Genomic DNA, 63,085 nt, shown 5'->3' with positions numbered 1-63,085 from the left:
TTTCCCAAGGTGTGTTTGTCAGACTTTTCTAGGTGTGTGGTGAATGCGGTTCTAGATCCAAACCTTCACTGGTTCCTTTGTTTTTTATTTTCTCTTTAAACGAATGGCCTGAACCCACCGCTTCAGTCGGTGCCTTACTTTTCTTCAGAAGTGTTTTTTCAGACGTTGCTGCAGCGATGTCGTCTCGCCGTATGTACGCGTACTTCTCTACATGAGCTGTAAATCTGATTTGTAAACGATGTCGTACGCAGTGATTTATGGAACATGAGATTTGTATGTGATTGTTTCAAAGAGACACACTTCTACTGTTCCTCCTTGCCTCCGTGTCTTCTTTTGTTCTTTTGACTCGTCTCGAACACAAGGTAGATGCTGGCCTCTGAAGCCTCACAGAACGTCATCTTGGAGTCTAAATAAGTCAACAGTTATTCTCCAGGAAACATAAATATGAAAATGATGAAAGTCAGGCGGTCGCTAAACAGTCGGTTCGAGTCTTGGATGTGGAAAAACTGTGATGATCGCTTTGATCGCTACGTCTAGACGACTGCACCATCAGAGCATCTCCCAAACGGCTTCAAGCATTGCAGGCTCCTGGTCAGCAAGGATGAGTACCTACCAACAGTGGTCCAAGGAGGGACAGACCACCAGCTGGCGCAAGACGCTGGCACCCGTTGGCACCCAAGGACAGCACAGCACCCCCTGCTGTGTATTGGGAGCAGGGGGGTTATGGACAGGTCAGAGTGTCCAGGCCAGGGGGGCTCGGAGTGGTTCAGCTGTCTATCCTGTCTATCTAGCTGTCTCGGTCCTGGGGCCGAGAGTTCGAATCCAGAGCCGTGCTGCTTTGCCATCAGTGACCGGAGTCTGAGAGAGCACAATTGGCCGCAGGAAGATGGCGCCCTCTCCCCTCATAACTTGCTCAAGAAGCGGCGTAGGCCAGCACAGGCGTGTGTTAGACCAGCCATCGCCGAGCAGGGTCCCCAGCTCCACCACACCAGCTGAGTCCTAGTGTCCTAGCTACTAACAGGTTGGCTAATTGGCAGTACCAGAACATGGGGATGGGGGTGGGGGGTGACCTTCACCTATCCACCTTCGCCTACGATAGACACGCAAGCATCGGAACTGGACCTTAGAAGGCCGTGTGCACCTCTCAATTTACAGGATCTGCTGCAACATCTTGGTGCCAGACACCACGGCTGCCACCTTCAGAGGTCTTCTAGCGGGTGCGGTGTTGGGAGCATGGGGAGGAACCACAGCACGTTAGGCAGGTGGTAATAATGTTTTGGCTCATCAGTCCAACATGGTCGTCTGTATTGTCCTGCTGTTCCATTCCAGCGGTCGGAACACCTGAGCCAGGTGCGGTCCTCTATCTTCAGCTTCAGGTCAGCGCATCTTCATTTACCCGAGTTTCTAGAAACCAGCACTGCAGGATGTAACAGCTTTCTTTAGTCACTATTTAGCGAAAGGCACTGTGCGAAATCCAGGAGAGGAACAGTTCACTCAGCCTAACCCTGACTAACAGGAAATGAATGATAGCAAGCGCTAATTAACATTATATGCATAGGATCACTGTAGTTGCTAAGAAAAGGCCAGTATTCATATCCAAGGAACAGCCACCAATTAGTATTATGCAAATTACATCATGCTAACCGATATTACAGGAACAGTTCAGTGAGGAACAGCTAATGTTGCTATTAATAATAATAATAATGCTGCATATAATTCGAACTGGGATGTCTGAGTTTCCAAGTTGCAAGTAGGACATTTCAAAAAACATTGGGAGGGTATCACTAACAATGCTAATATTGCTAACACTGATATCACATGAACAGTTCAGTGAGGAACAGCTAAAGTCTTCCAAGATAAATGGAAGGCAACATAAGTCAATGCATCCAGCTAATTATCGTCATCCCGTCTGGCTAAAAGTACAGTTCAGTCAAAAGAGGTTAATGTTGCTAACTATGTGAAAGCTAGTTAACATTCTCACGTTAGTGAAAGTATGTGTCAAAGATCAGTGAACGCAAACAGATTAGCATTAGCATTCCTCAAACGTCCTTAAGAACAGTCCAGTCCGAAAACAAATGCTAATGCTGCTAACACTGTAGCAGCAGTGAACATAAGTAGCTACCTAATATGCTATATGCTGTTTGTCCAAATATTTGTGGACACCCTTTCTAATGAAAGCATACAGCTACTGTAAGCTGCACCCATTGCTGACACAGATGTGCAAATGCACACACAGCTTGTCTAGTCCCTGTGGAGAAGAAGTACTGCCAATAGAATAGGACTCTCTGGAGCAGATCAACATCATGACCCAATTGGCTCCATGCTGTCTAATAATGCCAGGTGTGGGCTAGAGGGGTATAAAGCCCCCCAGCATTGAGGAGCTGTGGAGCAGTGGAAGAGCTGTAGTGATGGTGGTGGAGGAGCTGGGGATGAGGAGCTGGGGTGGTGATCATCATCCAACATCCTGATCTAACTAACGCTCTTGTTGCTGAATGCAATCAAATCCTCACAGCAATGCTCCTCCACCAAAATCTAGTAGAAAGTCTTCATCTCTGGACAATAGACAGTTACTCTAACAACAGCAGAATAGCCTTGATTCCAGAACAAAACAATAAATGAGCAGGTGTCCCAATACTTTTGTCCATCTAGTAAAACACTGTGCCGTTTGCTACCAGCTTTCAGTCACTGCTGGTTGTTGTTTTTTTGCCATGTTCGCACACTTCCTGTAAGCCTAGGTTCAGGTCGGGGCCTCTGTTGGTCTGCTGTCCGTGAGTCTAGCGTGTAAACAGCTTCTGCAGGTCCATGAAAGTTTAAATTGTTCCCCAGAGTAACTGAGCTGCTGTCAAACAGGATACAGCCCCGAAACACCGCAGCGCCCAGAGTGCTGATGATTATTTCATATACAGCAGAGAGAGAGAAAGAGAGCCTGAGTGGGCAAGGAACAGTTCGTAGAGCTTAGTCCACATTAATCCAGATGACCAAAAATAATGTGATTTAATCCAGATCAAATACACACATACAACGTAAATAATCCAGATGATCAAAATGTGATTTAATCCAGATCAAATACACACATACAACGTAAATAATCCAGATTATCAAAATGTGATTTAATCCAGATCAAATACACACATACAACGTAAATAATCCAGATTACAAAAAATTGTGATTTAATCCAGATCAAATACACACATACAACGTAAATAATCCAGATCAAATACACACATACAACGTAAATAATCCAGATGACCAAAATGTGATTTAATCCAGATCAAATACACACATACAACGTAAATAATCCAGATTACAAAAAATAATGTGATTTAATCCAGATCAAATACACACATACAACGTAAATAATCCAGATCAAATACACACATACAACGTAAATAATCCAGATGACCAAAAATAATGTGATTTAATCCAGATCGATAACACCCACTCAATGTAAATAATCCAGATGACCAAAAATAATGTGATTTAATCCAGATCGATAACACCCACTCAATGTAAATAATCCAGATGACCAAAAATAATGTGATTTAATCCAGATCGATAACACCCACTCAATGTAAATAATCCAGATTACCAAAAATAATGTGATTTAATCCAGATCGATAACACCCACTCAATGTAAATAATCCAGATTACCAAAAATAATGTGATTTAATCCAGATCAAATACACACATACAACATAAATAATTCAGATCGTTTACACGCAACAATGTGAATAATCCAGATTGATTATCAAAAATAATGTGACTAGACTAGACCAGACATTTAGTGTTCGGTCAGAGGAGACGGGGATGGCCTGTAGTGCAGTTGCGCTGTGGGGCCAAAAGATGGAGCCACAATTACTGACCATCCTTACAGGGGACACACACACACACACACACACACACAAATTAAATTCAGTTAAACTTAGTACCCTTTATTGGTGACCATGTTTAGACATAATTTTGCCAAATCAGCGTCAAAACAGCACAATTTATTATTCATATGTTATTAATAATGATCAATAAAGATGATGTATTAGTTAATTTAAATAAATAAAAATGTTTATAAGTGAACTAATGTGATTGAGATTACACAAACTGTGCAACACGGGCTCTGATGGGTTCTAGGTAAGTTCCAGGTGGGCTCTGAGTGGGTTCTAGGTAAGTTCCAGGTGGGTTCTGACAGGTTCTAGGTGAGTTTGTACATGTGCTGTTACTGGGACCCGGTTGGCTTCTCAAATGGTCCCCATCATTACAGCCCACCTTAATCTCACAGGGGTCCCATCTAGGCCCCGTGTGCAGTGTACAACCCCGATGGGGCCCCTGTTTAACCCCTCCTGGTCCCTTTACTGACCCTGATGGGCACCCACATGTGGGGCCAACGTGGAGCCTGTAGTGTAGCTGGGCTTCTCATACAGACATGTTGGCTGGGATTTGTTATTGATCATGATTGATCACAAAAATAATCAATAATAACTAATTACGATTATGGCATATAATGTGATTAATCATGATCGATTTTATATATATAATCGATCTCTCTCTCTCTCTATATATATATATATATATATATATATAAAGATGATCAATCAGATCGATTATAAATATGCATGTGATTAATCGCGGTTATACAATACAGGCGATTAATCACTAGTAAATGCGCGCGTGCTGCTGCTGCGTTCCACAGGAAACACCGTGTGTGTGTGTGTGTGTGTGTGTGTGTGTGTGTGTGTGTGTGTGTGTGTGTGTGTGTGTGAAGAACGTTAATGTAACAGACGCGAATCAGAGCAGAGGGAGGAACCGAAGACACTCGCGCGCTAACACACACACACACACACACACACACACACACACACACACACACACACACTCACTCACTCACTCACTGGCATACGGAGGGGCCGCGCTTCGCGTGCACCTGAGCAACACCCCGCGCGGAGTCTCCCCCACGAGAGCTAAACTCGGACACATTCTCGCGCGCACACACACTCTGACTCTCACGCGCTGGTTGCATCATCACTCTCCAGGCTGCAGGATGCTCGCGGACCGGGAGATGAGACCGTGTTTGTTCGCGCGAGGCTGGACTGCATCGTCACCGTAGGCGCTCGCTCGCTTGCGTGCGCGTGTGTACGTGGAGAAAGCTCGTGACGGATTTTGTTTCCACCGACGTGAATCTTCATCCCGCCGAAACACCCCACTGACCATTCCAGGTGAGTGTGTGTGTGTGTGTGTGTGAGAGAGAGTGTGTGAGAGAGTGTGTGTGTGTGTGAGTGTGTGTGTGTGTGTGCGATGTGTGTTTTTGCTGCTTTGGCGCGCGCGGCTGCATACGGGGCTGATGTAACTGCTTTGTTGTTTGTTGTTGTTGTTGTGATGTTGTGCGCACCCGCGCCAAGCCAGACTGCGTCTCGTGCACTCAAAGCATTAATATTAACACTAATAATAATATTAATATTAATATACAGATCTTACGCTAGATGTTTGAACATTGCTGTGAGGAGGTTTGGTTTGATTGCATTTGGCGCGTGCTGAGTGCCCTGAGAGCGAGAGCATCAGTGAGGTCCGGTTCGGATGTTGGAGGGTCAGTTCTGCGAGTCCAGCTCATCCCGAAGGTACCGGATGGAGCTCCATCATCATCATCATCATCATCATCATCATCAGAGCGGAGACTTCCACAGCCCGGCTGTGTCTGATCTCGGAGCTGGGAATGACGTCACACCCGAGTTGACCGCGTAGTGATGGACCGTTCTCGCACTTCCGGTCCATTTATGAAGAAGCGCGGACAGTGGGCGTTAATAGACTTCCGGTCGTAATCAGTGTAATAATTCACCCCAAACACACTGACCAGAGTTCCCAGTCCACCCAGTTTAGCCATGTTCAACTCCAGCTGAAGACCTTTGAGAAACTGACCCCTCAGTGCCGGCTTAGATTCCTCAGTGCCGGCTCAAGCCCCTCAGTGCCGGCTTAGATTCCTCAGTGCCGGCTTAGATTCCTCAGTGCCGGCTCAAGCCCCTCAGTGCCGGCTTAGACCTCTCAGTGCCGGCTCAGACCCCCCAGTGCCGGCTCAGGCCCCTCAGTGCCGGCTCAAGCCCCTCAGTGCCGGCTCAGACCTCTCAGTGCCGGCTCAGACCCCCCAGTGCCGGCTCAGACCCCCCAGTGCCGGCTCAGACCTCTCAGTGCCGGCTCAGACCCCCCAGTGCCGGCTCAGACCCCCCAGTGCCGGCTCAGACGCCCCAGTGCCGGCTCAGACGCCCCAGTGCCGGGTCTTGCCGAGTAGTTTAGTGTAGAAATACGAGGCTGTGTCTCTTTGCTAGCTGTGGTGTTCAGGGCCCTGGCTAATGTTGCTAATGTCGCTAATATTGCCAATGTTTACATGGGCTGAGTGGGAGGAGCTAAACCTGCCGGACTGATGTTTCCTCCTCCAGAACGAAGCTCAGTGCTGGTCTTCGGTCGGTCCAGTCAGAGATGTTAGCTGGTGTTAGCATAAACAGACGCTCGGCTCCTTCTCCAAATTAGCTTTTCCTCCCTGAACTGTTCCTGTCATCAGTTAGCATGATGTCATTTGGTGGCTGTTCCTCCAAAATCGCTAATTTGAACGCTAGCCTTTTCTGACCAGCTGCAGTGACTCGGCCTATATAATGCTTTGATGTGCGGTGCGGCCATCTTGGATTTTGAACACGAGTAGGGCGGTCCAGTTGAAATTTCCTACTTGGGACTCTGAAATTCCGACATTCCAGGTGCGCAGCGATAGTCTATCCCTTAGCATTAGCATTAGCATTAGTATGTAGTACACAGTTGGAATGCAGCCAAAATAAATAGTTCGAGCCGATCATGACCGCTGGACGTCCAGGGAGCTAGCAAGGAAACGTGCTAGCTGTGAACCAGCATGCTAACAATGACCAAACTTGGTAAGGAGGAGCAGCAGGCTGCTAGCTAACGGCCGGATGCTAGCACACACTCCAAATGGCCAGTTTTACTGGGTGAGGGAAGGTTGATGGGTAATGGTCAGTTTATTAGACATTAGTGCTGAAGTACCGGTCCGCTTTTACGGGTTCCGAACTAAGGACACTGAGAGTTCCCCGCCTTGCAGGACGTCCCACTGCAGGACGTCCCACTGCAGGGGGGAGGGGGGGCAGTCAGGTCAGGTCAGGCTTAAAGTGGGCTTTAGCTGAACTGCAGGTCAGTGGGTTTGGTTGTATTCGGGCTGCAGATGTTGACAGATTCCTTTAGACACACTTACACACACACTCTGAACACACGGCTAACGAGACTCAGATCTCACACACACACACACACACACACACACACACTCTCTCAGCTTTATTGCTGTTAGGTACTTGGCCTCAGGAGAGGGAGAGAGAGAGAGAGAGAGATCAGAAACTAGAAAATACTGACTCTCTCTCACTCTCTCGCTCGCTCTTGCGCGCTCTCTCTACACAGCAGCCACAGAATTTGTGGATCTGTGTGTGAGAGAGTTATTGTTTCCAGCCTAGCCTGTGTGTGTGTGTGTGTGTGTGTGTGTGTGTGTGTGTGTGTGTGTGTGTGTTCGCATTGTCGGTGCTCTCTCTGTGGTTGGCTGTGGCAGCTGTTCTCCGTGCCCGCAGGCGGATCGAGGGTATTTCCCCCCCGAGACCACTGTGCCACTTTTCTGTGTCTTTGGCACGGTGCCATGCATTGATCCCTCTCTCGCGCGCTTTTGCGCTCTCTCTCTCTCTCTCTCTCTCTCTCTCTCTCTCTCTCTCTCTCTCTCTCTCTCTCTCTCTCTCGCGCCAAGGAGAGCACAAAGGAAAGCCCACACACACTCGTTTACCACTCAGCATCACTCCATCCCGTCTAAACCAGCGGCGGCTCGGTGCCAGCTGGTCTGCTGTGGTCCAGTACCTCCAGCTTCCACTGCAAACCAGACCCGACCGATACATCGCCCAACCCGATACATCGGCCGATATCAGAGACGAATTTCAATAATTGTATATTTTAAGAATATATCTTTCAGTCAAGATTACTTTATTATTTCCATCTTTTCCCATTTCAAAACATACCGTATACGGACAAAAGTATTGGGACACTTGTCCTATATCCACTTTTACTTCACAACAGGGACTAGACAGTAGCTGAATGCATTCAATTTGAAGGGGTGTCCACAAACATTTGGACACATAGTGTATAAGTAAAAGTTTGGGCACCCATAGTCAGCGCTTAGTGACACCCCCCCTCCCCATGCTCCTCTAGCCACTGGCTGCAGCACAAGCTCAGAGCAAGGCTGATCCACCCCAGTGTATAACAGTTGGAGAGGGGATCTTCTCATGAAATTCTGCTCCCTTGAGTCCAATCTCACCTCATCCTACTTTTACTCCGTCAGGCCACAGGACCTGTTTGGATGTTCCTTTGAAAAGGTCTGAGGAGTCCGATGGTGGAGGTGAAGGTGAAGGTGAAGGTGGTATTAGTGGAGGCATCACAGTAGAACAGAGCAGCACCACTCCAGAGTCTGAGAGATCTTCCTGAAGGTCTTTTTCAGACAGACGGCAGGTTTTGATTTGCCTTTCTAGAAATCCTACAAGCAAAAGCACACACACACACACACACACACACACACACACACACACACAGCGGTGGTGGTGTAGGACGTGGCTGTAACAGCAGGGACGGATCAGCAGCCTAAACATTCCTTCAGCACTGATGTGGCGTCGAGTCAACATGATCATGTTACTGCAGTCTGACACACACACACACACACACACACACACACACTCCTACAAGCATCACACTGTGGCCAGTCTGAGGGGTGTTGGTAGGGATGGATATAATTTCCTTGCTCTCTCCCTCTCTTTCTCTCTCTCTCTCTCTCTCTCTCTCTCTCTCTCTCTCTCTCTCTCTCTCTCTGTGGTTTGGGAGGCTCTGAGGGTGTTTCTGGTTTTTATTTTTCTTTCCCTCCCTCCCTCTCTCTCTTTCTCTCTTGCTCGCTCTCTCTTTTTCCCCTCTTTCCCCAGGGCTGTGTGTGTGTGTGTGTGTGTGTGTGTGTGTGTGTGTCTGTCTGTGTGTGTGAGTGAATGGCTGAATGTTGTTCCACCTTCGCTGGCTGGGTGTTGCCACAGATTCCTTTGTATGTTCCACACACACACACTCGTTCTTGACCTATATTAATCCCCTCAGGACTCGTTCGTGTGTGTGTGTGTGTGTGTGTGTGTGTTCAGGGTGAACCTGCAGCAGTGATGATGGAGCAGGCTGTATGAATGATCTCTGGGTCTGAAGCAAGTCGAGAGAGGCAGTGTCTACAGCTCTGTAAACTCTAGAGCCGTGGTTCTCAAAGTGGGTCCCCCAGGGGACCATGAGCTTTAGCCTCTGGATCAACATAAACTTTGACATGAGCCAAATCAAAGTGGTCGCCATGGTGTTGCTAAGCAGTTTCTATAGTATCTATAGATTTCAGACTCAACTCAGACTTGTAACCAAAGATCTGAGACTCAACTCAGACTCGTTCCCAAAGATTTGAGACTCAACTCAGACTCGTACCCAAAGATTTGAGACTCAACTCAGACTCGTACCCAAAGATCTGAGACTCAACTCAGACTCGTTCCCAAAGATCTGAGACTCAACTCAGACTCGTTCCCAAAGATTTGAGACTCAACTCAGACTCGTACCCAAAGATTTGAGACTCAACTCAGACTCGTACCCAAAGATCTGAGACTCAACTCAGACTCGTACCCAAAGATCTGAGACTCAACTCAGACTCGTACCCAAAGATTTGAGACTCAACTCAGACTCGTACCCAAAGATCTGAGACTCAACTCAGACTCGTTCCCAAAGATTTGAGACTCAACTCAGACTCGTTCCCAAAGATTTGAGACTCAACTCAGACTCGTACCCAAAGATTTGAGACTCAACTCAGACTCATGTCCAAAGATCTGAGACTCAACTCAGACTCATGTCCAAAGATCTGAGACTCAACTCAGACTTGTACCCAAAGATCTGAGACTCAACTCAGACTCGTACCCAAAGATCTGAGACTGAACTCGGACTCATACCCAAAGACCTGAGACTCAACTCAGACTCGTACCCAAAAGCCTGAGACTCAACTCAGACTCGTACCCAAAAGCCTGAGACTCAACTCAGACTCGTACCCAAAAATCAAAGATCTCAAAGTTTGGCCTTGAAGCTTCAGGCATTTGCGGTCACATACCAGGGGGAGGTGAGCTTCTGTCCTGAGAGTGCAGCATGGCACCTCCGCTACAGTATTCTGGAGTGAACTGGTTTGGGTGGGCAGGGTTAGAAAGACATGTGGTGATCTGACTTTAAGAAGTGTTTGAATCCCAGTAGGTTCAGCCGATGGTGTGAATCTGGAGTCTACCAGGTGGTGGTAAATGTGTGGAGCAGTGGTGAGTCTTGTGTCTGCTAATGTATATCCCTAATGTTAGCAAACATACGGCCCAAATCCCAACCATCAGCTCTCTCACTCGCAGGACCACATGCTGAGTTATCTTCCCCTCACCACTGCACCACATCTGTGGCACATCTGCGCTGGTTCTGTAGTGGTTTTCGTTCTTCTCGGCGCATGTGGAGGTGCTCATGATGTGGTTTCAGTAAAGGTCTGTGGATTCCATTACAGGCCCGGACTGGCCAAGCACTAGGACTCGACTCAGAAACGCCTGACTGACTAACTCAGAAACGCCCAAAGTGACAGTTTGGCTTAGTCTTTCATACATTATTTTGACGAAAGTATTGGGACACCTGCTTATTCAGTGTTTTGCTCTGGAATCAGAGATATTAAAAAGAGCTGATCCTGCTTTTGTTGGAGTAACTGTAATCTCTACTGTCCAGAGAAGAAGACTTGGGATGGAGCACTACCACCTCATTCCAGAGAACACCGTTCTTCCACTGCTCCACAGCTCTTTATACCCCTCTAGCCCACGCCTGGCATTTTTAGGCAGCATGGAGCCAATAGGGTCATGATGTTGATCTGCTCCAGAGAGTCCTGTTCTATTGGCAGTACTTCTCTACAGGGACTAGACAAGCTGTATGTGTGCATTTGCACATCTGCATTTGGGCATGTGGTATATAATGAAAAATGCATGCGTCCAAACTTTTGCCTGATTGTAGGTCAGTGAGTCTGGCGGTCAGACGCTCTGTGTGTTTACTGATCCCTCCTCCATCCCCCACAAAGGTTTTTCAGCCTGCAGTCAGAGCTGCCATCCAGCCAGACTCTGCTTCAGCCGGAACATCTGTTCTTGATCATTTTGCACTGTATCTAGATCTCTGTGGAGAACGGGACACTGGCGAGTGCACTACAGGACAACGGTGCCCTGTATAGACTCGACCCAGCCCAAAAACAGCCAAGCAGCAGTCTCTACTGTAATACTGTCCTTCCACAGCGCCATCGGGTCCCGTACTTCAAATAGCAAGGCTTTTTTTTTCGACTCCGATTCACACCTAAGAGACTTGAGGTTTGACTCGAACACAGAGTGGAAACTTGACTCAGACCCGAGACTCAACTTGGACTCACACCCCTGAGATCTGAGGTTCAAGACTCCACTCTAGACTCAGACTCACGCCTGTAGATTTGTCTCAGACTCAAGACTCTTGGACTCACCCCAGAGATCTTGCTCACAACGTAGAGCGTAGAGACTTGACTCAGACTCAAGACTCAACTTGGACTCACATCTGAGGTTCAAGACACTATAGAATCAATGCTAGACTCAGACTTGCACCCAGACAGGACTCAGACTCTCGCCTGTAAATTTGACACTCGACTCATCCCAGAGACTTGACTCAGACTCAAGGCTCAACTTGGACTCACACCCCTGAGATCTGGTTTAAATCTAAGTGACTTGAGCTTGAACTCTGATTCACATCTAAGAGACTTGAGGTTCGATTGGCACCCAGAGTTGAGACTTGACTCAGACTCTTACACCAGAGACTCTGGACTCGACTTGGACTCGCAACCCAGAGATTTGAGACTTGACTCAGACTCTCACCTGTAGATTTGACACTCGACTCACCCCAGAGGTTTGATTCTCAAGACTCCACTCAGACTCACGCCTGCAGAATCGACACTAGACTCAGACTCACACCCACAGACTTTAGCCTTGACTCAGACTCGCAGAGACTCGAGCCTTGAGCTTACTGTAAATTTGTGTAGAGCCATTTTACTCTCTCTCTTTCTTTATGAAATGATCACAGCTGTGTCTAAAAAATAAATCAGACGTAAAATCTGACCCTGATGCTCTGGGAGAAGCTCGGTTTTGCCCTGCATTTGAGAACTGGCCCCCAGTGAGAAGGGGGCGCTCAGGGTGGAGGGTGTAGTCTGGGGTAATTCTGGGTGCTGGTATGAGCAGATAGCTGGTGTGTTAGTCTGAGCGAGGGCTGACAAACGGGCCTTATCTCAGTGGAAGGCTGTAATTGTGGCCTTCTCATGTGGCGACAGTGATTCAGTGAATAATTGTGGGTTTTCTCTCTCCATCTCTGTCTCGCTCTCTCCGTCTGCGTGGACACACTTCAAAGCCGACGTCAGCGTTCCCGCTGACTCACGGCGGCTCAGCCGAGCACTTTTTTATTTATACGACAAGAAGCGTATAATTTACTTCATAATTCCTCCCCGTTCCATTCATTCCAGTAGGAGCTCAGGTGAGTTTCAACTAGCAGAAACCGTCACCAGCCTAGTCCAGGTATGCCACACCTCCTGAGTCCGGGAGAGGGCTGTGATTGGACAGACATTACACCTCAGTGTGGTGCGATTCCCACCCACTGTGGACGGAAATACAACAAAGACTATGGAGATGTATGAGAAAAGGCTGCAACATCCTAACGACTGCCTGGAATACCATAGCAACCATGTAGCAATGATCTTAAATGCCATAGCAACTGCCATGCAACACCATAGCCAATGCCACAGCAGCTGCTTTGTAACACCATAGCAACCACACAGCAGCCACCTTGAATACCATAGCAAACATGTAGCAATGGCCTTAAATGCCATAGCAACTGCCATGCAACACCATAGCCAGTGCCTTGCAACACCACATCAACCACCTTGAAAACCTTAGCTACCACCTAGCAACATTCCTTAAACAACTCTAAGGAATACCATAGCTAACGCCCAGCAGCGCACTTGCAACTGCCAGGAATACCATATCAGTCATATAGGATCTGTTTTGTAACACCACATAGCAACCACCTTGAACACCATAGTACCCACCTAGCAATGCCCTAGCATATTCAAGGAATGCCATAGCATCCACTTAGCAGCCACCTTAAAATGCCATAGCAACCGCCTAGCAACACCCTAACAACTGCCGGAAATACCATAGCAACCATGCAGCAACTACTCTGAATGCCATAGCAAGCTGATGGATGAGTGTGACTCCTGATCCCTCTCCTCCTCACACCTTCCTCCTGTTCTGACTCTCGCCTCGCGTCCTCACTTTCTCACTCATTGTTTTCTCCTCCTCACCCCCGTCTCTCTCTCTCTCTCTCTCTCTCTCTCTCTCTCCATCTCTCGCTCTCTCTCGCTCTCTCTCACAGCTTCCCCTTTCCCCCATCATGAGACACGAGACAAAAGTGAGAGCTGAATTTACAGCCTGTGTGTGTGTGTGTGTGTGTGTGTGTGTGTGTGTTTAATCACTAAAAGACAAATTTATATCTCATATTCCAAAGATTAAGATAAGGATATTTATCATATTTATAATTATATTTTCATATATCATATTTTATATAACATATGATTATTACGATGTTATATACAGTGATTATGTATTATGATTACTGTATATAGATACTTGTGGATGTAATATTAATGCTCCTAATACTGTTACATGCATACTTGTACATGTAACAATGTAATATAACACATATAGGGCAAATTTATATTCTATATATATATATATATATATATATATATATATATATATATATATATTTTATACACACAGACATATGATCCCAACCTTCCAGGTGATTTTCCCATGAAACCACACACACACACACACACACACACCTCAAGCTCTTTCATCAGCACCTGCCTCATCTACCTTACTTTTCTTTTTTCGCTGCTCACTTAAACACACAACCCCGCCCCCACCCCTCACCCCTCTCTCTCTTCCCTCTCTCTCGCTCTCTCTCTCTCTTCCCTCTCACCATAATTAGCTCTTCTTCATCAAAGAGAATAATGCAGCAGCCAGACAGAGGGAGTCAGCAGACAGAACACACACACACAGACGGAGCTATTAAACCCCATACAGCCATACACACACACTCACACACACACACTGTGTCGTTTCTCTCATTAAACCTCGTTACAGAGATGATTTTGAAATTAGGTGTCAACTGCTAACTGTAGAGCCATGTGTGTGTGTGTGTGTGTGTGAAGCTTTTGTGGGGTCCAACACCCACCCCCTTCCCGTTTGGTAGTGAATATGTTCCCCAGAATCATCTGACTCGTTAATGAGCTCATAATTCAGAGCATCCAGCAGCATTCACAACATACACCCCCCCCCCCCCTTTGCTCATTTCCAGTCTCCCCACTATCTAGAACCCCCACCACATGATGCTACCAGTGCTTGAAGGATGTCGCTTGAAGAAGCTCCACCACATCTTCTCTAACTGATGCTGACACATCACCACTGGAGCAACCTCCATCAATGCCATAACAACTGCTGGAAATACCATAGTAACCACATAGCAACCACTTTAATACACCTTAAGTTCAATTGCAACTTGCCAGGAATTCCATAGCAACCATGTAACACCTGAAATAAAATGGCAAATGCATAGCAATGCCCTAGCAACTACCAGGCATACCCTAGCAACCACATAGCATCCATCTACTAGATTTTGGAGCATTGCTGTGAGACTTTGATAGCATTTAGAGGTCAAGATGTTGGATGATACCCCTCTAGCCCACATCTGGCATTAGGCAGCATGGTGCCAATAGGGTCATGATGTTGATCTGCTCCAGAGAGTCCTATTCTATTGGCAGTACTTCTTCTCTACAGGGACTAGACAAGCTGTGTGTGCATTTGCACATCTGTGTCAGCAATGGGTGCAGCTTAAAGTAGCTGTATGCATTCATTAGAAGGGGTGTCCACAAACATTTGGACAAGTAGTGAATCTGTGGACACTTCTATTTCTTGTTAGCTACATTAGCCTTGTAGCTCCAGTGCTGCTACACACACCAAACATATCTGGACTGATGGACGTGGTTTGGGGGGATATTGGTGTACGTTGTGTTGAACTGTCGCTTTAATGAGTTTGAACCTGAATAATGAATGAAATGTTTTTACAGCTCAGTTGCTTTAGATATCTGACTGCAGCCATTCCTCTAGACCCTCAGCCGTGCTGTCCATTTCCCTGCACACTAACCCTCCACACACACACACACACACCCTGATTGTGTCAGCTCATATCTGGCTGATATCTGATACAGCTGCGGCTGCTGATGTCAATTCAAATGTGCTGTTGATTTAACCTTTAGCGTGGGAGGAAAGAGGAAGCGCTCTGGAGAAGGAGTGTGTTATTGTGTCAGGACCACACACACACAGGTTACAATAACTCAGGAAATCTAATCCTCGGCTCGGCTCCAGGACCAAATCACTGAGGGTGCCGTCAAAATCAGTGGCGACGGCACATGTCCATATACACAGAGACAGCTTTACCTGTAATTAACTCTATATAACATTAGAATACACCCGAATAAACATAGTCAGTGGTCAGTGAGAGTGTCTACCTGTAATTAACTCTATATAACGTTAGAATAAACCCAAATAAACATAGTCAGTGGTCAGTGAGAGTGTCTACCTGTAATTAACACTATATAACATTAGAATAAACCCAAATAAACATAGTCAGTGGTCAGTGAGAGTGTCTACCTGTAATTAACTCTATATAACATTAGAATAAACCCAAATAAACATAGTCAGTGGTCAGTGAGAGTGTCTACCTGTAATTAACTCTATATAACATTAGAATAAACCCAAATAAACATAGTCAGTGGTCAGTAAGAGTGTCTACCTGTAATTAACTCTATATAACATTAGAATAAACCCAAATAAACATAGTCAGTGAGAGTGTCTACCTGTAATTAACTCTATATAACATTAGAATAAGCTCAAAAGAAACATGTCAATTTGTTTTTGTTTGTTTGTGTAAACAGGGAGGAAGCGATGACCCTGGTGTTGTCCATGAACCCTTTCTGTGATCATGAGGCTGAAGCCCCGCCCCCAATCTACCAGCCAATCTGGGAATCAGAACACTGCAGCAAGAGCTGCGTCTCTGCCCCCACGCCAACAGGGGGCGATGCCCAGGAGCTCATGGACGGTCAGTAAACCTACTTTTAGAGTCTTATTAATATTTACCCTAGTAAGACTGTAGCTCCGCCTCCTAAGTGTATATCACAATACTTAAATTTCGAGCGTTATTAATATTCACCTTAATGAGAGACTGTAGCTCCGCCTCCTCAGTGTATATCACAATACCTACATTTAGAGCATTATTAATATTCACCTTAATGAGAGACTGTAGCTCCGCCTCCTCAGTGCATATCACAATACCTACATTTAGAACAATGAGAATGTTGTTTGTGTGTTAACCTGTGAACCTTTTTTATGACTCCAGAGCCTCCCTGTAGGCAAGTCCCGGATCACATGACCATGTCCCGTATCGCTTACTTTAAGAGGAAATACGTGGAAGACGATGATCTTCCACTTAGCTTCAGGAGTTACTGCCACACTGTGAGTTCATCACCTGCCAAAAGGCTTCACCAACATTACGAACCCCACCTTATATACCTGCAAATGTCTATAAGCATTTTATATATCTGTAAAAAAAAATACACATCTTTAAGAAGCCCAGAAATTGCTCCAAACAGTTTCTGTAAGTAAATGCAATTCCCCTCCCATCCTGCAGGTGTCACCAGTGCTGGAGGAGCACGCTCACGTCCTGCGCCTGTCTCTGGAGAAGATGCGCTTCATCGATGACCCTGAAGCGTTCCTACGCCGCTCCGTCCTCATAAACAACCTCTTGCGGCGCCTCCGCACAGAGATCCTGCTCCAGAGGGACTGGCGCTTCCCGCCAGGACCTGTCACCATGGCAACAGCGACCCCAGTCCACCCGCATCCGTCCACTGCCATCCCGCCCAACCCGAACCGCAAGAGGCTGCGCGTGCTGCGGGCCGAGGAGGCCGAGTGCGTTCCGGCGTGCTGCTGCCTGTACACGGCCGGACAGTACCTACAGCTGCCCCTCTGCGTTTACGAGGGGGCGGGTCCTACCCTTCAGCCTTCATCATCGTCGTCATCATCATCGTCGTCGTCATCATCCTCCTCCTCCGGTGAGCTCCTGGAGGACGAGCAGGACAGCGACGGGGACGAAGGCCTGGACTCGCTCTGCCCGGGTCTGGACCTGTGTGAAGCTTCGCTCAGGGCCAAAAGAGAGCGAGAGAGAGCCAGGACACGGGTCCGGGGCAGGGAGGACGAGGACGGGAGCGAGGTTCACCTTCGCCGCCCCCTGCTGGCACCTCATTTAAAAAAGAGCAGGGTTAGGAATGACGTAGCGTGACGGCGGGAAGGGGGCGCACTTCGCAAAACTGACCTCCCAGCAAGTGTCATTCAATTTCATTGCCACACAAATAAACATATCTGCCAGTGGGGTGGGATTAATTTCTAGGATAAGAAACTCATAATTTAAAAAAATAATAATTTGGCAGAGAAATCATCTTAAATCTAGTCGAAATGTGGACAAATTAGCATGTAGTGATTTAGATTATAGAATATTTTCCATATTTAACTTTAATTTCCACACATTTTCACTTGTTTTCAGTAATGCTTCCAAATTTTCATATTTACATATTTTTTTAAGTAAAATTGGAAAATATAATTGCTAGATAACATTTAGGTTCTATTTTGTTAAATATTTGTAATAACTATGTAATTACACATTAATGATCTGTAATAACTACTGCTGATGTTTACGGTTACAGGTGGATTACAGTAATACAGCCTCCGTAATTAATCATGTACTCTCCTCAGTTGTGGCTCATGTAATGACACAGATGCCTCTCCATAACAGGTTCATATAAACACAGTTACTCATGTCTTATTACACATTTATAACCACATTATGCAGCTTATGCCGTTACAACAACCTGAAGTGGATTTTGGCATGTAGTTACTCTGTAATCCATCTGTACATTGTTATTACCGGTTATTAGTGTTTAACTACAGTTATTACAGTCATGGAAGTCGATGATAATAATAATCAAAAGTTTATTAATATTCAAAAAACGTCCGTTAAATTCTGACTAGATTTAAGATGAAACAGGCCAGACCTGCAGCCCATGCTAAGAAAGCCGTCCTCTTCAACTTCATTTGTTCGGCTGTTGTTGTTTTTGTTTGTTTGTAGGATGTAAACTGACCACAGCCTGCTACCGGTCAGTCCGATCCACTACCGGTCAGCACAGAGTGGGAAGGAGGGCAGGGACTGGGGGGAGGGGGGGGCGTCAGAGGTCAAGAAAAGGAGAGACAATCACTGGCTGTCCCGGAACTGTGACACCAGGGGGCGCTAAATTTGCCTCAGCTGGAGAGGAAATTCCGATTACCTGGTTGCTATGGAAACGGGTTGGACAACTTGCCAGATGATGACCGACTATGTCTGGATGGACCACCTATAAGAAAGGTCTTATCCTGACCGTAAATGCAGTCCTACAGGGTATGACCTCAAGTCATCTGATGACTTCAGTCTGATCTTTTACTGGGAGACTTTAATCGGACGCGGGGAAATCCACATTTTGGGCTTCGTTGCAAAAAAAGCTAAATGCTCAAACTGAAATAAAGGAATGGTTTGACACAAAAATCAGATGTTAAAATGTCCTGCAGCACAAAGCTAACACAGAGGCCTGAACTTGGCTAACACGCTAATGTCCTATATAAAGCATCGTTTTTGTGGGAGACCCTATTAAGCCCACTTCTGTCCCTGCCGCCTCCCCCAAACCCAACCGCACCTACAGGCAAGAAACAGTAGCCAGTGACAAGTTAGCTAACTAGCTAACATTAGATTCCTAACACTAGCAATATGTCTTCTCATGAATGCTAGCTAGTAGCTTATAGGTGCTAACTTAGCAGCTAACAATAATACTAACACCAGCTAGCGGTAGCTCACTATGGCATCCTGCTTATCGAACCCTGAGCTAGAAAACATGTCATGTGGAATCAATGCTGATGTGTGTTCGCTAAGACTGTCACTCAAAAACCTCATATCTGCAAAATGGCAACTTTACAGGAGAAGGAGAAAACTAGCATAACCATGGAAACAGGCACATTGCAATTATGGAAATGTGTGTAGCATGAACATTGAAACGGATGTATTTTGACATGTTACATGTGACTATGGAAGTGGATGTATTCTAATTATGGGAACAGTTAAGCGTAACCATGGAAATGGGTGGATTCTAATTATGGAAATGGTTAAGCATAACTATGGGAATTAGTGGGATCTAATTATGGAAAAAGTTGAGCGTAACCATGGAAATGGGTTATAGCGTAACCATGGAAGTGGGTGTATTCTAATAACGGGAACGGTTAAATGTAACCATGTAAATTGATAGATTATAATTACGGGAACAGTTGTGGCGAGACCATGGAAATGAATAGATTGTAATTATGGGATCCGTTCAGTGTAACCATAGGAAATGATGGATTCTAATTACCGAAAAAGTTATATCGTAATCATGAAAATTAATAGATTTTAATTACACAAACAGTTGTGGTGTAACCATGAAAGTGGGTGTATTCTAATAATGGGAACGGTTAAATGTAACCATGTAAATTGATAGATTATAATCACGGGAACGATTGTGGCGTAACCATGGAAATAGGTGGATCTTAATGACCAAAATGGTTATATCGTAATCATGAAAATGGATAGATTCTAATTACAGAAGAACCATAGAAATTGGTAGATTCTAATTACGAAAATTAGTATGTCCTAACTATGGAAATTGATACATTCTAATTATGGGAACGGTTGAGGCGTAACCATGGAAATGGGGGGATTCTAATTATGGAAAGTTTCATTGAGTTTATTGTCATGCGCACAGCAGAAAAAAGCAGTTAAACTGTGAAATGAAATTCTTACGTTGCAGGTTCCTCATTTCCTGACAATCTTATGAATATCAATATAAAGAAGTTTACTTTAAGTAAAGAAGTAAAGTTGGTTGAGGCGTGAACATGGTCGTAAATCAGTGGTGGTGTTGTACTTTGATGGGTTTTATCAGTTGTAGCTCTGTTAGCTGTGTTTTGAAAGTGGGCAGGGCAAAACTACATCTGCTTTTTTTTTACACCTGCAAATTTGTGTACATTTGATTTATTTTGTCAAACTATTCCTTTATTCTGAGCGACTACAGCACATTTCCAGAGACCTGGTTTCTCTGTAAGAACGACCACGCGGTGCCTTAATGCTTTCAGTGTCTGTACAGTTCATGCCTGTGTTTGTGAAAATACATACTGTGGACTTTTTGGAGAAGCTGTACCATAATGTTCATGCCAAGACAAGACCCTGCTGGGGGTCTGCTGAAAGGGAGATGGACGTGATGTAGCATGGTGAAGAGGTGCTCACTGCCAAACCGATGTCACAGCACGTGAAACGTGTCTTCGGAAAGACGTCGGATGAGTCCGTTCGTCCAGAACTTACAGTCTTATGTGCAAAGTGCTGGGTGGCGGACTTCATCCAGTCTGGGTGAAACGTCACATTGATTCTATGTCACTCTAAAGTATTGTTACTTGCTGCGTAAATTTTCCACAACCTAAACCCTCACCCACCAGCATCGGCCTGCGCTCCCAACGAGTGTAGGAGAACTGATTCAGGGTCAGTATGTGCTGACTTTACTGCCTACAGAGGACAAGAAGTCTGCACTGCACGATCCTGATCCCATTCAACACTACAGAGAAGCTCCACCTACTTTCCAAACTTCTGAACAACTAAACAGATAAGATGTGACTGAAGTCATTCAGAGTGGGGGTTTGGTGGGTGCGCCACACAGTGGAGGTGAACGGAACCAAAACCAGAAGTCAGAAGCTCTAATAAAAGCTCCTCACAGAAAGTTCTTCACCTAATGGTGATGAAGACGCTGCCTGATGCCTGAGACACGGTTCTACCAGAGTTCTGAGAAGAGCTCAGCTCTAGAACCTGCTTTTAAAATCAGATCATTAAAATGGTGGAGGGATACATGCTGCAGGGTGTAGTGCAGCTACAGAAAGTAGTCCCTAAAGAGAACTGCATTAGTGGAAATTCTCTATTCACTATTTTACCTTCATCATCATCATCATCATCATTCCATATAAAACTCAGAAGACTTGTGTAGCTTCACTAATGGGTTTGGATAGGAGATAAAATAGTGGCTATATCTGTGTTGTAGTCATGGCAACCAATGCCCGGTTCCGTTCACAACCACTGTAAAGAAATCAGAGTGGGTAAATTTCTTTACAGTGAAGCTCAGTTTCCCCCCAACCCCACCCTCTGGATAAAGTCTTCTCACAGTCTGAGTTTTGGAATTTTTTGAAAAGGAGTTTTGAAAGGAGTTGCTATAGCGACTGCATATGTTTAGCCACAACCTGAACAAATGACTGTATACAAATAGCCTTTTCAGAGTAATTTAGGGGAATTTGAAGGCCTAGGAGTGAACTATGGTGTGTTAAAACTGGTACTGATAGGGTCGGGGTCAGTAGGCCGCATCTGCATAATATACAGACTGACCCTGCAGCTGTTGAAGCTAAAAGTCCCTAGACTTGCACTGTATCCAGGACTTATCAGTCCCAAAAAAAGCTGGTGGCTGGGTGTCCCCTAACTGACACGGTACAAACAGTACATTTACGCTGTTGTTTTTCATGATTCATGATTTCTACAGTGTTTGTTGTTAGTAAACTTAAATTCCTCCATCTGTGATCGTGTCTGACTAAACACACAGAAAGAATCCGAAGAACGCAGTTTCAAGGGGAAATGACCACAGACTGACCTCCTCACAACAGTTTTCTTTCAGACTCGCAGCGTTTCGGTTTACAAAACTGTTGAGATTCGATGTAAAATTATTTTGTGAAATGTCAACAACAACAAAAAAGAACAATAAAGGAATGTCCTGCAGTCGTTTTCCTAATCAGGCGTGGTTTGTTTGTCCGTTAGTCCTGAATCGCGCTCAGGGTTGTTTACATTCAGAACTCAGAAGGTCTTAAAGGTGCTGTATGTGATTTCAGTCCGATACACTTCAGTAAATGATTCCTCGTGGCTGGTTAGCTCTGTGTTCTCATTCTACCATAACTCTCTAAATGAGAACCAATGAAAGTGGCAAGGTGTCGAACCGCACACACGTTCCAGCCAATCAGCAACAGCGCAGCTAACAGGTTTTGTTTCTTTACTGATCTAAGATCTAGACCTACCTAGAACCTATAAGGACTACAATGACTTTTGACATTGGTTGGTTTCAAATTGTGTGTGTGGTTAATCTGACTGCTTTAAGTTCTGCCAGTGAAGTCCCGACCAATGGGAGAGCTGGTTTAGCTGAATCTGCCTAGATACGACTGCGAGAACAGCTGTGATTGGCTGGTTTTCTGTTTAGTTTCACAGACTTAACCCTTTAGTTTCCAGCAGAACTGCATCATGTACTAAGACTAGTACTGACTGACTCTCGCGCTCTCTCTCTCTCTCTCTCTCACACACACACACAGACACACACACACACACACACATTAAATATCGTTTCTGGCAGAGTACTTAGAGTTTCCCTCCAAAAACAGTGGATGAATAAACACACTTGTGTGTGTGTGTGTGTGTGTGTGTGTGGTGACGGTGCAGCTTAATTGTTTGTTTGTGGTCATCATAGTGAAAACAGGCATGACATGACCAGAGGACAAACAAACACACACACACACACACACACACACACACACACTCGGCACGTCACACTCAGACAATGACTTTATTTAATCTGAACTCACTGAACTGTCACACGTCACGTTACACAACAGTGTGTGTCAGCTGAACCGTGTGTGTGTGTGTGTGTGTTCTGAGTCACAGTGGTGGTGTGTCTAATGTGCAGAAGATTTCACTTTCCCTCAGGCTTCAGAGAAACAATTCAGCTGTGTGTGTGTGTGTTTGTATGTATGTGTGTATGTGTGTGTGTGTATGTGTGTGTGTATGTGTGTGTGTGTGTGTGTGTGTGTGTGTGTGTGTGTGTATGTATGTGTGTATGTGTGTGTGTGTGTGTGTATGTGTGTATGTGTGTGTGTGTGTGTGTGTGTGTGTGTACTGTGGAAAAAAAAGACTCAAGGCACCTTTTGAGTGCCTTTTCCTCAGCTCACCACACTGGTGGAACCGATTTAAAATGAGCAGGGAGTTTACAGGGTTCCTTGAGGAACCATTATATCCAGCGTGGTGCTTGATGGAAGCCAGTGAGGTTGCTGGAAGGTCCTGCAAGAGCTGGGTGGTTGTTGGGAGTTCTGCCAGTTTCTCCAGGAAGAACCTTTGAGGAACCTAAGATGTGTCTCTGGGAACCTTACTGGATTTTCAAGGTAGCGAGTGAAAAGAGTGAAGTGTGTGTGTGTGTGTGTGTGTGTGTGTGTGTGTGTGTGTTTAGATGCATGGCATGACTAGCATCCTGACATTGTCAGCACTAATAGAGGTTCGTGTCAATTGCGCACCCTCTCCCCCACCCCCTCCCCCGCGAGCAGCCTCCAGGCGAAGGTTCAGTCGTCTGCAGCTCAAACTGTCATCTGTCAAACCCGCCACTTTGGCAGCCTCCGGTTGCCATGGTAACTGGCCTTTCCCTGGCGACAGGTTTCCCAAACCTGTCACAACCTCTCAGCCCTGCAGCACTTGCAGCACCTCTCTCCTTCATGCTCTCCGTTATCCTCCGATCCCCTGAGAGAGAGGGCTTCCTGTTTACACACCCCAACATCAGCCATAACATTAAAACCACCTGCCTAATATTCTACAGGTGCCTACAGGTGACTCCACAAGACCAGATACCACAGGACACCTTCAGAGGTAAGCAGCATGTCCTTTAAGAAGTCCTGTTTAGGTTGTGAGGCGGGGCCTTCATGAGCACCCATGACCCAAGGTTATACTTTCTTGGGACACTTTTGGTCGGTACTGACCACTGCATACTGGGAGGGAACACCCCACAAGACCTGCCTGATGTTTTTTTAGGAGACGTTCTGACCCAGTCGTCTAGAACATCACACTTTGGTTCTTGTCAGAAGGTCTCGGATTCTTGGAACAGGCCTCATTTCTAGGTCAGTGTTGAGTTTATAAACTTTGGACCCTCTTGAATCTGCCTGACCACCCAATGGCCACCCCATTCCACTGGTGCCAAAGTCACTGATACACAGGTGTGTTGGTGTACGGGTGTGTGTGCAGGTGCAGGTGCTGGTGCTATTGACAGTCAACACTTCCTCAGTAGGTTACAGTAGGTCAAGGCAGTCAGCAGCTCACTGGTGTAATCAACCCACAGCAGCAGGAGGCTCTATGGGTTTTGTCCACAGGTTCCACGTTGGCCCCCACATATAGATGTCCACCAGGGTAAGTGATGGGACCAGGAGTGGGTTGTGCACTGCACGTAGGGCCTAGATGTGACCCCTGTGAGATTAAGCCCAGTCACTACACATGTACAAACCCACTCAGAGCCCATGTCCACCAGGAAGTCGCGAGGTGGGACCTACTGTTGATGATGTCACTGTGAGTCGGGGTGTCTGATGTTTTGATGGTAAATTAATGACGTAAACACCCAACAGCTCCAATTCTCAGAAGCAGAGGAGGAGCTGTAGCCCATGAGCTGGTTTAAAACCCTGCCCAGCTTCGGACAGACACCATAAACACACAGAGAGAGAGAGAGAGAGAGAGAGAGCAGTGAACACAGGTAAGACCCTCCTGTAAATATAATAATAAAACATTAATTACAGGAATTTTTTTTTATCAATAATGTTCAACTTTAATGCTGAAAGTGTCCACCGGGTGTGTATTTGCATCTCCTCTGATAGATCTGACCGTCTCTGATAGCCATGTCTATGTCCACTGTGTCGGGACAGAAGGAGGCGGGCCTGCGGAGCGCAACGCTGCTTGGCAAAACCGCTCCACCCTTCTCCAGCATGGGTGAAATGTGAGTGTGTTCTCTATTTGTTTAACTGCATTATCTGGATTATACTGAACACAATATTGTCTTTATTATTTTAATATTTGGATATTTATATTTTCAATTTGTCTTTTTACTTTCATTTATTCCTTTTTATTATTAATTTGAAGCCGTCTGGTTGGGTTAAGTAGCACAACTGCTGTCCTGTACTGTTACTATTACTCACCTCTGGGGTGTTCATCACCTATTATTTATTTGTTGTTATTTTAAAGCTCTATTGTTACCTGATTATATTATTATTATTATTATTATTATTATTATTACTATTATTATTATTATTGCTCCCAAATCCCACAGTTTACTAGACATCAACTCTAGAATGTTGGGCTATGTTTCCGAACGTGTACCCATTTTTATGCTAACAAACACCTAGCAACCCCCGGTAACCAGCTGGGACACCTGGTAATGTTTTGGTGACCTGTAGTCCCCTGGCCCCCGTATTTACAGCTGTGATATGGGGTAAAGCTGTTTAGTAAACACTCAGGATGACTCAGGATGATGGTGCATGTGCTCAGGCCCCCTTACCTGACCGCACTGCGATGAAAACAATAACAAGGACACATGCGTCCATTTCTCAACCTGAAGCTGGACCTGCTAAACATCAGAGGACATACCGTTAATAATTATTTTATTCAGTAATAATTACACAGTTAAGAATGAGCTTTTAGAAACTAGACACTAATATTCCCGGGATACTGGAATTTCAATTTGGATAAAGTACTTATATGATATGAATATGAAATGCCCAGTTTAAATGTACAATTTTATACAGGATATTAATATTATCAGAACTTCATACTGGATATTAATAGTATTAGAGCTTCATACTGGATATTAATGATATTAGAACTTCATACTGAGTATTAATATTATTAACATTGTAACTTTATTGATGTTCTACAGCTTCAAGAATATATAATAAAAATATAAGATCAACAGGAATTGTCATTTTTCTCCAGCAAAAACTTCACGGTGCCGAGTTTGGATCTGGACAGCTTCATGGCAGTGAAGGTCAAAGTCCGTCAGGAGGGGCTGTTGGACTCCAGCCTGAAGACAAACCTGGAGTTTGCCATGCAGACACTGGAGGCCTTTCCTGCACCAAAGCGGCACGACGTCTCTCTCACCATGGAGGGCGAGCGGCAGCTGGTGCGCCTTACAGCGGGGACGCCCATCCTGCTCTACAGCGTCCGCTTGGGCCCGAAAGGACCAGAGCTGCATCAGAAGGTTTCAGTGGGTGCCCGCCTCACCCCATCCTGCCTGAGCGAGGCGCATTTTGCAGGGCATCAGTGCCAGGACGAGCTGGAGAGCTGCATGGACCAGGCCAAGCGCATTCTGAACCAGGAGGCCCAGAACAACCCCTCAGGCCTGAGCGAGGTGGAGCTGAGAATAGCCTGTGAGGAGCTGCGCCTCACCTACATCACCCAGCAGCCCCAGCGCAGTCTGGTGGTGCAGCCACGCCGTAGGGCCTACCTGGGCAAGGCGCTAAACCTGGAGAAGGTCCTGGAGCTGAAGACACGTCTGGAGCGGTCAGGGGTCATGGGGAAGGGTCTGCTGGCTTGCTTCCAGCACCTGCTGCTCCACTACGGTCAGTTTCAAGAGGAAAACAGCCGCCTGGTTCTTCAGAGTGATGGAGAGATGGTGGAGCTGGTCTACGGAAGGCCTGATTACCACAGCACCCAACATTACATCTTTACCGACAGCGAGAACCAGGCCCACAGCCACAGGGTGCAGGACATTGACCTGTGGGAGTATGACTGAGGGGGTCAAGGGGGATCTAATCAAGCTGATTCTACTAATAGATTCTAGGAGCTACTGTTGCTACATTGGACAAGCTGCAGAAAATGCTGGTAACACGTCCCTTCAATCCTAATGAGAGACTGTAGCTCCGCCTCCTCAGTGTATATTACTATCATCATTTAGCATTATTTAGCATTAGCGATCTATGTATTTTTGTATGTTATGCTAGCATAAGGCTAGCTGTATTGTGTGATCACTTTCCCATAAGGCTAAACATCAAAACAGATCAGCAAAGAGACTAAAAGTATGATTGTATACATGAAGGCTGATGGTGGCAAATGTGCCATTGTTGTCCTGTCGGTTCACTGAGCTACAAAAAGTCCTGTTAGCTTAGCATTTTGGAACTTGAACTCAATGCTGTGTTAAACAAAGTGGGCTAACGTCTCTCATTAGGATCAACGGTGACCTCCCAACAGCTATTATGGAAGAACTTCTCTGTGGGTGGAGCCTGGAAAGGTCAGTCACCCATTTGTGGAACTATATAGTAAATATATCAGAATATGTTTTATGTTTTAATGATTTCAAAAGGGATATCTTTCTTATTTTATAGAATACATATATATATATATATATATATATATATATATATATATATATATATATATGTGTGTGTGTGTGTGTGTGTGTGTATGTGTATGTATATATATATCTAGACTATTGTCTATTTACTTTTCTTATTCTATGTAAAATGAACATATTGGATGGACTTGGTACCTGCTTTACTACTATAAGTATTCTCTTTCTGTTATATTTTATATAACAGTGCAATTACTTACTCATATTCATATCTCATGAGTACGACTTTAAAAAACAGCTGATGGCTGCATTAAACACCTTCACCACCATCATCATCTCCATTCTTTCCTCACCAGCAGAAAAGAGCCTAAATTTAAGCAGCTGACATTAAAAAATGCTTTTATGGTTAAATAAATGTCAAATACACACTTTATTAGAAACACCCTACTACCTTGTGCTTCCACTCACTGGCCACTTTATCAGAAACACCCTACTACCTTGTGCTTCCACTCACTGGCCGCTTTATTAGAAACACCCTACTACCTTGTGCTTCCACTCACTGGCCACTTTATCAGAAACACCCTACTACCTTGTGCTTCCACTCACTGGCCGCTTTATTAGAAACACCCTACTACCTTGTGCTTCCACTCACTGGCCACTTTATCAGAAACACCCTACTACCTTGTGCTTCCACTCACTGGTCAGTTCTGGTCAGTTTATTGGAAACACTTACCTCTATCTCCAGTGTATAGTTATACAAAGCTCTAGCTGTGGGGTTTCTGATAATATGGCCAGGAGATATACTGTAAATACTGTGGCTGAATTTGATTACAGTTACAAACGAGTGTAGCTTGTAGAACATTTAGAGGTTCTTCAGCTTGGAGCTGTAGAGGATGTGGAAGTGTTTTGAGGAACCTTCAGGAATGGGTTTTAGAGGCAAAAGGTTCCTTGAAGGTTCCTCAAAGCACCTTAAGAGGTTCCTCCACAGCTTCAAACTGGAGAACCTCTAAAAGTTCCTCAAGGATCTTTTACTTCTAACAGTGTATTGAGCAAATACCCACAATGCATTGCTAAATGAATGAACGAGTGACTCATTCGGAACACAGCATAAGTGTCGCCTAACCCTGATTGGACCCAACTGAAATTAGGGGCTCATTAGGGTCTCCTGCCTTCTCCCCACCACAAGTCTTAGGAGCCTGTGACTTCTAAGGTTGTCCGTCCTTGAACAATTTTGGTAGGTCCTGACCACTGCGTACCTAGAACGCCCCCCCCCCCCCCCCCCCCAGACACAAGCCCCCTGCCTGATGTTCTGACCCAGTCGTCTAGAACATCAAAGTGTCTCAGATTCTTACGCTTGATCCTCAGTGTTATTCACAAGTGGTTTTAATGTTATGGCCGACTGGCATATAGAAAAGGTGGATTGGTAAAGGAGTTGGGGAGTTGGTCTCAGCAGAGTTACCAGAGAGCAGCTCCACCCCTCCACCTCTCCTGGGTTTCTGTTCTCTGAAAAGGAAACTAAACTCTGGTTTTGCTTCGGCCTGGTCAGAGAGAGCTGAACACACTTCTCCAGGACCTCCTTATTGTACCTCTCAAGAACAGGTAGGTTCCTAAATAATACAAAATATGGATTTAATCTTTCAGAAAAATTACCCTAAAGCAGGACACGTGCATAAAATCCCATAAAACTCTTCTGCAGGAACGAATTGAGGGAAGGAAGCTTCTGGAACTTCTCAGCATGGCTTGGTAGTAAGTACTGTTCACTGCAGGACTGTAGTTGTGGCCTAAAGAGCAGTGAAAGTAACCTCAGCGTATATCATCTCTCTTCGCTACAGCAGGGAGGTCAAGGTGACGACTTTGGAGGCTGATGTTCTCCTGAAGCAAAAAGTCATACTGAGTCGAGAAGGTCTGCTCGATCCCATTCTCAAGACCAACCTGGACTTCGCAATGGGAGCTGTTGACGCGATACCATCTGTGATGAAGAGGAACGCCAAAGTGCAAGTGGAGGGTCAGCAGCAGCTGCTCATCTTCATAGCCGGCCATCCGCAACTGCATCTCCTGGTGTTTCACGACCACGAGGGTCCAAAGCTTCAGCAGAAAATAACAAAGAACAGCGCTCTGAGTGCAGGTGATATCAACAAGGCCTACTTCGCTGGCCACAGCTGTCCTCAGGATGTGTCATGCATGGAGCAGGCCATAAATACTTTACGGTTTCCAAATGAGGTAGAGTTAAAAATCATCTGCAAAGAGCTGAGAGTCACCTTCACGACTGCTGAGCCAGCATATACCATCGTGGTGCCCTAATGAAGGTCTGCTGTAGTGTTGGGTGGTCTTGGGTGGTCGTTTTTTAAGACGTTCTTAAACATCTGTCAATGTTAGACTGTTGGACTTTGACTAAGAGCTCTGGCTGGTTGACACAGACCAACTAATTAAACTCTGATTCCCTTAATTAAGGTTTCCTTGTCTTAATCCTTTAAGTTTCGCTTCGGATTGTTGTTGTTTTCTTTTGCGGAGAGAGATCACACTACATCCTGGTTTTACGGCGTTTAGCGGAGTGATAGACTGGCTGGAACTAACTGTTTTATAAAAATCATGAATAATTACGAATAATGACAAAGCATCAGTTAATTATTATTTTAATTAGAAAGAAATATATATATCCAATAAAAATTAACTCCACTACGACAGATCTCCAATTTTTGGTCTGAGCTGGTAGAGAGACTTTTTTGGCAGGTTTTGCTGCCAAGTTGAAGACTGACAGCAGTTCCATGAGCCTGCTGGTCGTGGGAAAATGGCAGTGTGTCCGAATTGGCATGGCTGATGACCTCATCTACACCGTCATATCAGAGGATGGTCAAGTTCACCTGGACAGGCGTTTCATTTTCATCAATTTCACAGCCGTCGGTGCAGCTTCAGAACGCTTAAATATGCCATAAAATGCATAAATTCATGAAGTATGTGGGGGTGAAAAATGCTAAGATGTGGTTTTGCAAGCTTTTACAGAGAGCTCGGAGAAAAACCTAGCCTGGTTTACGCCCCTAGAATGACCCATAGCTGCCTAACCCAGCCCAGCCTAGCTTTCAGGACTCAAATGTCCTTGTAACTGTCCTATGGGATAGTGTTGCTGTCCTCTAGGGGTCCTCTCAGTGTCTGCTGCTGTTAGAGCTGCAGAGGGGGGCCAGCTCCATGCTAATGCCTATGGGTGTAGAGCAGGGTGTCAGAAACGCTCCTGTAGGTGGAATGTGGTGGAATCTGGGCCTACTGTGTAGGTGTGGTCCTGTAGCTTTAAGAGAGGAGGGAGGGAGGGGGGAGGTGCCAGAGGGGGCTGTCCTGCACAGTAAACCGAAACTAACTGATCTCCACTGAGGAAATGAAACTCAGCAAACAGACTGAGAAGGATTGGGGGGGCGGGATTCAGTAGAAACATAGAGAGAGAGAAAGAAAGAGAGGAGGCCACTGCTGGACGAAAGGACCTCTACAGCACCGGTAAGCTTATGCAGGCCATGGTTCTCCACACCTTTAGGTTCTCACATGATCTTCATCAGCAGTTAATGTGTGTGTGTGTGTGTGTGTTCTGAACAGGTGGTTCTGGGTTGATGTTTGCTTTTAAAGCTGTGTCCGGCTTTAACATGACATCCACACAGTAAGTATTCATCTGTTCTGTTTATTTATTAAGTGTGTTTTACAGCTGTTTACCATCCAGCTTATTAAATTACCCAGATATATTCTCATGATCTCATATCATCATCAGTTATCATATCAGAACGCTTAAATATGCCATAAAATGCATAAATTCATTAAGTATTTTAGCCATAAATGGTAAGTGTGTGGGGTAAAAAAAAAAAGACGTGGTTTTACAAGCTTTTACTGAGAGCTCAGAGAAAAAACGACTGCTTTTATAGCCTGGTTTACGTCCCCAGAATGACCCATAGCTAGAATAGCCTAGCCTAGCCTAGCTTTTAGGACTAAAAGGTTCTTGTAACTGTCCTACGGGATAGTGTTGCTGTCCTCTAGGGGTCCTCTCAGTGCCTGATCTGAGTGGTGTGCAATCAGCTAGTGGAACAGGTTGTAAGCTGGTTTCCAATTTTCAAACTGCCGCCGATGCAGAATCGTCGGCCAGCCGACACACACTTGGAGGAAAGTGTGGGGTCCCCAGCTCCAACACACCAGCTAATAGGCGCCAGTGCCGGCCAACTTCGCCTAAAGAGTGATGAGGGGAGAGAGCGAGAGAGAGCGCCATCTGCCCACCTGGAGAGAGCACGGCCAGTTGTGCTCTTTCAGATTACAGTCACTGATGGCAAAGCGGCATGACTCAGGATTCGACCGTGTGACCCCCCAGGCGTTAATGTCGGATCCTTGAATGTGAGACCCTTTGAGATGTGTATCACACATCCACTTTATGTGACAAAAGTATTGGGACACACCTCTTAATCATTGAATTCAGGTGTTTGAATTCAGAGAGCAGTTACAGAGTGGGGTCCGCAGCTGCAAATGGGGACCGGCTCCACATTAATGCCTGTGGGTTTAAACCGGGGTCCATATGGTTTATCAGTGTGTGCTTTGCTGCCACTTGGTTATAGATTGGTCCCATTTGTGTTTTCCAGGATATTTAAGTTTCAGCCTGACACGGAGGGCATTGTGTCCGTAAAGCGAGAGCTGAAGGAAAAAGAGTGCGAGGACAGCGTCCTCCTCTCCAACCTGGATTACGCCGAGAGAATCTTCAGGCGCAGTCCCCTCAGCAGTTCCATGAGCCTGCTGGTCGTAGGTAAATGGCAGTGTGTCCGAATTGGCATGGCTGATGACCTCATCTACTCTGTCATATTAGAGGATGGTCAAGTTCACCTGGACAGCTACATCTACTGCGACAAGGCCATCAGCGAGTCGGACGTCAAGAGCGTCCATTTCAGCATGCATTCCTGCCAAAGCGAGGAAAAATCCTGTTTCCAGCGAGCTAAACTAGCAGCTAAGACCAAAGACGTAGAAGCGCTGAAGGTCGTGTGCAACAGGTTTTCGGTGATGTACGCCACTAAGGATTCGCCCGAGAAGATCGTCACAATCAGAACCAAATGCCAGTTTAAACTGGAGGAGTACATCACAGTTGAAAGACTGCTAATTTGAGAGGAAGTGCTGGATGGAGAGGGAGAAGGCCGGCTGTAAAGTGCTGATCGCAGGGCTTGACTATCTCATCAATAGGTTTCTTACCGTTGCTAATCCTCCGACGTCTGACTGCAAGTTCGTTATACAGGGCGACGGAGAAATTATCGAAATTACATCCAATATCTTCAGGAGATGTCAGGAATACTTCATACTATTGGACAGTGAGAGCCAAAAGATCTCGATGTATCCACCATCATGGAACAAAAAGCTGAGAAGACAGGGCACCGGTAAACACTAACTGGTTCATAAAACACAGGACGCTGGTAAAAACAGGCGCTGCTGGGGACATTATGGGACATTATGAGATAGATTAGACACAGGCTGCTATTGGGCACAGGACATATAAGACACATGAGACCAATACAGGGGACAGCTGGACGCAGTTGCACACTGGGACACTACTAGGCAATATCGCAGACAGGATGCTATTGAACGCAAGACATTGATGAACGCAGGACGGTACTGGACACAATGGGGTGCAACTGGCGCAGGACTTCACAAGATGCTTTTAAAGACATGGCGCTGAACACAGGACAACTGAACATTACTGCACACGGGACGCATTGGACGCTATCAGAAGATACTGAGCACAGGACACAATTGGACACTATTGGACACTGGAAGCAACTGACCAGAGACATGGACACAGGACACTGGAGATGTCCCAATGCAGTTTCTTTGCCCTGTCAGATCAAAGTACCTTAACTCCTTGAACTCTACAGGAGTCTTATTCTGAGTTCTAAAACCTATTTGTCTACTATTAACTACTGTGTGAATCTGTATCAACTTTAAATGATTCAGTATCAACTATAGATGGTTCAGTATCAATTATAAAGGGTTCAGTATCAGTGATAAAGGATTCCATATCAACTATAAATGATTCAATATCAAGTTTAGATGGTTTAGTATAAATTATAAATGGTTCAATAAACTACTATAATTGATTCAGTAACTACTATACATGATTCAATATCTACTATAATTAATTCAGTATCAACTATAAATGATTCAGTGACTACTATAATGATTCAGTGACTACTATAAATGATTCTGCATCTACTATAATAAATTTAGTATCAACTATAAATGATTCAGTGACTCTATAAATGATTCTTCAGTATTAACTATAAATGATTCAGTATCTACTATAATAAATTCAGTATCAACTATAAATGATTCAGTATCAACTATAAATGATTCAGTGACTACTATAAATGATTCAGTGACTACTATAAATGATTCTGCATCTACTATAATAAATTTAGTATCAACTATAAATGATTCAGTGACTACTATAAATGATTCAGTGACTACTATAAATGATTCTGCATCTACTATAATAAATTTAGTATCAACTATAAATGATTCAGTGACTACTATAAATGATTCTTCAGTATTAACTATAATGATTCAGTATCTACTATAATAAATTCAGTATCAACTATAAATGATTCAGTGACTACTATAAAAGATTCAGTGACTACTATACATGATTCTTTAGTATTAACTATAAATGATTCAGTAATGTCTAAATGATTCAGTAAGTACTAAAAATGATTCAGTTGGAACAAATGTTTAATATTTAATATGTTTGAGGCTGATAAATGTACTTACTATAGGTTCTCTCTCTCTCTCTCTCTCTCGCCTCTCCTCCTCTCTCTCTCTGTCTCTCTCTCTCTTCTCTCTCTGTGTCTCTCTCTCTCTCTCTCTCTCTCTCTTTCTCTCTCTCTCTCTCTCGCCTCTCCTCTCTCTCTCTCTCTGTCTCTCTCTCTCTCTGTCTCTCTCTCTCTTTCTCTCTCTCTCTCTCTGTCATCTCTCTCTCTCTCTCTCTCGCCTCTCCCCTCTCTCTCTCTCTCTCTGTCTCTCTCTCTCTCTGTCTCTCTCTCTCTTTCTCTCTCTCTCTCTCTGTCTCTCTCTCTCTCTCTCTCTCTCTCTCTCTCCGCCTCTCCTCTCTCTCTCTCTCTCTCTGTCTCTCTCTCTGTCTCTCTCTCTCTCTCTCTCTCTGTCTCTCTCTCTCTCTGTCTCTCTCTCTCTCTCTCTCTCTCTCTCTCTCTCTCTCTCTCGCCTCTCCTCTCTCTCTCTCTCTCTCCTCTCTCTCTCTCTCTCTGGGTTAGAATAGGCCTTGGAGAAATAGGACAGTAGGTCAGAGGAGGTAAAACAGGGTATCATCAGCCAATCCCTCAGGGTGTGTGTGTGTGTGTGTGTACTTGTGACTGAAGGACATGTTTTGATTGTTTTCTCAAGTCAAAGTAAAAACAGGTGTGATCACACACACACACACACACACACACACCATTTATCCTCTTATGCTTCAGCTACACACTCCCTGATTCTGCTCTACAGTCAGAAATACAGCTGAGTTTTACATTATCCATCTCCCCTCGGCTCACTGGGTCACCTCGAGCCAGCTGGGTGTTTAGAGCTGCTGCTTTGTTCTCGCTCACATTTTGTCTCTCTCTCTCTCTGTCTCTCTCCCTCTCTGTCTCTCTTTCTGTCTCTCTCTGTCTCTCTCTCTCTCTCTCTCTCTGTCTCTCTCCCTCTCTGTCTCTCTCTCTCTCTCTCTCTCTCTCTCTCTCTCTCTACCTTTACCTATGTCCTCTTTTCTGGGAGGCTTCTTGCCTGTTTGTTCTGCTCCCTCTTTCTGCAGTTTTTTAGGTAGAAGATGAATGATTTGCATCCAGGAAACCGACTGTGAACTATTAACTACAGTGAATTCAGTAAGTCAGTAATGCTCCAAATGATTCAGTATCCACTATGAATTATTCAGAATGAACTATAATTTGTTCAGTAACCACCTATCTACCATGAATTATGCAGTATCCACTATGAATTGAGTATCCACTATGTATTGAGTATCTACCATGAATTACTCAGTATCCACTATGTATTGAGTATCCACTATGTATTGAGTATCTACCATGAATTACTCAGTATCCAGTATGTATTGCGTATCTACCATGAATTACTCAGTATCTACCATGAATTGATCAGTGTCCACTAAGTATTGAGTATCCACTATGAATTGAGGATCTACCATGAATTACTCAGTATCCACTATGTATTGAGTATCTACCATGAATTACTCAGCATCCACTATGTATTGAGTATCCACTATGAATTGAGTATCTACCATGAATTACTCAGTATCCACTATGTATTGAGTATCTACCATGAATTACTCAGTATCCACTATGTATTGAGTATCTACAATGAATTATTTAGTATCCACTATGAATTGAGTATCTACCATGAATTACTCAGTATCCACTTTGTATTGAGTATCTACCATGAATTACTCAGTATCCACTATGTATTGAGTATCTACCATGAATTACTCAGTATCCACTATGTATTGAGTATCCACTATGAATTGAGTCTCTACCATGAATTACTCAGTATCCACTATGTATTGAGTATCCACCATACATTACTCAGTATCCAGTATGAATTGCTCAGTATCCACTATGAATTGAGTATCTACCATGAATTACTCAGTATCCACTATGTATTGAGTATCCACCATGAATTACTCAGTATCCACTATGTATTGAGTATCTACCATAAATTACTCAGTATCCACTATGTATTGAGTATCTACCATGAATTACTCAGTATCCACTTTGTATTGAGTATCTACCATGAATTACTCAGTATCCACTATGTATTGAGTATCCACCATGAATTACTCAGTATCCACTATGAATTGAGTATCTACCATGAATTACTCAGTATCCAGTGTGAATTGTTCAGTATCCACTATGAAGGATTCTGCTGTGAGACGAATGTGTAGTCCTTTAGCTCTGAGAGTGAAGAACTGAGGCGAGGCCGCGCGGCTGGACTGAAGGGGTTAACGCTGATGGTGAAGAAGGTGGCGTGAGCAGACCAGGCTGGGGTTGATACACGAGCGGCCAGTTGGATCTGGGATTTTCATTGTGGTCTGTGATGCTGATGTTTTTGGTTGATCTCCAGATGAGGGAGGGGGGGGGGCTGACACTATTCATCAATTCCCATTTCTTTTCCTTGCGGTCGGGTTTTTCAGGGTGTGTGTGGTGTGTGTGTGTGTGTGTGTGTGTGTGTGTGTGAGACAGAGAGAGAAAAATGCACGTTTTGACCTTAGACTAGACTAGCTGCTATTATTTATGTTGCTGTTCTACTATTTATTCTGTTTCTAATCACGGTTGCTCTCTATCCGTGTGTGTCTGTGTGTGTGTGTGTGTGTGTGTGTGTGTGTGTGTGTGTGTGTTGGGGGTGTGTGAAGGAGTGTTTTTTGCTGGTACTCATCCATGGAAAACACTCAGGCTATCACAAGCCAGTAGAGCTTTATGACAGGTCCTTTGAGGACAAATAGTTCCCTCTGTGTGTGTGTGTGTGTGAGTGTGTGTGTGTGAGTGTGTGTGCAGAAGAAGAATGATGTGTTGGTAAGCTGTGTTTAATAGACATGATTGAAAGCAGACTTGCTGGCTGAAGCTACTGCACTTAAACCGAGCTAGACGTCCTTTTTCAGTCCATTACACAAGAGTGTGCTGAGCGTTTAATCTATATACCATGCGCAGTCATGAACCTCAGCAGGCCCTTTAGGGGTTAGGTGTGTGTGTGTGTGTGTGTGTTTGTGTGTGTGTGTGTGCGTTTGCGTGCATGCACAAACACGCTCAGACATTTCTTTGGCACCACTTTTCAATTGTACAGAAACTCTTAAGGGCTAACAGCTGCTTGCGTCTGCTTCCCATTATCTTTCTTTTAGCCACCAAAGCTAACGCTAAAGCTCAGCGCTGGTGAGAAACAGCACACAGCCCCTCTTCAGGCCAAAGTTAGCATTCCACTCACATCCATCAAAGCCCCTCTGATCATGTGGAGCATGTGTTTGCCGTTTAACGCAGTAATTCCAGTATGAAATAGCTGGCAATGCAGTTAGCGAAGCAGAGCTTCTGGCTAAAAACATCCTAAATAGTCCCTATCCTGCATGTTTATGAAGTCCTGCAGGGTCAGAAACCACATATTCAAACCTACAGGACCTTGCTGAACACCTCCGCACAGGTCGAGGAGAGCGGGTGATCACTTACGTCCGATTAGCGCCCAGAATATCCCGGAATGACCCGGAATAGTGTTGTAAACTCTGAGCTCAGTGTCCAGCTTTCAGTCCACACTTCCGTCCACACCAGTATAAATAAACCACTCGGAGTCCAAACGTCCAGGCCCAGGCAAATCCAACATTAGGCAGGGTTGCCAGGTCCATCAAATATATAGAACGTAAAACAGATGCTAAAACCAGCCCAGGATTGGAATTTTGGTTGGAAAATAACATCAAGAAATTTGTTTCCGGGAATTTTCAGATTATCATAAATAAATAAATAAAAGTATATATATATATATGTATGAATGGAGAGGATTTAAGGCTTTTATATGGCAGCAATAAACGCTATTATCTAACAACCTAATCCATTATTAATGATCCCAGATAGCGAGCTTATGTTGAGCCCCCTGACTGCTGATTGCCAGTGGTGGTCCACCCTTGGACCACCCAGATAATGGTCATAAAAAGATAAATGAAATGAATTCTTACTATTTAAAAACTAGATCAGTTTTTTGGCTGTATGTATTTCATAAGTAGCTCCGCAACCCGGCGATTTTTTTTTTACCCTCGGCTGCCTTTTGAAACGAGCCCAGTTTGGCAGGAAGACCGCGAAACGCTAACTGATGCTAACTGATGCTAACCAATGCTAACTGATGCTAACTGATGTGGCAATTTCTTGCTGAGTCGACCACATTTGAGGTGAAGATGAAAGCTGTAGATTTATTTCACCATTTATTTTTATTTATTTACTTTTTTAAAGCTACAGGCTTCGGTTCTCATAAGTAATATCATCAGAACCAGCCTCCCTTTGGAGTAAGTGGGATTTTTAGGGATCTCTGATGGTCTCTGGTGTGAAACCTAGAAGGCTTTGTGAAAACCCCCACGCTGCAGCCCCCAGGTGGAGATTTGTCTGCTTCAGTGAGTCGAGGACAAAGTCGGCAGTGTAACGCTCCACAGAAATAAAGCAATCAACCAAAACTCATGAGCAAGTATTTTCCCACACAGATGTGAAAGGGATCCCCTGAGGGTGTGTGTGTGTGTGTGTGTGTGTGTGTGTGTGTATGGGTAAGTCTATGTATGTGTGTGTGTTAGTCACACAGCATAACGGTCCAGAGGCCTAAAGGGTGAAGTAACCCTTTTGGCAAAGCCAGCAGTAATTGAATACAGGGCTTGTCCAATGTTGAATGTGAACACACACTCTCACACACTCTCACACACACACACACACACACACACACACACACACACACACACACACACACAGACACACTCTCTCCCGCTCTAATTGAATCACTTTGCTTTATTTTCACTGTCCGTATTTCACAAGCCTGACAGAAAGCCGCTCTTTTGCTCCCAGTTCAGTTTGAAATCTATCTGAAGGCTGAAGGCCACGCCCCTAATCACTCAGCACCAATCATGACGAACAGCTGCTCTCAATTACCCCAGTCATTTACCCCACTCCGAACACATCTGTGAAATTCTGCTTGACCAGCAGATTGTTCGGCAGGTGGCATCCTCCCCAGGTAAGTGGAGTAGAGGGTAGAGCAGTTCCCTGCTGGTTCCAGTAGAACCAGTTTGGCCTTCTTCCGGTCGTTCCCCAGACCGCTGCTCCTGTACCACAGCAGGGTGTGTTTTCGTGGTGAGCGTGGGTGATGACCGAGCTGTGTGTAGAAGTTCGAGAATCTCCTCTTATATTATCTGAATGTCCTCTAGGTGGCGAAATAGAGCACTGTTCAGCTCACAGTGAGAGATAGCCAGGCTGAAGTACAGCCTCCAAACATGGTGGAGGTAGTTTCATCAATTACAAGCCATGTGATGGTAATAACATGTAGTTGGGTTTGATGGGGCTGATATCTGCTGTTCTACTCTGTGGTGTAAAATAAATGGACAGTGTTCGACACGCCAGCCTCTTTTCACTGATCATAAGTATTTGGACGCAGATATGCTGATCTGTTTAGATGGGAAAGCTGTTTTGCTTCAAATGGTGCAGAACTTAATTAAATTCATAGGTTTTTAATAGTTTATGAATTAATGGTTTTGCTAGGTGGTCACTGTGGTATCCCAGATGGTTGCCATATCATTACTAAATGGCTGCTAACTGGTTACAATGGTGTTGGTAGGTGGTCACTTTGGCTTCCCAGGTGGTCGTTGCTGTTTTGTAAGTGGATGCTAGGTGGTCACTATGGTGTTCCAGGTGGTTGCTATAGCATTACTAAACGACTGCTGAGTGGAATGGTGTTGGTAGGTGGTTGCTATGGCTTTCCAGGTGGTTACAAAGGTGTTGCTAAGTGGTTGCCATGGTGATGCTAGGTGACTGCTATGGTTGCTATAGCATTACTAAATGGTTGCTATGTTGTTGTTAGGTGATTGCTATGGTTGCTAGGTGGTTGCTATAGCATTACTAAATGGTTGCCAGGTGGTTGTTAGCTGGCCACTATGGTATTCCAGGTGGTTGCTATAGCGTTACTAAATAGTTGCCAGGTGGTTGCTATGGTGCTGCTAGGTGAGTGCTATGGTTGCTATAGCATTACAAAATGGTTGCTATGTGGTTGCTATGATATTGTAAGGTGATTGCTATGGTTGCTAGGTGGTTGCTATAGCATTACTAAATGGTTGCTAGGTGGTTGCTATGGTGTTTCTAGGTGGTGGATAAGTGGTTGCTATGGTGCTTGCAGTGAGCTGAATTATGGCTGATTAGGGTGGTAGGCCAGGGGTCCGGCTCAGTGAATACTTTCATTAAGCTTGATTAACTTGACCAAGCTGGTCGTCAAGCGGTCCAACCGGGTTTCTAGCTTGGTCAAGCTGGTCATACTGATTGACTAGCTTGGTCAGGTTGGTCATACTGGTGGACCAGCTAAACCCCTAAAGACGATAAAAACATACACTACACTGGTCAAGAGCTAAACCAGGCCAGTTGGAGCTGCCACTGTTCACCGACCACACAGAGGGGCAGAACGGGGCTCCCGGGGCAGCAGCACGGTTGAAGCAAAATGGCTCACAGCTCCATCCAGCGCCATCTGCTGGACAATGCAAATACTACAGTACCACAGGTGTGTGTTTTTTAGATCATTAGCTCTGTTTACCCTCTGCTGCAGAACCGGCGTGACCACAGTAGACTTCCAGCTGCTGTTCATTTTTTTAGCCACCAGGTGTCGCTGATGTGCCAGCATGTGTTTAAGGGCTTAGTAATGAGCTGTTTCCCAATGAAACGGACAGGAGCTGACCGTCACATCAGTGTCCGAGGTTCAACTCTGCCAGTTTGAGGGGCACGTGCAGGAACGACAATAAACAATAAACAATAAAATATTTTTTTATTTGGTTGCAGGGGGAAAGTGTCTTGTGATTATTTCTTGTTTTTATTAATTATTTTACTAAATTACTGAAGGTTGGCAAACATTGTTTGGGTCACATGATGTTAGAAAATAATCAAATAAATATTTATTTATTTATTTAATTTTAAAAAAAAAAGAAAAAATGATTTAGATATATACACACCACTGATCAGCCATAACATTAAAACCACATGCCTCCACTATGTTGAGTAGGTTCACCTCATGCCGCCAACACATCAAGGCATGGCCTCCACAAGACCTCTGAAGGTGTCCTGCTGTGGTGTCTGGAACACCAAGACTAAGACGTCCTGTAAGTTGTGAGGTGGGACCTCCATGAGCATCAGTGAGCTTTAGGTGCCCATGACCCAAAGCTGTCCTTCCTTGGAGCACTTTTGGTAGGTACTGACCACTGCATACCGGGAGGGAACGCCCCACAAGACCTGCCTGATGACAAGGACCCAGTCATTATCTAGAACATTACAGTTTGGCTCATTCTTACGCTTGTCCATTTTTCCTGCTTCATCACCTTCTACACTTCAGCTGGTACTAATGTTATGGCTGATTTATTTTTATATATATATATATATATATATATATATATATATATACACACACACACACACACACACACACACACATACTGGGCGTGTCTTCCCAACCACTCACTTACCATCCCCATGCTAAAGGGGTTGACAGGAGGCTGCTTCCACATGTCAGTCAATAGTCTCAGGTGGATTTGTGGGTGGGGCATCTTTAATGTTTACATGTATGGTTACTTTCACAACCAGAATATAAATAACTGTACAGAAACACAACTATAAGCTCAAGCTTTTATTAAGTTTTTATTATAAAGAAAATTCTGCAACATCGTCTTTGACCACTAGATGGAGGCACAGCAGCTCCAGTCAGGAGAGGCAGAGAGAGCAGCAGCAGAATCAGGTGAGCTTCTCCCAAACTCTGCTCTTCTGAAGAGCTTCTAGCTTAGCTCAGTAAAAATGGCTCTACTTGGAGAAAACTAGTAAAGGCTGGAGTTAAAGAGCCTTACTGACCTGTTTTAGCTGGACCTGTGGGTGTGCTGATCCTCCTGCTGAAGAGTCTTTCACACACTGCTTTCACTCATTTAGAGAGGATCAGCTTCAGCTGGGAGACTGGAGCTCCACACTGAACTGAGAGCTGGTGTTTAAAGCTCAGGGTGGAGCTGCTGGGTTGGGTTCTTCATGAATAAACTGCTGAATTTAAACTACAGTAACGATACAGCCCCCCTCACCTTCTCCTCACCTCCTCCTCACATGAACTTTAGTCCAGAAAAAGCCTCAAATCTCCACAAATGTTGTTGTTCTACTAAATCCGCCATTGTTGGACACCTGGTGGTGAAGGCTGGTAGTGCTGATGGAGAGACCTGGTGGTGAAGGCTGGTAGTGCTGATGGAGAGTCCTGGTGGTGAACGCTGGTGGTGAATGCTGGTAGTGCAGATGGTGACCTGGTGGTGAATGCTGGTGGTGAAGGCTGGTGGTGAAGGCTGGTAGTGCAGCTGGAGAGTCCCGGTGGTGAACGCTGGTAGTGCAGAGATATTCTGACCCAGTCGTTTATCTAGAACATCACAGTTGGGTTCTTGTCGATTGTCAATCTCGATTTCATTTCTTTAAAAAAAATCTCAACAGAACTTGATCTTGAGATCATGAGAAAACCCAGTTGTGATCATGAGATGAAGGTACAGAAAAACAGAGTGACCTCATGGTCTTTCTGGACTTCTGTAAGTCTTACCCTGAAGCTGCAGGTACTGTTGGTGTTGCTCCACCTGCTTCATTAGACGTATTGCCCCTGTAGAGGTGCTGTGAGGAGTGATGGAGGCTGAACAGTGAATATCTACATGGGTTTAGTGATGGATTTTATTACAGCGCTCTATTAAAGTCCTTTTTTCATTATTAGTCATCATTTCTATCAGTTGATTCCAAAATGACCGGTTGGTAACGGTCAGATGCAGTGGTGGTCATGGTGTTCCAGCTCTTAGAAATGTGTTTATTATTGATTAGAAGAAACACCAACAGCGTGAAGGTGCCTCACTCTTTCCTACTACATTCAGAAACAGCTGGACAGCTGTGGTTAAAACCCACCTGGTCAAATTATTCAGTTATAAAAGTGACAAGAAATATTTAAATTGTCTAAATTTACCATAATAGAACTTTAAATGAACATAAATAATAACTCCTTTATGTAGACGTATCCTGATGACGCTTTCTTACCAGTTCTGTTCCTCATAGCAGGTAGCTGTGTGATTCTCCGCTAATGTCCACTACTGACCAGACTGTTCAGTTCAGTCAGTCGACTCCATGCTCCTTCTCTTAACCATTGCAAGCTTTATTTTTAAGTTAGTGAATCATTTTTATATTATTTATTATATAAAATATAGAAAAAGGTCTAAATATCCTAAATTCCCACTGCTTATATATTTATATATACAGTATATATACACGGCCAGCACCGCAGTGAAGTGATGTGGGGAGAGAGTCAGGCTCTCTCTGGGCCTCGGCTGCTGGGATTCGAACCAGCGGTCCTCTGATCATAGTGACGGCGGCGGCCCACCCCAGTGCTTCTATTCTAATATTCTCTCCCTGGCGATTCTACAGAGCTACCAGGAACCTATTAATACCATGGCCTTTTTTCTGAGGCTGCAGCTGAGGCCAGTGTCCACCAGGTGTCGCCCCTGAGTTCATGGTAAATGCAGTAATAGTGATCAATGCTGGGAAAGGTCCCAAAACCTGTGAGCACTAGTTAGTCTAATTAATGATCCTCTCAGCCGCCGTCTTTAATGAATCCGCCCTTTTATAATCTTCATTATTATCGTTCATCATTAATGTATCACTGGACCTGAGCTGCGTCCATCTGCAGATGGGTGATGTTGGCTACAGACTGATCCAGCTGCTGATCCAGGGAGATCCGGTTCAAGCCCTGGAGAACCACAGAAGCATGCAGTCGTAACTGTAAGAGGTTCGAGCAGCGCTCTGCATTTCAGAACACTGCTTCATAACGTCCTGACGTCCATAATGTCCTAAAACTGGACTGTACAGCGTCCTGCTCGGCTGATGCTAACATGCTACAGCAGAGAATGCTGTGGTATTCTGGTACGGTATCACAGTTCAGGAACAGATCCTTGAGAAACCTTTGGAGGAACATCTTCAGGTGCTTTGAGGAACCTTCCAGGAACCTTTTTCTTCTAAAAGCCTTTTCTCAAAGGTTCCTCAAGGATCTTCTGCTTGTGTTCAGTGGTTTGTTCTGTTTGTGATAAATGACATTTTTATGTGTTTTTTAGACGTTTGGGGAAACTGAAATGTCTGATCTTCAGTCTGTCTGATCATCATTAGTCTGATCTCTGATTTAACAGTCTGAATGTTTCCTCTACTAAACTGTTTCAGGTCGTGACCCCGAGCTGACCCCCAGAGAACCACATTATGGTTCCTTCAGCCCACTGAAAGCCTGCAGTGGAACCGGGTTCTAGACAACGTTCCTCTTTCTCCAGATGGTTCTGAATGGACTTGTGTGTTCTGGACTGCGTCCCTATCTGAAGTGTGTGTGTGTGTGTGTGTGTGTGTTGAAGAGACTTAGAGTAGGAGGGTCCTCCTTCCACCTCTCCAGCCCTCCGGAAGGCTCAGAGCCCTCATTTGCATATTTAATAAGCAACTGACCAATCAGGAGCTGCTGAAGTGAAGGAGAGTTTAAATACCCTGCGATGTGACTAGTGTTCTCGATGGTGGTGAGGACCAAAAATAAGGTTCTCTTCACCGCGGATGAGAAGACTAGTCCACCAGAATAAGTAAAATTCACTCTGACAGAATCTCACTTTTACAAACTGCTGAAAAAATACACCCGATAAATTTCCCACAATGCAGTGCTGTGTAGTCTGTTCTTCACTGCTGCAGTCTCTCACTGAGCCTCTAGATGAAGCTCCTCATCCTCAGCCAGACCTGAAGCAGCTCAGCATCCACACAGTGGGTCAGCGCCACCTGAAGCAGCTCAGCATCCACACAGTGGGTCAGCGCCGCCTGAAGCAGCTCAGCATCCACGCAGTGGATCAGCGCCACCTCCAGCCTGCTCTACCCTGTGGGGGGTGGAGGAGAGAAAGGGGGTAAATTTGGGCCTCAAAGCTAAAAGCTGAGCCCAAATTTATAACAGTGCAAGAGTTCTGCAGCTGTCAGTACATCAGAACCAGCTTTATCATTGATGGAAGATTCAGAACCGACTCCGCCCAGAGCTGTATGGAGACTCCACCCACTCCACCATCAATGAGAAGTCTAGAACATCATCCTAAGTATCTGCTGTAGAAGCTGGATTCTGGATTTGATATCTGGAGGTTGGTTTGTTTATAAGTTTATTTGGGTTCAGACTGTTGGAGGCGTGTTCTGATATGTTATGCACTGTCGGTTCTGCCACAGTCACACCAGCGTTCTGCAAATGGTTGAGAGATTCGGTGTGTGACAGTAGAACTAAAGTATGGACTCTCCAATAGAACCTTGTAGACCAGCTTAAAGCTCGTCCAGAACTCACAACACTGAGCAAGACTAAGCTGAGAGCAGACGGACTGAAGAAGCTGTGTGTTTTCAGGTGCTGAGTTTGTAGAACTAGTTTTATGGTTTATGGTGGATAAATCACCTGACGTCTAGAGCGCCCCCTGGAGTTCAGAAATACAATAATATTAACCCCTCCCCCTCCTGTCTCTCCATCATTTAGCTCTGCTAACTCACTTCTATATTCTAAAGCTTCAACCAACTCACAGCCCTCTGAGTTTGAGGAGCAGACCCTCTACACACTCCTCCTCACACACTCTGCAGCTCAGAGCAGAACCTCCACCCTTACACCACCTTTAACATCTCTCCATCACCAGGCTTAACAGTGATGGTTAATCTGATCTACCAACCAGAGTGAGCCGCTGGGTGGACCCAGGCCAGTTCTAGAGCTGATTTTCTAACTGTTAATATCTGAACCTGGAAGAAGGAAGACTGGAGAACATCAAGACCTTCACTGTTCAGAGTTTGACCTCATTCCAACATTTAATCCCCATTTTTACCTTTAAAACACAACAAAAGTCAACATTTACTAAATAAACCAGATTAGAAACTGGATCAGGGGATGAAAACAGGCAGCTTTAAACCCAGTGTGGGAAAGTGAATGTGCTGCTAGCTTGATGCTAAGCTAGCTCTACAACGTCCACACAGAGGAGCAGAAGCTGGTCTATACTGGTCTGTACTGGTCTGGTGCTGGTGTGGAGCTCCTTCACTGACATACAGCACTGGTCTGCTGGTCAGCCAGCACCAAACCAGTACCAGACCAGCATAAACCAGTAAAAGCATCGACTGCTAGAGCAGACCATCATCCCAGCGTCCAAAACACACTGGTCTGGTGCTGCTGTGATGCTCCTTGACTAATATCCAGCACTAGCTCTCCATAAACCAGTATATGCTGCATTCTGAACACTGGCGTACTGGTCAACCAGAACCACTTCCACATTAAGCAGCAAAAATCATCAACCCCTAGAGCCTCTGGGGGTGAGGGGGTGGGGGGAGGGGGGTCTGCTGCTTGTTGACCATGATCCCAGTCTTCAGAAAGTAACATATGATGGTTTAAGCTGGTTTGGGGCTAAATGACCAGCATTCCAGTGTGGTCATTACCAGTGGTCGGGTTTGGACGATGCTCTGCTGGTCTGGTTTAGTATTGTGAGCTTTTTAATGTTGGAATGAGGCCAAACTCTGAGGTCACTGAACTGAAGCATGTGATCTACTGGACAGGCCTGGGTCCACCCAGCAGGTCACTCTGATTGGTAGATCAGACTAACCATCACTGTTAAGCCTGGTGATGGAGAGATGTTAAAGGTGGTGTAAGGGTGGAGGTTCTGCACTGAACTGCTGTTAGTGCTTTAATACAGGGGGTTTGGGGTTTGGGGTTTGGTGGGTTTGTTGAGTATCTGCAGCTCAAACACAGGAAGACGTGGGTTTGGGAGCTTTATTAAGTTATAGGGTTATGAAGAATGAATAGTGGGCGGAGCTTCTAGAAGTGTACAGTCTACCATAAATGATAAAGCTAGTTCTGTCAGACTCTCTGCTTCAAAGCTCAGAGCTGTTCTGGTCAAGCTGCTCTCAGTTTGTAATGGTTGGTGTTGGGAGATCTGGAAGAGCTGAGCTTGGGTCAGTGCTGCTCAAGATCTTCACGCTGGTCTGTTTCAGCTCTCTGATCACCTTAACCCAGATCAGATGAGGTGACGGAGAGAGCAGAGATGAAGGGTGGAGAGCTAACTAATCTGAGAGCAGCCAGGTTGAAGAAGCTGTGTGTTTTCAGGTGCTGAGTTTGTAGAACTAGTTTTATGGTTTATGGTGGATAAATCACGTGACGTCTAGAGCTTCCCCTGGAGTTCAGAAATACAATAATATTAACCCCTCCCCCTCCTGTCTCTCCATCATTTAGCTCTGCTAACTCACTTCTATATTCTAAAGCTTCAACCAACTCACAGCCCTCTGAGTTTGAGGAGCAGACCTTCAACACACTCCTCCTCACACACTCTGCAGCTCAGTGCAGAATCTCCACCCTTACACCACCTTTAACATCTCTCCATCACCAGGCTTAACAGTGATGGTTACTCTGATCTACCAATCAGGGTGACCTGCTGGGTGGACCCAGGCCTGTCCAGTAGATCACATGCTTCAGTTCAGTGACCTCAGAGTTTGGCCTCATTCCAACATTAAAAAGCTCACAATACTAAACCAGACCAGCAGAGCATCGTCCAAACCCATCCACTGGTAATGACCACACTGGTATGCTGGTCATTTAGCCCCATACCAGCTTAAACCATCATATGTTACTTTCTGAAGACTGGGATCATGGTCGGTCAAGCGGCAGACCCCCACCCCCCACCCCCTCACCCCCAGAGGCTCTAGGGGTTGATGATTTTTGCTGCTTTATGTGGAAGTGGTTCTGGTTGACCAGTACACCAGTGTTCAGAATGCAGCATATACTGGTTTATGGAGAGCTAGTGCTGGATATTAGTCAAGGAGCATCACAGCAGCACCAGACCAGTGTTTTGGACGCTGGGATGATGGTCTGCTCTAGCAGTCGATGCTTTTACTGGTTTATGCTGCTCTGGTACTGGTTTGGGGATTAAAAATGGGGATTAAATGTTGGAATGAGGTCAAACTCTGAACAGTGAAGGTCTTGATGTTCTCCAGTCTTCCTTCTTCCAGGTTCAGATATTAACAGTTAGAAAATCAGCTCTAGAACAGGCCTGGGTCCACCCAGCGGCTCACTCTGATTGGTAGATCAGATTAACCATCACTGTTAAACCTGGTGATGGAGAGATGTTAAAGGTGGTGTAAGGGTGGATGTTCTGCTCTGAGCTGCAGAGTGTGTGTGGAGGAGTGTGTAGAGGGTCTGCTTCTCAAACTCAGAGGGCTGTGAGTCGGTTGAAGCTTTAGAATATAGAAGTGAGTTAGCAGAGCTAAATGATGGAGAGACAGGAGGGGGAGGGGTTAATATTATTGTATTTCTGAACTCCAGGGGGCGCTCTAGACATCAGGTGATTTATCCACCATAAACCATAAAACTAGTTCTACAAACTCAGCACCTGAAAACACACAGCTTCTTCAACCCGGCTGCTCTCAGATTAGTTCTGCTCAGTGTGGTGGGTTCTGGATGAGCTTCAAGCTGGTCTTCAAGGTTCTGTTGGAGAGTCCATGCTTTAGTTCTACTGTCACACACAGAACTTCTCAACCATTTGCAGAACGCTGGTGTGACTGTGGCAGAACCGACGCTGCAAAACAGATCAGAACATGCCTCTAACAGTCTGAACCCAAATAACCTTATAAACAAACCAACCTCCAGATATCAAAACCAGAACCCAGCTTCTACAGCAGATACTTAGGATGATGTTCTAGACTTCTCATTGATGGTGGAGTCTCCATACAGCTCTGGGCGGAGTCGGTTCTGAATCTTCCATCAATGATAAAGCTGGTTCTGATGTACTGACAGCTGCAGAACTCAGCAATGTTATAAATTTGGGCTCAGCTTTTAGCTTTGAGGCCCAAATTTACCCCCTTTTTCTCCTCCACCCCCCACAGGGTGGAGCAGGCTGGAGGCGGCGCTGATCCACTATGTGGCTGCTGAGCTGCTTCAGGCGGCGCTGATCCACTGTGTGGATGCTGAGCTGCTTCAGGCCTGACTGAGGATGAGGAGCTTCATCTAGAGGCTCAGTGAGAGTCTGCAGCAGTGAAGAACAAACTACACAGCACTGCATTGTGGGAAATTTATTGGGTGTATTTTTTCAGCAGTTTGTAAAAGTGAGATTCTGTCAGAGTGAATTTTACTTATTCTGGTGGACTAGTCTTCTCATCCGCGGTGAAGAGAACCTTATTTTTGGTCCTCACCACCATCGAGAACACTAGTCACATCGCAGGGTATTTAAACTCTCCTTCACTTCAGCAGCTCCTGATTGGTCAGTCACTCATTAAATATGCAAATGAGGTCTCTGAGCCTTTAGGAGGGCTGAAGAGGTGGAAGGAGGACCCTCCTACTCTGAGTCTCCTCAACACACACACACACACACACACACACACACACACACACACACTTCAGGAAGGGTCCCGAACACACAAGTCCAGTCAGAACCATCTGGAGAAGGAGGAACGTTGTCTAGAACAACGGTTCCACTGCAGGGTAACGTGGTTCTCTGGGGGTCAGCTCAGGGTCACGACCTGAAACAGTTTAGTAGAGGAAACATTCAGACTGTTAAATCAGAGATCAGACTAATGATGATCAGACTGACGATTTGATCAGACATTAAACTCAGTGCTGACAGATTAATGTGACCTACACTGCATGACAAAAGTATTGGGACATCTGCTCAATACAAAAAGACTTTCTACTAGATTTTGGAGGAGCATTGCTGTGAGGATTTGACTGCATTCAGTGATGAGTGTTAGTGAGGTCAAGGCGATGGATGATCACCACTCCACCTCATCATCCCCAACTCATCCCCTCCAAAAGTACTGGATGGAGCTCCACCATCATTCCGGAGAACACAGCTCCACCGCTCCACAGCTCTAGCCCACTCCTGGCATTAGGCACGGTGCCACTGACTCTTAACTGTATTAACAATTGAGCCACCTTAGTGGTGACACCTGGTGGTCAGGACCCTCAGCTGTGGCCTCAAATAAAATAAATAAACAAGTAAACAAACAAACAAATAAGAGAAAACACAAGAACCTGCTGGTGATGTTAAACAGAAGCAGTCTCAGGAAAGGAGGCAGTGCAGGACTTTGTTTTCTTCTGGATTAAAATAAGATCCTCCGTCCAAAACAAGTCATTTAACAGCTGATCTACTGAGGAAATACAGCTGGTGAAGCAGGTGGAGCAACACCAACAGCACCTTCAGCTTCTTTATGAGAATAATCCTGTCTGATAAAGTATTCACAGCATCTGAACACAGACCCAACTCCATCTGCACCACCAGCCTTCACCACCGGGTCTCCGTCTGCATCACCAGCCTTCACCACAGAGTCTCCATCTGCACCACCAGCCTTCACCACCGGGTCTCCATCTGCACCACCAGCGTTCACCACCGAGTCTCCATCTGCACCACCAGTCTTCACCACCAAGTCTCCATCTGCACCACCAGCGTTCACCACCGGGTCTCCATCTGCACCACCAGCATTCACCACCGGGTCTCCATCTGCACCACCAGTGTTCTCCACCGGGTCTCTATCTGCACCAACAGCGTTCACCACCGGGTCTCCATCTGCACCAACAGGAGTCACCCCCAGGTCTCCATCTGCACTACCAACGTTCACCACCAAGTCTCCATCTGCACCACCAGCGTTCACCACCGGGTCTCCATCTGCACCACCAGCATTCACCACCGGGTCTCCATCTGCACCACCAGTGTTCTCCACCGGGTCTCTATCTGCACCAACAGCGTTCACCACCGGGTCTCCATCTGCACCAACAGGAGTCACCCCCAGGTCTCCATCTGCACCACCAGCCTTCACCACCGGGTCTCCGTCTTCACCACCAGTGTTCTCCACCGGGTCTCCATCTGCACCAACAGGAGTCACCCCCAGGTCTCCATCTGCACTACCAACGTTCACCACCTCACATCATTTCACCCCATCTCACCAACACAGCTCCACTGCTCCACAGCTCAATGCTGGGGGGCTTTATACCCCTCTAGCCCACGCCTGGCATTAGGCAGCATGGAGCCGATAGGGTCATCAATGTTGATCTGCTCCAGAGAGTCCTATTCTATTGGCAGTACTTCTTCTCTACAGGGACTAGACATGCTGTGTGTGCATTTGCACATCTGTGTCAGCAATGGGTGCAACGCAACTTAAAGTAGCTGAATGCATTCATTAGAAGGGGTGTCCACAAACATTTGGACATGTAGTGTATGTAGTCTGTCTCGTCCAGCTGGAGGGTTGGTGCTCTACAGGGCTACAGTAAATGTACATTTAGGGGCGGAGCAACTTTGACATGTATTTCCCAGCAGCAGGAGCTGGTAGATGACCTTCATGCTCATGGTTAACTGCACATTCACAACCAGAAGGTCAGTAAGTGGTCAGAGACTCGGCTATGAGCAGAACCTGCACTCAGAACTATAGAAACTTCCACCTGAGGCTTCAGAAAAACTGAAGATTCTGCAACATCGCCTTTGACCACTAGATGGAGGCACAGCAGCTCCAGTCAGGAGAGGCAGAGAGAGCAGCAGCAGAATCAGGTGAGCTTCTCCCAAACTCTGCTCTTCTGAAGAGCTTCTAGCTTAGCTCAGTAAAAATGGCTCTACTTGGAGAAAACTAGTAAAGGCTGGAGTTAAAGAGCCTTACTGACCTGTTTTAGCTGGACCTGTGGGTGTGCTGATCCTCCTGCTGAAGAGTCTTTCACACACTGCTTTCACTCATTTAGAGAGGATCAGCTTCAGCTGGGAGACTGGAGCTCCACACTGAACTGAGAGCTGGTGTTTAAAGCTCAGGGTGGAGCTGCTGGGTTGGGTTCTTCATGAATAAACTGCTGAATTTAAACTACAGTAACGATACAGCCCCCCTCACCTTCTCCTCACCTCCTCCTCACATTAACTTTAGTCCAGAAAAAGCCTCAAATCTCCACAAATGTTGTTGTTCTACTAAATCCGCCATTGTTGGACACCTGGTGGTAAACGCTGGAAGTGCAGGTGGAGACCCGGTGGTGAGCGCTGGTAGTGCAGACGGAGAGTCCTGGTGGTGAGCGCTGGTAGTGCAGACGGAGAGTCCTGGTGGTGAGCGCTGGTAGTGCAGACAGAGAGTCCTGGTGGTGAACGCTGGTAGTGCAGACGGAGAGTCCTGGTGGTGAGCGCTGGTAGTGCAGACGGAGAGTCCTGGTGGTGAGCGCTGGTAGTGCAGACAGAGAGTCCTGGTGGTGAACGCTGGTAGTGCAGATGGTGACCTGGTGGTGAGCGCTGGTAGTGCAGATGGTGACCTGGTGGTGAACGCTGGTAGTGCAGGCTGGTGGTGCAGATGGAGAGTCCTGGTGGTGAAGGCTGGTAGCGCAGACGGGGACCTGGAGGTGAACGCTGGTAGTGCAGACAGAGAGTCCTGGTGGTGAAGGCTGGTAGCGCAGACGGGGACCTGGAGGTGAAGGCTGGTAGTGCAGATGGAGACCTGGTGGTGAGCACTGGTAGTGCAGGCTGGTGGTGCAGATGGAGACCTGGTGGTGAACGCTGGTAGTGCAGATGGAGACCTGGTGGTGGAGGCTGGTGGTGCAGACGGAGAGTCCTAGTGGTGAACGCTGGTAGTGCAGACAGAGACTTGGTGGTGGAGGCTGGTAGTGCAGATGGAGAAGTGTTGGCAAACACTGGTGGTGAACACTGGTAGTGCAGATGGAGAGTCCTGGTGGTGAACGCTGATAGTGCAGGCGGAGACCTGGTGGTGAATGCTGTGGTATTCTGGTACAGTATCACAGTTAAGGATCAGATCCTTGAGAAACCTTTGGAGGAACATCTTCAGGTGCTTTGAGGAACCTTCAAGGAACCTTTTTCTTCTAAAAGCCTTTTCTTAAAGGTTCCTCAAGGATCTTCTACTTGTGTTCAGTGGTTTGTTCTGTTCTTGGTAATTATATTATATTATATTTTTATGTGTTTTTTAGACGTTTCGGGAACTTGAAATGTCTGATCTTCAGTCTGCATGATCATCGTTTGTCTGATCTCCGATTTAAGTCAAGTCAGATTAATTTGTGCTTTTTACAACTGTTGTTGTGACAAATTAGCTTTACATAATTAGTAATTAGTAAAGACAGAAAAAAAGACATGCTTGATCCAAGACCCCCAGTGAGCAGCCAACAGCGACAGTGGCAAGGAAAAACTCCCTCAGAGCTGGAGGAATAAACCTTGGGAGGAACCAGAACTCACATGGGAGACCCGATCCATCTTCCTCTGATCAGAACTATTTATAAATTATTGATTAAAAAAATGACCAAACCATCTATACTGTTGGACTGTTCTGATCATAATCATAATATAATAATCATGGTGTAGTAGAACTTAAACGTAGACATGGCAGTGATGGTCAGAGTAATGATAGTTAACATTGCTGATATTAATAATGGCCATTTGTTTTTTTAATAGAGTCCATTTAGGTCTGAACATGGTCATTAGACAGGTAGCAGTGGTAGGAGGGTGTGCCGCTGGTCTGGCATGGGTGGTGCTGAGTGGGGGGCCTGCTGGTCAGACTGGTAGGAGGCAGCTGGTCTGACGCAGGTAGAGGGGACCTCAGCGGTCAGTCTTCCAGCAGGTCGGGCTGGGTGATCATTTACTGGGAGAAGGTAAAGAGACAGAGTTAGTTCTGAGAGGATCTTATAGAGAGCAGAGAATGTTGATCAGTATCAGAGTGTGTCTGACGACTCCAGCAGGTCTGACTATAACAGCCAAGTTAAAAGGAGAGAGCCAGAAGGTAACACAGACACGGGAGCTCCCTGAAACACTAGCGTTCATATGCTCCACCATCCACAAACCTTAGTGATCGTGTGCTAGCAGCCATACGGCAGCTCCAGCATCTCATCTCAATCTCATCTCAGCATCTCATCTCAACCCCTGGACCTGCAACCTTTATCTAAGGGGAAACATTAATTACCAAAAGCTGAACTAAACAGATGAGTTTCAGCCTAGATTTAAAGACTGAGACTGTGTCTGAGTCCCGAACATTATCTGGAAGGTTATTCCAGAGCTGGGGGGCTTTATAAGAAAAGGCTCGTCCCCCTGCTGAGGTTTTCTGAATTTTGGGCACGAGTAAGAGGCAGAACCCTGAGATCTAAGTAGTCTTGATGGTTCGTATTATACAATAAGATCCTGCAGGTACTCAGGAGCGAGGCCATGTAGGGCTTTATATGTTAATAGAAGAATTTTGTATTCGATGCGGAATTGAACTGGGAGCCAATGAAGTGCTGATAGAACTGGACTGATATGGTCAGATGTTCTAGGTTTAGTAAGAACCCTGGCTGCAGCATTATGAAGCAGCTGAAGATTTTTGAGGTTCCTGCTGGAACAACCTGACAGTGGTGCATTACAGTAATCTAGCCTTGAGGTAATAAAAGCGTGTACTAGCTTTTCTGCATCCTGTAGAGATAAGGAGTCTCTTAGATTGCAGATGTTCCTAAGCTGCATGAAGGCTGTTCTACTAATATTGGCTACATGCTGCTCAAATGATAAATCTGAGTAGAATATTATGCCAAGATTTTTAGCTGCTAGACCAGGAATAATGGAAGCATCAGCCAAGTCTAACATTAAGTCTGATGGTTTATTTCTAGTGTCTTTTGGACCTAAAAGGAGAAGCTGGGTTTTGTCACTGTTGAGGAGAAGGAAGTTATGTGACATCCAGAGTTTTATATCCTTTACACAGTCCTCCAATTTCTGTAATCTAGATTTATCGTCAGGTTTGGCTGATATATAGAGCTGTGTGTCATCTGCAGAACAGTGGAAATTAACACCCTGTCTGCTTATAACTGAGCCCAGTTCTAACATGTATAATGTAAATAATAGTGGTCCTAGAATAGAGCCTTGTGGAACTCCATATCTTACTTCTGTGTAAATTGAAGATAAATCTTTTATCTTTATGATCTGATAGAGTTCAGTTAGATATGATCTGAACCACAATAGAACTGTTCCTGTGATTCCAACCATGTTCTCTAATCTTTCTAGTAGAATAGTGTGATCTACTGTATCAGAGGCTGCACTAAGGTCTAGTAGAGCTAATAAAGATACGTAGCCTTGATCAGAGGCAGGAAGGAGATGGTGTGTAATCTTCACTAGGGCTGTCTCTGGGCTGTGATTGGGTCTGAAGGGCTGTCTCTGTGCTGTGATTGGGTCTGAATCCAGATTGAATTTCTCATACATGTCATTTTTACTCAGGTATAAGCAGAGTTGTTGGGCCACAGCTTTTTCTAATATCTTGGATATAAATGTGAGGTTGGAGATGGGTCTGTAATTAGACGATACACTAGGATCAAGATCCGGTTTCTTGATTAAAGGGTTTATGACGGCTAATTGAAGGGGTTGGGGTACATGCCCTAAGCTAAGGGAAGAGTTTACTGTTGTTAAAAGAGGTCTGATTATAATTGGGAGAAGTTCTTTTAGTATTTTAGAGGGAATTGGGTCGAGTGGACAGGTTGTAGAATTAGCTGAGGAAATCATTAGTTCTAGTTCAGGCTGTGGAAGTGGGTAGAAGGCTTCCAGACTTTGTTCTACAACTAAGTTCTGTTCTAAAGCAGACGGCCATGTTTGAGTTAATGAGCAGGGATGGATTTGTTGTCTAATATTTTCTATTTTATTATTAAAATAGTCCATAAAAACGTTACTGGTTAAAGCTGTTGGAATCAGGGGTTGAGTATCTGCCTGGCTTTAGTAAGTTTAGAGATCTCAGTAAAAAGAACTCTGGGATTGTTTTAGTGTTTCTGGATCAGTGAGGTCAAATCCGCTGAGCGAGCTTTAATGAGAGTCTTTCTATATTGACTAAGGCCGTCCTTCCACGCAGAGTGGATCACCTCTAGTTTGGTGGTCGGCCGTTTGCGCTCTAGTTTCCGCACTGTTTGTTTGAAGGTAGGGGTTTGATCACTGGACCACGGTGCGAGCCTTTACTGCCTCCTCACTTCACTTTTAAACGCTGCTACTTTGTCAAAGGTTGATGGAAGGAGGTTTTCTAGATCTTCTGTTAATTTAACGAGCTCCGTTTGGTCTGACGGAGAGGAAGATGAGGGCGATAGGTCTGGTCTGTCTTTTAACAGTCTGAATGTTTCCTCTCCTAAACTGTTTCAGGTCGTGACCCTGAGCTGACCCCCAGAGAACCATGTTACCCTGCAGTGGAACCGGGTTCTATACAACGTTCCTCCTTCTCCAGATGGTTCTGAATGGACTTGTGTGTTCTGGACTTCGTCCCTTCCTCAAGTGTGTGTGTGTGTGTGTTGAAGAGCCTTAGAGTAGGAGGGTCCTCCTTCCACCTCTCCAGCCCTCCGAAAGGCTCAGAGCCCTCATTTGCATATTTAATGAGCAACTGACCAATCAGGAGCTGCTGAAGTGAAGGAGAGTTTAAATACCCTGCGATGTGACTAGTGTTCTCGATGGTGGTGAGGACCAAAAATAAGGTTCTCTTCACCGCGGATGAGAAGACTAGTCCACCAGAATAAGTAAAATTCACTCTGACAGAATCTCACTTTTACAAACTGCTGAAAAAATACACCCAATAAATTTCCCACAATGCAGTGCTGTGTAGTCTGTTCTTCACTGCTGCAGTCTCTCACTGAGCCTCTAGATGAAGCTCCTCATCCTCAGTCAGGCCTGAAGCAGCTCAGCATCCACACAGCGGATCAGCGCCGCCTGAAGCAGCTCAGCATCCACACAGCGGATCAGCGCCGCCTGAAGCAGCTCAGCATCCACACAGCGGATCAGTGCCGCCTCCAGCCTGCTACACCCCGTGGGTGGAGAAGAAGAGAAAGGGGGTAAATTTGGGCATCAAAGCTAAAAGCTGAGCCCAAATTTATAACAGTGCTGAGTTCTGCAGCTGTCAGTACATCAGAACCAGCTTTATCATTGATGGAAGATTCAGAACTGACTCCGCCCAGAGCTGTATGAAGACTCCGCCCACTCCACCATCAATGAGAAGTCTAGAACATCATCCTAAGTATCTGCTGTAGAAGCTGGGTTCTGGCTTTGATATCTGGAGGTTGGTTTGTTTATAAGGTTATTTGGGTTCAGACTGTTGGAGGTGTGTTCTGATCTGTTCTGCAGTGTCAGTTCCCCCACAGTCACACCAGCGTTCTGCAGATAGTTAAGGGGTTCTGTGTGTGACAATAGAACTAAAGCATGGACTCTCCAGCAGAACCTTGAAGTCCAGCTTGAGCCTCATCCAAGACCCACAACACTGAGCAGAACTAATCTGAGAGCAGCCGGGTTGGAGAAGCTGCTGAGTTTGTAGAACTAGTTTTATGGTTTATGGTGGATAAATCACCTGACGTCTAGAGCGCCCCCTGGAGTTCAGAAATACAATAATATTAACCCCTCCCCCTCCTGTCTCTCTATCATTTAGCTCTGCTCACTCACTTCTATATTCTAAAGCTTCGACCAACTCACAGCCCTCTGAGTTTGAGGAGCAAACCCTCAACACACTCTGCAGCTCAGTGCAGAACCTCCACCCTTACACCACCTTTAGCATCTCTCCATCACCAGGCTTAACAGTGATGGTTAATCTGATCTACCAATCAGAGTGAGCCGCTGGGTGGACCCAGGCCAGTTCTAGAGCTGATTTTCTAACTGTTAATATCTGAACCTGGAAGAAGGAAGACTGGAGAACATCAAGACCTTCACTGTTCAGAGTTTGACCTCATTCCAACATTTAATCCCCATTTTTACCTTTAAAACACAACAAAAGTCATCATTTACTAAATCAACCAGATTAGAAACTGGATCAGGGGATGAAAACAGGCAGCTTTAAACCCAGTGTGGGAAAGTGAATGTGCTGCTAGCTTGATGCTAAGCTAGCTCTACAACATCCACACAGAGGAGCAGAAGCTGGTCTATACTGGTCTGTACTGGTCTGGTGCTGGTGTGGAGCTCCTTCACTGACATACAGCACTGGTCTGCTGGTCAACCAGCACCAAACCAGTACCAGACCAGCATAAACCAGTAAAAGCATCGACTGCTGGAGCAGACCATCATCCCAGCGTCCAAAACACACTGGTCTGGTGCTGCTGTGATGCTCCTTGACTAATATCCAGCACTAGCTCTCCATAAACCAGTATATGCTGCATTCTGAACACTGGTCTACTGGTCACCCGGGGGGGGGGGGGAGGGGTCTGCTGCTTGACCGACCATGATCCCAGTCTTCAGAAAGTAACATATGATGGTTTAAGCTGGTTTGGGGCTAAATGACCAGCATACCAGTGTGGTCATTACCAGTGGATGGGTTTGGACGATGCTCTGCTGGTCTGGTTTAGTATTGTGAGCTTTTTAATGTTGGAATGAGGCCAAACTCTGAGGTCACTGAACTGAAGCATGTGATCTACTGGACAGGCCTGGGTCCACCCAGCAGGTCACTCTGATTGGTAGATCAGATTAACCATCACTGTTAAGCCTGGTGATGGAGAGATGCTAAAGGTGGTGTAAGGGTGGAGGTTCTGCACTGAGCTACAGAGTGTGTGAGGAGGAGTGTGTTGAGGGTCTGCTCCTCAAACTCAGAGGGCTGTGAGTCGGTTGAAGCTTTAGAATATAGAAGTGAGTTAGCAGAGCTAAATGATGGAGAGACAGGAGGGGGAGGGGTTAATATTATTGTATTTCTGAACTCCAGGGGGCGCTCTAGACGTCAGGTGATTTATCCACCATAAACCATAAAACTAGTTCTACAAACTCAGCACCTGAAAACACACAACTTCTTCAACCCGGCTGCTCTCAGCTTAGACCTGCTCAGTGTTCTGGGTTTTGGATGAGGCTCAAGCTGGTCTTCAATGCTCTGCTGAAGTGCTTTAGTTTAGATTAGTAGTTATATTACCAGTTTGTTGGTCAGTTACTGTGACCCAAACCATCTGTTCTCAGACAGTCCTGAGCTACTCCACCCTTCATCTCTGCTCTCTCCGTTATCTCACCTGATCTGGGTTAAGGTGATCAGAGAGCTGGAACAGACCAGCATGAAGATCTTGAGCAGCACTGACCCAAACTCAGCTCTTCAAGATCTCCCAACACCAATCACTACAAACTCAGAGCAGCTCAACCAGAACTGCTCTGAGCTTTGAAGCAGAGAGTCTGACAGAACTAGCTTTATCATTTATGGTAGACTTTACACTTCTAGAAGCTCCGCCCACTATTCATTCTTCATAACCCTATAACTTAATAAAGCTCCCAAACCCACGTCTTCCTGTGTTTGAGCTGCAGATACTCAACAAACCCCCCAAACCCCAAACCCCAAACCCCCTGTATTAAAGCACTAACAGCAGTTCAGTGCAAAACCTCCACCCTTACACCACCTTTAACATCTCTCCATCACCAGGCTTAACAGTGATGGTTAGTCTGATCTACCAATCAGGGTGACCTGCTGGGTGGACCCAGGCCTGTCCAGTAGATCACATGCTTCAGTTCAGTGACCTCAGAGTTTGGCCTCATTCCAACATTAAAAAGCTCACAATACTAAACCAGACCAGCAGAGCATCGTCCAAACCCGACCACTGGTAATGACCACACTGGTATGCTGGTCATTTAGCCCCAAACCAGCTTAAACCATCATATGTTACTTTCTGAAGACTGGGATCATGGTCAACAAGCAGCAGACCCCCCTCCCCCCACCCCCTCACCCCCAGAGGCTCTAGGGGTTGATGATTTTTGCTGCTTTATGTGGTTCTGGTTGACCAGTACACCAGTGTTCAGAATGCAGCATATACTGGTTTATGGAGAGCTAGTGCTGGATATTAGTCAAGGAGCATCACAGCAGCACCAGACCAGTGTGTTTTGGACGCTGGGATGATGGTCTGCTCTAGCAGTCGATGCTTTTACTGGTTTATGCTGCTCTGGTACTGGTTTGGTGCTGGTTGACCAGCAGACCAGTGCTGTATGTCAGTGAAGGAGCTCCACACCAGCACCAGACCAGTACAGACCAGTATAGACCAGCTTCTGCTCCTCTGTGTGGACGTTGTAAAACTAGCTTAGCATCAAGCTAGCAGCACATTCACTTTCCCACACTGGGTTTAAAGCTGCCTGTTTTCATCCCCTGATCCAGTTTCTAATCTGGTTGATTTAGTAAATGATGACTTTTGTTGTGTTTTAAAGGTAAAAATGGGGATTAAATGTTGGAATGAGGTCAAACTCTGAACAGTGAAGGTCTTGATGTTCTCCAGTCTTCCTTCTTCCAGGTTCAGATATTAACAGTTAGAAAATCAGCTCTAGAACTGGCCTGGGTCCACCCAGCGGCTCACTCTGATTGGTAGATCAGATTAACCATCACTGTTAAACCTGGTGATGGAGAGATGCTAAAGGTGGTGTAAGGGTGGAGGTTCTGCTCTGACCTGCAGAGTGTGTGTGGAGGAGTGTGTAGAAGGTCTGCTCCTCAAACTCAGAGGGCTGTGAGTTGGTTGAAGCTTTAGAATATAGAAGTGAGTTAGCAGAGCTAAATGATGGAGAGACAGGAGGGGGAGGGGTTAATATTATTGTATTTCTGAACTCCAGGGGGCGCTCTAGATGTCAGGTGATTTATCCACCATAAACCATAAAACTAGTTCTACAAACTCAGCACCTGAAAACACACAGCTTCTTCAACCCGGCTGCTCTCAGATTAGTTCTGCTCAGTGTTGCGGGTCTTGGATGAGGCTCAAGCTGGTCTTCAAAGTTCTGCTGGAGAGTCCATGCTTTAGTTATACTGTCACACACAGAACCTCTCAACTATCTGCAGAACAGTAGTGTGACAATGGCAGAACCGACACTGCAGAACATATCAGAACACACCTCCAACAGTCTGAATCCAAATAACCTTATAAACAAACCAACCACCAGATATCAAAACCAGAACCCAGCTTCTACAGCAGATACTTAGGATGATGTTCTAGACTTCTCATTGATGGTGGAGTGGGTGGAGTCTCCATACAGCTCTGGGCGGAGTCGGTTCTGAATCTTCCATCAATGATAAAGCTGGTTCTGATGTACTGACAGCTGCAGAACTCAGCGTTGTTATAAATTTGGGTTCAGCTTCTAGCTTTGATGCCCAAATTTACCTCTCTTTTTTTCCTTCTCCACCTAAAGGTCGGAGCAGGCTGGAGGCGGCGCTGATCCACTGTGTGGATGCTGAGCTGCTTCAGGTGGCGCTGATCCACTGTGTGGGTGCTGAGCTGCTTCAGGTGGCGCTGATCCGCTGTGTGGGTGCTGAGCTGCTTCAGGCCTGACTGAGGATGAGGAGCTTCATCTAGAGGCTCAGTGAGAGACTGCAGCAGCGAAGAACAGACTACACAGCACTGAGTTGTGGGAAATTTATTGGGTGTATTTTTTCAGCAGTTTGTAAAAGTCAGATTCTGTCAGAGTGAATTTTACTTATTCTGGTGGACTAGTCTTCTCATCCGCGGTGAAGAGAACCTTATTTTTGGTCCTCACCACCATCGAGAACACTAGTCACATCGCAGGGTATTTAAACTCTCCTTCACTTCAGCAGCTCCTGATTGGTCAGTTGCTCATTAAATATGCAAATGAGGGCTCTGAGATATTTGGAGGGCTGGAGAGGTGGAAGGAGGACCCTCCTACTCTAAGGCTCTTCCACACACACACACACACACACACACACACACACACACTTGAGGAAGGGACGAAGTCCAGAACACACAAGTCCAGTCAGAACCATCTGGAGAAGGAGGAACGTTATCTAGAACCCGGTTCCACTGCAGGGTAACATGGTTCTCTGGGGGTCAGCTCAGGGTCACGACCTGAAACAGTTTAGGAGAGGAAACATTCAGACTGTTAAAAGACAGACCAGACCTATCGCCCTCATCTTCCTCTCCGTCAGACCAAACGGAGCTCGTTAAATTAACAGAAGATCTAGAAAACCTCCTTCCATCAACCTTAGACAAAGTAGCAGCGTTTAAAAGTGCAGTGAGGAGGCAGTAAAGGCTCGCACCGTGGTCCAGTGATCAAACCCCTACCTTCAAAAAAACAGTGCGGAAACTAGAGCGCAAACGGCGGACCACCAAACTAGAGGTGATCCACTCTGCGTGGAAGGACGGCCTTAGTCAATATAGAAAGACTCTCATTAAAGCTCGCTCGGCGGATTTGACCTCACTGATCCAGAAACACTAAAACAATCCCAGAGTTCTTTTTACTGAGATCTCTAAACTTACTAAAGCCAGGCAGATACTCAACCCCTGATTCCAACAGCTTTAACCAGTAACGTTTTTATGGACTATTTTAATAATAAAATAGAAAATATTAGACAACAAATCCATCCCTGCTCATTAACTCAAACATGGCCGTCTGCTTTAGAACAGAACTTAGTCGTAGAACAAAGTCTGGAAGCCTTCTACCCACTTCCACAGCCTGAACTAGAACTAATGATTTCCTCAGCTAATTCTACAACCTGTCCACTCCACCCAATTCCCTCTAAAATACTAAAAGAACTTCTCCCAATTATAATCAGACCTCTTTTAACAACAGTAAACTCTTCCCTTAGCTTAGGGCATGTACCCCAACCCCTTCAATTAGCCGTCATAAACCCTTTAATCAAGAAACCGGATCTTGATCCTAGTGTATCGTCTAATTACAGACCCATCTCCAACCTCACATTTATATCCAAGATATTAGAAAAAGCTGTGGCCCAACAACTCTGCTTATACCTGAGTAAAAATGACATGTATGAGAAATTCAATCTGGATTCAGACCCAATCACAGCACAGAGACAGCCCTTCAGACCCAATCACAGCCCAGAGACAGCCCTAGTGAAGATTACACACCATCTCCTTCCTGCCTCTGATCAAGGCTACGTATCTTTATTAGCTCTACTAGACCTCAGTGCAGCCTCTGATACAGTAGATCACACTATTCTACTAGAAAGA

The 63,085-nt window shown here is 45.5% G+C and overlaps 2 protein-coding genes across 3 annotated transcripts; both read left to right on the top strand.

Moving 5' to 3' along the window:
* The first annotated feature begins 4,704 nt into the window (after window positions 1–4,704).
* Window positions 4,705–22,123, top strand: sertad4 (SERTA domain containing 4). Its single transcript, XM_072677278.1, has 4 exons — window positions 4,705–5,207; window positions 16,136–16,299; window positions 16,597–16,712; window positions 16,888–22,123. Exons 2-4 carry the CDS (start codon window positions 16,146–16,148, stop codon window positions 17,533–17,535), a joined length of 918 nt encoding a protein of 305 aa, XP_072533379.1. The 5' UTR covers window positions 4,705–5,207; window positions 16,136–16,145; the 3' UTR covers window positions 17,536–22,123.
* A 1,352-nt stretch (window positions 22,124–23,475) lies between these two features.
* Window positions 23,476–27,475, top strand: LOC140553942 (uncharacterized). Of its 2 annotated transcripts, XM_072676734.1 has the most exons (5): window positions 23,476–23,534; window positions 23,960–24,009; window positions 24,756–24,880; window positions 25,002–25,120; window positions 26,113–27,475. In XM_072676734.1, exons 4-5 carry the CDS (start codon window positions 25,023–25,025, stop codon window positions 26,909–26,911), a joined length of 897 nt encoding a protein of 298 aa, XP_072532835.1. In that variant the 5' UTR covers window positions 23,476–23,534; window positions 23,960–24,009; window positions 24,756–24,880; window positions 25,002–25,022; the 3' UTR covers window positions 26,912–27,475. The 2 variants fall into 2 exon arrangements, with proteins under 2 accessions (XP_072532835.1, XP_072532834.1); XM_072676733.1 differs by lacking the exon at window positions 23,476–23,534 and having other exon boundaries at window positions 23,691–24,009.
* The last annotated feature ends 35,610 nt before the right edge of the window (window positions 27,476–63,085 follow it).

The sequence above is a fragment of the Salminus brasiliensis genome, chromosome 4 (assembly GCF_030463535.1).
Source record: "Salminus brasiliensis chromosome 4, fSalBra1.hap2, whole genome shotgun sequence".
Classification (NCBI taxonomy): domain Eukaryota; kingdom Metazoa; phylum Chordata; class Actinopteri; order Characiformes; family Bryconidae; genus Salminus; species Salminus brasiliensis.
Note: the sequence above shows the minus strand (reverse complement) of the source record. Positions and strands in the feature narration are given on the sequence as shown.

What these genes read in the sequence shown, in the direction of transcription:
- sertad4 (XM_072677278.1), top strand. Translation starts at nt 16,146, where the DNA reads ATGACCCTGGTGTTGTCCATGAACCCTTTCTGTGATCATGAGGCTGAA. An exon ending in TGCCCAGGAGCTCATGGACG is followed by an intron (nt 16,300 to 16,596) that starts GTCAGTAAACCT and finishes TTATGACTCCAG; the next exon opens with AGCCTCCCTGTAGGCAAGTC. An exon ending in TCAGGAGTTACTGCCACACT is followed by an intron (nt 16,713 to 16,887) that starts GTGAGTTCATCA and finishes CCCATCCTGCAG; the next exon opens with GTGTCACCAGTGCTGGAGGA.
- LOC140553942 (XM_072676734.1), top strand. Translation starts at nt 25,023, where the DNA reads ATGTCTATGTCCACTGTGTCGGGACAGAAGGAGGCGGGCCTGCGGAGC. An exon ending in TTCTCCAGCATGGGTGAAAT is followed by an intron (nt 25,121 to 26,112) that starts GTGAGTGTGTTC and finishes ATTTTTCTCCAG; the next exon opens with CAAAAACTTCACGGTGCCGA.